General features: G+C 43.4%; 1 protein-coding gene across 2 annotated transcripts; it reads left to right on the forward strand.

Annotated features, from left to right (window-relative positions):
- The first annotated feature begins 18316 nt into the window (after nt 1-18316).
- CDC40 (cell division cycle 40) lies at nt 18317-60169 on the forward strand. 2 transcript variants are annotated; one of them, XM_044291715.1, is made up of 16 exons: nt 18340-18478; nt 33051-33137; nt 40372-40432; nt 40774-40903; nt 42811-42894; nt 43167-43306; nt 43398-43494; nt 45227-45366; nt 50727-50801; nt 51067-51112; nt 52356-52457; nt 54263-54378; nt 55388-55521; nt 57043-57119; nt 57688-57832; nt 59635-60169. In XM_044291715.1, exons 2-16 carry the CDS (start codon nt 33055-33057, stop codon nt 59810-59812), a joined length of 1608 nt encoding a protein of 535 aa, XP_044147650.1. In that variant the 5' UTR covers nt 18340-18478; nt 33051-33054; the 3' UTR covers nt 59813-60169. The 2 variants fall into 2 exon arrangements, with proteins under 2 accessions (XP_044147649.1, XP_044147650.1); XM_044291714.1 differs by lacking the exon at nt 40372-40432 and having other exon boundaries at nt 18317-18478.
- The last annotated feature ends 779 nt before the right edge of the window (nt 60170-60948 follow it).

A 60948-nucleotide genomic window follows, 5' to 3' on the forward strand; every position in this document is an offset into this window, starting at 1 on the left:
ATATATATATATATATATATACACACTCACCTAAAGAGTTATTAGGAACACCATACTAATACGGTGTTGGACCCCCTTTTGCCTTCAGAACTGCCTTAATTCTACGTGGCATTGATTCAACAAGGTGCTGATAGCATTCTTTAGAAATGTTGGCCCATATTGATAGGATAGCATCTTGCAGTTGATGGAGATTTGAGGGATGCACATCCAGGGCACGAAGCTCCCGTTCCACCACATCCCAAAGATGCTCTATTGGATTGAGATCTGGTGACTGTGGAGGCCATTTTAGTACAGTGAACTCATTGTCATGTTCAAGAAACCAATTTGAAATGATTCGAGCTTTGTGACATGGTGCATTATCCTGCTGGAAGTAGCCATCAGAGGATGGGTACATGGTGGTCATGAAGGGATGGACATGGTCAGAAACAATGCTCAGGTAGCCCGTGGCATTTAAACGATGGCCAATTGGCACTAAGGGGCCTAAAGTGTGCCCAGAAAACATTCCCCACACCATTACACCACCAGCCTGCACAGTGGTAACAAGGCATGATGGATACATGTTCTCCTTCTGTTTACGCCAAATTCGGACTCTACCATTTGAATGTCTCAACAGAAATCGAGACTCATCAGACCAGGCAACATTTTTGCAGTCTCCAACAGTCCAATTTTGGTGAGCTCGTGCAAATTGTAGCCTCTTTTTCCTATTTGTAGTGGAGATGAGTGGTACCCGGTGGGGTCTTCTGCTGTTGTAGCCCATCCGCCTCAAGGTTGTGCGTGTTGTGGCTTCACAAATGCTTTGCTGCATACATCGGTTGTAACGAGTGGGTATTTCAGTCAACGTTGCTCTTCTATCAGCTTGAATCAGTCGGCCCATTCTCCTCTGACCTCTAGCATCAACAAGGCATTTTCGCCCACAGGACTGCCGCATACTGGATGTTTTTCCCTTTTCACACCATTCTTTGTAAACCCTAGAAATGGTTGTGCGTGAAAATCCCAGTAACTGAGCAGATTGTGAAATACTCAGACCGGCCTGTCTGGCACCAACAACCATGCCACGCTCAAAATTTCTTAAATAACCTTTCTTTCCCATTCTGACATTCAGTTTGGAGTTCAGGAGATTGTCTTGACCAGGACCACAACCCTACATGCATTGAAGCAACTGCCATGTGATTAGTTGACTAGATAATCGCATTAATGAGAAATAGAACAGGTGTTCCTAATAATTCTTTAGGTGAGTGTATATATATATATATATATCACCTTGATCATTTGGGGAATAAAACACCTTTTAACCGATTAAACACAGTGATCAATGACAATTTTGGTGATAACTAACAGAGGGGTTTCCTTTTGTTATTTTAAGGCTGGACAGAGCCTGAATAGAGGGGCGGCTGTGCATGTAGTTTTTCTAGATTTTGAAAAGGCTTTTGATACTGTCCCTCATAGACGTTTAATAGGTAAAGTAATGTCTATAGGCTTAGAAAGTACAGTTTGTAAATGGATTGAAAACTGTCTGAAGGACCGTGTCCAGAGAGTTGTGGTCAATGATTCCTATTCAGAATGGTCCCTGGTTATACCCCAAGGTTCAGTGCTGGATCCTCTATTATTTAATTTATTTATTAATGATATCAAGGATAGAATTAATAGCACCATTTCTATTTGTGTAGAACTGTACAGTCTATTTCTAAGCTGTGTAGAACTGTACAGTCTATTAAGATGTCCATAAAATGCAAGCGGACTTGAACACTCTGAGCAATAGGGCATCAACTTGGTAAATGAGGCTCAATGTGGTTAAATGTGGGTAGTAATAATCTCTGTGCATCATATGTCCTCGGTGATGTAGTACTGGGAGAGTCACTTCTAGAGAAGGACTTGGGTGTCCTTGTATATCATAGATTAAACAGCATACAATGTCAATAATCTGCTTCTAAGGTCACCAGGATATTGTCATGCATTAAATGAAGGGATGTGATATTGCCACTTTACACAGCATTAGTGCGGCCTCATCTGGAATATGCAGTTCAGTTCTGGGCACCAGTCCATAGAAAAGACGCTCTGCAGATGGAAAAAGTACAGAGGAGAGCGACTAAACTGATAAGGGGCATAGAGGGTCTTAGTTATGAGGAAAGATTAAAAAAATATATATTTTTATTTAGTCTTGAGAAGAGATGTCTAAGAGGGGACATTATTAACCTATTCAAATATATAAATGGGCCATACAAAAATACAGTGAAAAACTGTTCCTTGTAAAATGCCCTCAAAAGACAAGGGGGCACTGCCTCTGACTGGAGAAGAAAAAGTTCAGTCTCCAGAAGCGTCAAAGCTTCTTTACTGTAAGAACTGTGAATCTGTGGAATAGACTTCCTCAGGACGTGGTCACAGCAGGAACAGTGGACAGTTTTAAAAAAGGTTTACATAAATATTTAAAAGTAAATGACATTGATGTTTAAAAAAATGTGTAGAAATCTGAGTCTCACTTCCTTCTGGGATTCGTATCCCTACCTATCCCTTGGTGGAAATTGATGGACTTATGTCTTTTCCAACCGTATTAACTATATAAACAAGGCTGGGTGTCCACATGGTGGCCAATGGTTGCACAAATTTGAAATAAGTACGTCTGTTAACCTGCAAAATTCATAAATTCATGCAGGCATTGGTCTTCACAGGTGGGCGAAGTTGCAGCTGTAGCATTGAACCCCCCCCCCCCCCAAAAAGTAGACCCAGCCTAAAAGTAACCCTGGTATTGAAATTGATGGTGGTGACCGCTTCTAAGCATACTGAAGTGGGTGCAGCTGCAGTTTCTCTCTCCGTTTGTGAGTTAGAGAAGAGAAATTTGAAATGGCACGGACCTGCCGGCATGGAGAGAGAAAATTGGCATATTCATAATGCAGGCAGAGCGATGAAAATAACCCAGAAACATAGGTATTGCTATGCAATTTCTAGTTGCATAGCAGTTTGTAAAAATCTACAGCCGGTGACGGTGATTTTTTTTTATAATTATTCTGTAACTATAGGTAATCTATGTAAAGTTGTTTTCTGAAATTTAAAAGCTATGTACATTTTGGGCTAAAAATAATTTTTTTTCAATTGGTATTTATTTATTAAACGCCCGGCCATTAGGCAATTCTGAAATTTTTGCGGAACGGGTGCGGACTCATTCATTCTCTATGGGGACGGAATGGATGCGGACAGCACACAGTGTGCTGTCTGCATCCGCAATTGCAAAGCGCGGCCCTGATCTTCGGGTCCGCAGCTCCGCAAAAGATAGAACATGTCCTATTCTTGTCCGCAGCTGCGGACAATAATAGGCATTTCTATAGGGGTGCCGGGCGGGTGTGTTGTGGATCCGCAATTTGCGGGTCCGCAACACACCACGGACGTGTGAATGGAGCCTAATAGCGATCAGTTGCCGGCAAACCACTAGACAGCATGGGGACGAGCGACAGCATAACGATCACTCTTCCCCATGCTGCAGAGGAGATTGCTGCATGTAATAGAGAACGCTTCCCTCCCAACAATCACTTGCTCAATGGGCCTGTGTAATACAGACTTAACCCCTTCAGGACCCTGCCATTTTACACCTTAAGTACCAGGCGATTGTTTGCAAATCTGACATGTGTAACTTTATGTGGTGATAACTTTAAAACGCTTTTACTTATCCAAGCCATTCTGAGACTGTTTTCTCTTCAAAAATTGTACTTCATGACCGTGGTAAATTTGAGTCAAACTATTTCATTTTTATTTATAAAAAAATTCCAAATTTACCCAAAATTTGGAAAAATTTGCAATTTTCATAATGAGGCTTACATAATAGAAACCACCCATAAATGGCCCCATTTAGAAACTACACCCATCAGGGTATTCAAAACTGATTTTACAAACTTTGTTAACCCTTTAGGTGTTCCACAACAATTAAAGGAAAATGTAGATGACATTTCAGAATTTCACTTTTTTGGCAGACTTTCCATTATAATCCATTTTTTCCAGTAACAAAGCAAGGGTTAACATCCAAACAAAACTCAATATTTATTACCCTGATTCTGTAGTTTACAGAAACACCCCATATGTGGTTGTAAACTGCTGTGCGGGCGCACGGCAGGGCGCAGAAGGAAAGTAGCGCCATATGGTTTTTGGAACGTACATTTCACTGGGATAATTTTAAGTTTCAATGTCACATTTGAAGACCCCCTGATGCACCCATAGAAAAAAAGTTACTCTATTTTGGAAACTATGGGATAAGGTGACAGTTTTGTTGGTACTATTTTAGGGTACATATGATTTTTGGTTGCTCTATATTACACTTTTTGTGAGGCAAGGTAACCAAAAAATAGCTGTTTTGGTGTTTTGGCACCGTTTTTAATTTTTGTTATTTAGAATGCTCATCTGACAGGTTTGATCATGTGGTATTTTTATAGAGCAGGTTGTTACGGATGCGACAATATCACATATGACTATGACTTGTTTGTTTCAGTTTTACATAATAAAGCATTTTTGAAAAAAAAAGATTTTTTTTGTGTCTCCATATTCTGAAAGCCATATTTAAAAAAAAAAAAAATTGGGGCAACTGTCTTATATAAGGGCTCATTTTTTTCGGTATGAGATGACAGTTTGATTGGTACTATTTTAGGGTGCATATTACTTTTTGATCGCTTGGTATTACACTTTTTGTGATGTAAGGTGACAAAAAATGGCTTTTTGGACACTGTTTTTTTTATGGTGTTCATCTGAGGGGTTAGGTCATGTAGTATTTTTATAGAGCATTTCCTTACGGACGTGGCAATATTTAATATGTATACTTTTTTTTATTTCTTTAAGTTTTACACAATAATATCATTTTTGAAACAAAAAAATAATAATCATGTTTTAGTGTCTCCATAGTCTGAGAGCCATAGTTCTTTTTATTTTTTTGGGTGATTGTCATAGGTAGGGTATCATTTTTGCAGGATGAAATTACGGTTTGATTGGCACTATTTAGGGGTGCATACATGGGCGTCCGCAAGGGAGGGCAAGTGCACCCCCTGGGGCCAGCAGCACTGGCGGATTCAGGGGGGATAACGGGGCAATTCCCCCCCCCAGGCTGCTCAGAAGTGGGGGGGGGGGGGCGGCGGCAGGGCACAGGGAGATGAACGCTTCCATTGTGGAAGCGGTCATCTCCATAGTCATCTGTATCGCCGTCCTCAGGACAGCGATACAGATGACTGTGCTGAGGCAGGGGAGGGAGAGGGGTGTCCCTTTCCCTTCCTCTGATAGGCTGCAGGCACTAGGCAGGCAGCCTATCGGCAGCATATCAGAGGCCAGCGCAGGCGGCGCGATAACGTAATTGCGCCGCCTGAGCCCTACAGCGCGGGACACAGGCCGGAAGAGGCCTGCATCGCATCGCTGCCAAGGAGGTAAGTATAAGTGTTTATTTTTTTTGTGTACAATACTGGTGGGTACTGGCACATAATGGGGGTCTCTGGCTACTGGCACAGAATTGGGGTCTCTGGCTACTGGCACAGAATTGGGGTCTCTGGCTACTGGCACATAATGGGTGTCTCTGGTTACTGGCACATAATGGAGGTCTCTGGCTACTGGCACATAATGGGGGCCTCTGTCTACTGGCACATAATGGGGGTCTCTGGCTACTGGCACATAATGGGGGTCTCTGGCTACTGACATAATGGGGGGCTCTGGCTACTGGCACATAATGAGGGGCTCTGGCTACTGGCACATAATGGGGGCTGTCATTACTTGCACATAATGGGGGGGCTGTAATTACTGGCACATAATGGGGGCTGTCATTACTGGCACATAATGGGGGCTGTCATTACTGGCACATAATGGGGGCTGTCATTACTGGCACAAGGGGGGGCTGTCATTACTGGCACATGATGGGGGGTCTGTTATTACTGGCACATGATGGGGGGCTGTTATTACTGGCACATGATGGGGGGCTGTTATTACTGGCACATTATTGGGGGCACTATAGGGGCATCTACTCGGGCCACAAAGAAGGGGTGTTTTATATGGGGGGCTCTGTACGGTAGAATTTTATACTGGGACACATTATGGTGGGTACTATGAGGAAGGGGGGAGAGGAGTACTATGGGGTCATCTACGGGGGCACTAAGAAGGGGTATTTTATACTTGCAAATTATGGGGGACATTGAGGGCATCTACTGGTGCATTTTATACTGGTACATTATGGGGGGCACTAGGAGGAAGGGGGAGAGGAGCACTATATAGGGGTATTTTATATTGGCACATTATTGGGACATTAGCTCAACTGGGGGCATTACAAGGGGGTATTTTTTGCACTGTCACATTATAAGGATAATTCTTTCTACTGGGGGGCATTATGGTTGACTTTATTACTCCCACATGGTATGACACCCTAGTAGCAGCACCATCCTCTCCCTGCTCCGCTATCCCTCTGCCCCTTCTCTAAATCCTTATTATGAAATCTTTCTCATTCGGATAAAACACAACATCAGCTCCGCCGAGCCCCCCAGCCAAGTGTTAAAGTGGTGTCCGAGATCCCTAAGGGCCAAGCCAAGTAATTGTAAGTTTTCATGTGAAATATGTTTATGTTATACACATAGAGCCTACACTGTGCCACACAATATACAGTATACCGCTACACTGTGTAGCCTGTTCTGTAAGCACCATTGTTTTTTGGCGGCGGACAGAAAATAATCTGGAAGTGCCCCTCCCGAGACCAGGCTCTGGATCCGCCACTGCATAGCTCATGCGTTATTATACTTTGTGACAATGAATATGCCCCTCCCCTTCATTACATTCTCAGAAACAAGCAGAGCATGGATGTCAATAAAATTATGCCCCCCCCCCCCCCCCCGGAAAAATTTCTGCGGACGCCCATGGGTGCATATGACTTTTTGATCGCTTGCTATTACACTTTTTGTGATGTAAGGTGACAAAAAATAGCTTTTTTTTACACTATTTTTATTTTATGTTTTCTTTTACGGTGTTCACCTGAGGAGTATAGTCATGTGGTATTTTTATAGAGCAGGTTGTTACGGATGCAGCGATACCTAATATGTCAACTTTTTAATTTTTTTACAGTTAACACAATAAAAGCATTTTTGAAACAAAAAAAATCATGTTTTAGTGTCTCCATAGTCTGAGAGCCATAGTTTATTTTTTATTTTTTCTGCGATTGTCTTAGGTAGGGGCTCAATTTTTGTGGGATGAGATGCTGGTTAAGTTGGTACTATTTTGGGGGCCATACGCCTTTTTGATTGCTTGGTGTTGCACTTTTAGTGATATAAGGTGACAAAAATAGTTTTTTTTAGCACAGTTTTTATTTTATTTTTTGGACGGTGTTCACTTGAGGGGTTAGGTCATGTGATATTTTTATAGAACTGGTCAATACGGACGTGGCAATACCTAATATGTCTACTGTTCTTATTAGGCTACTTTCACACTTGCGTTCAGAGCGGATCCGTCTGGTGTCTCCACAGACGGATCCGCTCCTATAATGCAGACGATGGGATCCGTTCAGAAAAGATTATAAGTGTGAAAGTTGCTCAGACGGATACATCCAGGCTTTGCATTGAAAGTCAATGGGGGACGGATCCGTTTGAAAATTGAGCCATATTGTGTCAACTTCAAACGGATCTGTCCCTATTGACTTACATTGTAAGTCTGGACGGATCCGTTTGCCTCCCCACGGCCAGGCGGACACTTTTTTTTTTTTTTACTTGAAACATTTTTTTTGTAAAACTTTATTCTTTTAACTTCTTTTTTTCACTTTATTTTTTGTCCCACTCTGGGACTTCAACTTTTGGGGGTCTGATCCCCTTTACAATGCATTACAATACTTCAGTATTGTAATTTATTGGCTGTAAGTGTATTACACTAAGTAAGGTCTATTGCACACGAACGTGTGCGCTCCGTGGCCATATTGCGGACCGTGCTTCCGTGGGGTTTCATCCCATACTTCCGTTCCGCAAAAAGATAGAACATGTCCTATCTTTTTGTGGAACGGCCGGATCGCGGACCCATTAAAGTGAATGGGTCCGCAATCCACTCTGGCTGCTCCACGGATGGTGTTTGTGCATTGCGGCACGCATTTTGCGGGCCGCGGCATGACCACGGGGCGCACACATTCATGTGCAGGAGGCCTAATACACGTACAGCCTGTTTCCTGTGAGATCCAGGGGGCTGGATCTTACAGGCTGTCACAGAAGGCCTAAGAAAGGCATCAGGCTGCCTTCCCTGCCATCGGGTCCCCCTATGGCCACCCCGCACCTGGCAGGATCTGGCACGTGCCACGGTCAGCGCTGACCGCGGCAGTACAAGGGTTAATGCGCCGGCAACAGTGTTTTCACTGATGCCGGCGCCCAGAGAACAGGGGTCCGGCTATCAGTGACTGCTGGACCCCAGCCGCTGATCTGCAGCTCTGCACCCGCCCTATCAGTCCGCCATAAACTTACGGTGCTGGTCCTTAAGTCACGTCCATGTACGGTGCGTGTCCTTAACGCTTTCACGCCCAGCACCGTACATGTACGGTGCTGGGGGTGGGTGTTTAAAGATGGCGCCCGTTGCAGGCGCCATATCCGTGGGTGGCCGCCTGCTTCTTTTAGCAGACACCCGCAGTTCATGTCCTGACTACGGCATCTGAGGAGGAGCTAGAGCGTGTATGCAGCAGCCCCTGTCTTTATGAATGATAGGAGGCTGCTGCTTAGTAATAGTAATTGCTGCATGCTTAGTAATATGAATGCTTAGTAAGCTGCTGCTTAGTAATAGGGCTCCATAGGAAACTAGTAAAATCATCATAGATTCCAATGCAAATGCATTGGAATATATGACAACAATCAGATGATTGATTGTTATAGTTCCCTATGGGAACTGTAAAAAAGTGTAAAAAAAAACAGAGTCACATGATCATCTCCTGGCTCACACAGGCAGATCTCCCTGTCAGTGATGGCCAGTTCGCATTGTTCACCCACGAACATATGCGGGCTGCCATCTTTTTTTCACAAGTTCGGCGATGCATAGGTAAGGCCTTACCTGTGCCTGTACCGCGAGCCGGTCTGAATACAAATGCGGTCACCGGGAGCAGGCAGTTCCGAGAACAGCCCGATGAAGGCCCCCGGTGGCTGTTCTCGGAACTGCCTGCTCCCGCTGACCACACTTGTTTTCAGACCGGCTCGTGCACAGGCACAGGTAAGGGCTTACCTGTGCCTCGCCGGACTTGTGAAAAAAGATGGCAGCGCGCATATGTTTGCGGGCGAACAATGCGAACTGGCCATCACTGCTCCCTGTTACATTGCATATATTGTTGGATCTTAACAAGGTTCCAAGTAGAGCATCAACATGCAACAAGAAGAAATGAGAGTCAGACAAAAAAAAAAAATTGAGCATTCAATTATTCAATTAATTGAAAATAACGATTAACATTGAAATAACAGTTTTTCAGCTGATCCAAATTTTAGGACCACATGCCTTTTAAAAGGCCAAATCTGTGCAAAGATGTGGATTCATTGTCATTTTCTGTCAGGTAGTCACACGTTGTGATGGCAAAGGCAAAAAAACCTCTCCCTTTTTTAATGTGGTTGGGTTGTTGAACTGCATAAGCAGGGTCTCTCACAGCGCGCCATCGCTGCTGAGGTGGGACGCAGTAAGACAGTCATTTGGAATTTCTTAAATGATCCTGAGTGTTATGGAGCAAAAAAAGTCAAGTGGAAGACCCAAAAAAAATTCATCAGCACTGAGCCGGAGGATCCAATTGGCTATCTGTCAAGACACTGGACGCTCCTCGACCCAAATTAAGGCCCTTACTGGTGCTGACTGCAGCCCCATAACCATCAGACGGCATCTGACACTGAAGGGCTTCAAAAACAAAAAAGACCTCGTCTCCTTGAACGCCACAGAACAGCTTGTTTGGACTTTGCAAGAGAGCACCAAACATGGGACATTCAAAGGTGGAAGAAAGTTTTATTCTCTGATGAGAAAAAGTGTAACCTTGATGGTCCTGATGGTTTCCAACGTTACTGGCATGACAAGCAGATCCCACCTGAGATGTTTTCTACGCGCCACAGTGAAGGGGGCGCCATAATGGTCTGAGGTGCTTTTTCCTTCAGTGGAACAATGGAGCTCCAGGAAGTGCAGGGGCGTCAAACGGCCGCTGGCTATGTCCAGATGTTGCAGAGAGCATTCCTCATGACTGAGGGTCCTCGTCTGTGTGGTAGCGACTGGGTTTTTCAACAGGACAACGCTACAGTACACAATGCCCGCAGGACAAGGGACTTCATCCAGGAGAATAACATCACTCTTTTGGCCCATCCTGCATGTTCCCCTGATCTAAATCCAATTGAGAATGGATGGCAAGGGAAGTTTACAAAAATGGACAACGGTTTCAGACAGTAGATGGTCTTCGTGCGGCCGTCTTCACCACTTGTAAAAATGTTCCCACTCACCTCATGAAAACTCTTGCATCAAGCATGCCAAAACGAATTTTGTAAGTGATAAACAATAACGGCGGAGCTACTCATGACTGAGTTCATGTTTGGAAGTTGGATTTCTATTTTGGGGGGGTTTAGTTTTTTTTGGGAGGTGTGGTCCTAAACTTTTGATCAGCTGAAAAACAGCCTGTTTCAGTTTATTCGTTGTTTTTATTAAATTGAATGCTCAAAAAATGATTTGTCTCACTCCCATTTCTTGGCATTTTTCAAGTGGTCTTAAACTTTTCATCAGGACTGTATATATATATATATATATTCACACACACACAGCAGTATACAGGACAGGAGTATATAGTGTGTGTGAATATGAACATATATTTGGAGATATATTTACTTTTGGGTCTCTGGGGGGCATGGAGTAAGGACGTGAGGAAGAAGGCTCTCCGGGAATCCTGTCAGCATCCTGACTCCATCCACCTCTATATGCACAGCGGGCTTCCCTAAATATCAGCTTGAGGCTCCTTCACCTGTCATCCTCATGGTTCATATGAGCATAGTTCTTACTTAATACTTAACTAAAATAAAGACCAAACTCAAATATGGTGTAAAATGGCAGCGGTCCTTTATTAAGGGTTAAAATTTATAATAAACCAAATATTATAAATAATTAATTCATCAATTAATCAAACACCATTAAAACGTCAGTAAAGACCACAAATGTCCCCCCAGCAAAGCTGGGTGACTAACCCCCCTCTAACTCAGGACCGCGACTTGCAAGGGGCGGGCGGGACGACGTCTTCTCCTCTTCACAGGTTCGGCGACTGACAGCTCTGAACCTGCTTGACAGCTCCTATAAATATTCCAAATTCCCGCCACAGAGAACAGCTGGCCAATCATGGGAGGGGCAGAAAACAGGTACCCCAGATACAGGTAAGCAACCATGGTCCAATCAGAATCTTCCAATAGATTTACCTCAGGTTAGCTGAAAAATAAATGGCAGAAAGAAAGCACAAAGCAGGGAAAAAAGGAAAGAACCACTATAATGAAATAACACGTAAAATGCAGTTAACCCCATCCTGCTCAATGACACCTTAGTAGGACTCCAGCATTCACCTCTTTGCCCACTGTCAGTCTGGCTCAGTGATTTGTATGTGTGAGTACCGGGACTCCCGCACTTCAGTACACACGTGGAGATAACACAGACGCGGCTATTACCACAGCGCCGGGAGGCGCTGACACATGTAAAAGAGTTACAGCCTGAACAGACCCCCTTAGGGCATGAGGTTCCCTCAGAAATAGCTCTATTCGTGCTATATTCATTGCGGGCATACACTGAGGTTGGGGTGGCGCTGTTTGGGGATGTGAAAGCGCAAGCATACTGGAGTAAGAAGCTGGCGGCCATCTTCTTTATTTTTGGGTGGCTTTTGGGTCCGACCATCCAAGCAGTATCTGACAGGACCACTGTTGTTTTCACATGACTGCCGTCACTGGTAGGGATCGCGCATACGCGATCCTTCACAGGAGCCTGGCCGGCAGCAAGGTACAGAGAGAGGGTGGTGGGCACACAGGCTCTGACGTCTCGTGTACAGAGCAGGGCCACTCCCTCAGACAGGGATGTCTGTACACGAAACGTCACCACAGGAGCCTGGCGGATGACGCAGCAGCGCTGAAGAAACCTCATGATATCGCTGAAAACACTACATTACAAAAGTATTATATTTTTTTTTATTCATTCATTTTTTAAATATATACGGATAACAAACCGTGCATCAGCAAAGTAAATAAAATACATCAAGTACTTCAAAGACAAAGCACTACAACGAGATCTCTTCATTTTACAGTCATCTTAACAAAGCCTGCTGGCAACTGTAGTATGGTGTGCAGAACCCCGTTGAAGCAGGATCTCATTTGTCTAAGCAAGGGCCTTGTCGGGAGATATTGGTGAAAACGTACTCCTGGTCTCAAAAACAAAAGTACCAGGAAGAATGAAATAGCATATTTGTAAATATATTGGAAGGTGCATCCAACAGACATATAGTGACAGAAGGAGAACAAAACTGACGGACAATGAACACAAGGGGGAGGGGGGTAACACAACAGAGTACAAGGTTGATAGGTTCAGCATCTTAGGACAGAAGGTTCCGAAATTCCTGGGATTCCTGAAAAGAAAACCAGGGGGCCCAAGAATCAAGGTAAGCTTTATGCTTGGCTCGTAACTGCAGAGTAAGTTCCTCCATTCTCTGGATCTCCTCCACCTTTTGAATCCAGCAGCTAATTGTCGGAGGCAAAGAGAGCTTCCACCTCGCAGGGATGCATGACCTAGCCGCTATCACCAAGGAATACAGACAGGATTTACGAAGCACACTCATTGAGAGATCCAATAGGAATAATAAAAAGAAACCAGGTGTATTTGGTATCGTAAACCGGAAAATTGAGGACAATGTTTTATGGACCAACTGCCAAAAAGGACACATTTTTGGGCATTCCCCAAAAATGTGTAGCATTGAACCCATGGCTGAGTCACAGCGCCAGCAAACAGGGGACGCAGATGGGAACATTTTCTGCAATCTAGTTGGAACATAATACCATCTGGACATTATCTTAAAACCCGCCTCCTGGAACCTACTCGCCATTGATGACCTGTAGAGCAGGCAGAAAAGTTTTGACCAGTGATCAGGGGGGATGTCTACTCCCAGGTCTTGAGACCACTTCGCCACATATGGGGGCAGATAGTCCTGTCGAGGGGCCACCAAGGACTGGTAACATTCAGATAGGGAATGTCTGGAGGCGCCCGACCCAACACAAGCTTTCTCAAAAGAGGTAAGAGACCTGTCAAACCCTGTGGAGGCCGGAATAGAGGATAGAAAATGTGTCGGTTGTCTGGATCTCCAGAATCCCAAAGGGCAGGGATCTGTTACTATCAAAATCTCATCATAAGTAAACCATCTGCCTAAGGTTCTGAAAAAGGGAGCACGGGACCTACCATTTACCCGCCATTGCAAAAACGGTCCTCCCCGGCAACTCGGATTTCCTAAAATGGGGAATAATGGTGAGGGCAACGGGGAGATCAAAGGACTGTCTTTAACTTTAAGAAATTGTGTAATGGTGGGACCAATTGTGGGATGATTAGAAAGAACTGAAGGGAGTTTCATATCCACCCAGGGCAGGGAGGCCAGCGGACAGCTCGAACAGAGTTGTTCAATCGAGACCCATTGTTTGAGCTGTGTGTGCCTACATCAGTCCACTATCCTTTGAAGCAAGGAGGCTGAGTAATATTTATGTAGGTCAGGTACACCAAGCCCTCCTTTGTCCCTCGGGATGTGTAAAAGAGATCTGGCAAGTCTCGGGCTACCCCTTGCCCAGATAAATCTGAATAAGTCCCCATGGATCCTGTTGAAGAAACTAGAGGGGAGTTTGATGGGGAGGGTCTGAAAGAGGTATAACACCCGTGGGAGGATGTTAAATATAGTAACATAGTACATACATAAGGCCGAAAAAAGACATTTGTCCATCCAGTTCGACCTGTCATCCTGCAAGTTGATCCAGAGGAAGGCAAGAAAAAACCCTGTGAGGTAGAAGCCAATTTTCCTCACTTTAGGGGAATAAAAATTCCTTCCCGACTCCAATCAGGCAATCAGAATAAATCCCTGGATCAACGATATCTCTCTAGTAGCTATAGCCTGTAATATTATTACGCTCCAGAAATACGTCCAGGCCCCTCTTGAATTCCTTTATTGTACTCACCATCACCACCTCCTCAGGCAGAGAGTTCCATAGTCTCACTGCTCTTACCGTAAAGAATCCTCTTCTATGTTTGTGTACAAACCTTCTTTCCTCCAGACGCATAGGATGTCCCCTCGTCACAGTCACCGTCCTGGGAATAAATAGATGACGGGATAGATCTCTGTACTGACCCCTGATATATTTATACATATTAATTAGATCTCCTCTCAGTCGTCTTTTTTCTAAAGTGAATAACCCTAATTTTGGTAATCTTTCAGGGTACTGTAGTTGCCCCATTCCAGTTATTACTTTAGTTGCCCTCCTCTGGACCCTCTCCAGCTCTGCTATGTCTGCTTTGTTCACTGGAGCCCAGAACTGTACACAGTACTCCATGTGTGGTCTGACTAATGATTTGTAAAGTGGTAGGACTATGTTCTCATCACGGGCATCTATGCCCCTTTTGATGCAACCCATTATCTTATTTGCCTTGGCAGCAGCTGCCTGACACTGTTTTTTGCAGCTTAGTTTGCTGTTTATTAAATTTCCTAGATCTTTTTCCATGTCAGTGTTACCGAGTGTTTTACCATTTAATAAGTACGGGTGACTTGCATTATTCCTTCCAATGTGCATAACTTTACATTTGTCTGTGTTAAACCTCATCTGCCACTTATCTGCCCAAGCCTCCAATCTATCCAGATCACTCTGTAGTAGTATACTGTCCTCTTCAGTGTTAATTACTTTACACAGTTTAGTGTCATCTGCAAAAATTTATATTTTACTATGCAAGCCTTCTACAAGATCATTAATAAATATATTGAAGAGAATAGGGCCCAATACTGACCCCTGAGGTACCCCACTAGTGACAGTGACCCAATCTGAGTGTGTACCGCTAATAACCACCCTCTGTTTTCTATTACTGAGCCAGTTACTTACCCCCTTACAGACGTTTTCTCCCAGTCCGAGCATTCTCATTTTATATACTAACCTTTTATGTGGTACAGTGTCAAATGCTTTGGAGAAGTCAAGATACACGACATCCATTGATTCGCCGCTGTCAAGTCTAGAACTTACCTCCTCATAGAAACTGATTAAATTTGTTTGACATGATCGATCCCTCACGAAGCCATGCTGATATGGCGTTATTTGCTTATTTCCGTTAAGATGCTCTAACATAGCATCTCTCAGAAAACCTTCAAACAGTTTACCCACAACAGATGTTAAACTTACCGGCCTATAGTTTCCAGGCTCTGTTTTTGGACCCTTTTTGAATATTGGCACCACATTTGCCATGCACCAATCCTGTGGGACATTCCCTGTCAATATAGAATCTGCAAATATCAGAAATAAGGGTCTGGCTATGACATTACTTAATTCCCTTAGGATACGAGGGTGTATGCCATCTGGTCCTGGCGATTTGTCTATTTTAATCTTTTTAAGTCGCTGATGTACTTCTTCCTGGGTCAGACAGGACACTTTTAATGGGGAATTTATTTCAACATTCGGCATGTCATCTGACAGTTTATTTTCCTCAGTGAATACATTGGAGAAAAAAATATTTAACAGCTTTGCTTTCTCCTCGTCGCTCTCTGTGACTCCCCCCTCATTACTCTTTAACGGGCCGACACCTTCAGATTTATACTTTTTAACATTTATATAATTGAAGAACATTTTAGGGTTAGTTTTACTCTCTTTGGCAATTAATCTCTCAGTCTCTAGTTTGGCCGCTTTTATTTGTTTTTTACATGTTCTATTTTTTTCCTTATAGTTTTTCAATGCTTCCGTGCTACCGTCCTACCTGTTTTAGTGTTTTATATGCTTTCTTTTTGTCATTTATTGCTTTCTTTACAGTTCTGTTTATCCACATTGGTTTCTTTTTGTTCCTTAACCTTTTATTCCCATACGGTATGTACCTCTCACAATGAGATTTTAGGATGCTTTTAAAGATATCCCATTTTGTGGCTGTATTTTTATTTGTGAGGACTTTATCCCAGTTAGTTAGGCCTATGGCCTCTCTTAGTTGGCTAAATTTAGCTTTTTTGAAGTTTGGTATTTTTATTCCTCCTGTACAAACGCTCTCTTGAATGATAATTGGAAGGTTATTACTTTGTGGTCACTATTTCCCAGGTGTCCCCCAACCTGCACGTCTGTTGTTCTGTCAGGCCTTGGTTAATACTAAGTCCAGTATGGCTGTCCCTCTAGTCGGGTCCTGAACCAGTTGGGAGAGGTAATTGTCTTTGGTTATTGCCAAGAACCTGTTTCCTTTATGAGATACACAAGTTTCAGTTTCCCAGTCTATATCTGGGTAGTTGAAGTCCCCCATAATAACCACCTCATTATGATTTGCCGCCTTGTCGATCTCATTTAGTAATAGATTTTCTGTGGACTCTGGTATATTAGGTGGTTTATAGTAAACTCCTATTAGTAATTTATTATTGTTTTTAGCTCCATGTATCTCTACCCACAGTGACTCCACATGTTCATGTCCCTCACTTATATCTTCCCGGACTGTGGGCTTTAGACAGGACTTTACATAAAGGCAGACCCCTCCCCCTCTCCAGTTTTGACAATCCTTTCTAAACAGACTGTAACCCTGTACATTAACTGCCCAGTCATAGCTATCATCCAGCCATGTCTCAGTTATTCCCACTATGTTCATTTTAAAAATAGCACACCTTCCAAACCATGTGTGTAGCCCTTTCGACCACCTCTTAAGATCTTCCCTGATCCGGTCCCGGAGAGGGATAAAATTCCTGTGGTACACCTCCTTCAGATCCGAGGGGATAAACATTACAATAGTATTATGTGGATATGTTATAAGGCACATTGTAAGAAATATATATAACTCGGATAACCCCTTTAAGGGATTGCCTTATCTCAACGGGGGCATATCCCAGTGATATACACCCATTGTCTGAGATGAGACAAACTCTTTTTACTCCCTGTACCCTGCTGATTATCTGCTTAGGGTACTTTCACACTAGCGGCAGGACGGATCCGACTGGCTGTTTACCCTGTCCGATCCGTTCTGCCGCTATTTCGCCGTGCCGCCACTCCATCCCACACTGACTATAATGGGGATGGGGGCGGAGCTCTGGCACAGCATGGCAAAAGGCCACCGGATTAAAACTATGACATGTCTGACTTTTTAGTCCGACGGTCTCTCGCCGTGCTATGCCGGAGCTACGCCCCCGTCCCCATTATAGGCAATGGGGGCTGAGCGGCGGCACGGCAAAATAGCGGCAGGACGGCTCCGACAGGGTGAACAGCCTGTCGGATCCGTCCTGCCGCTAGTGTGAAATTACCCTTAGGTACCTGGTTACTTGTACTTTCATTTTTTTTCTCATTCAAAAGTTTTATTTATTTTAAGATAATAAATAGATACAAAATGGAAAAAGAGTAAACAACTGTAATAAAAGGATCCAACAGAATTGATTGGAATGAATCAATATAGCATTCATGAATGGAGAGAATGGTACTCCCAATTAGGGCTGAAACGATTACTTGATTGAATCGAGTAATTCGACACAAAAAAATCCTCGATGCAAATTTTTTTGCATTGAGGATTTGTTTGTGTCATGTGACTCATCGCTCTGTGATCACCCGCTGGCCCGCACCGCGCTGCACTTTCCTCCTGACACATCATCAGGACATAGTGCACGTAAGCAGCTGGTGGCACTGGGGGGGCAAGATAGTGGCAAATGAGGGGGCACCTAATGGCACTAGGGGGGGGGGGGGAGCCTGATGGAATGGGGGAATCGTTGGATTAATCGATAGAATACTCGATTACAAAAATAGTCAATAGCTGCAGCCCTACTCCCAATGTACACCCCATTTTACTTGACATAATAGAGATATGTGTGCACATTATTACAGCACATGGTGACATTATTATAATAGCAGTATTATTTTGGCCATAAGAATACGGAAATCGATTGGCAGTAGGCCAGTTGTTGGAACAGGAGGAAGTAAACGAAAAGTCGCCGACATGTGTCCTCTATAGCCTCCCTAGCAGCATTTCTAATGACTTACTACAACAGGCTATGGCAGCATAGCCGTGTATGAGCAGAGCTCGAATTCCATTTTTTTTTTAACAACCAACTTTATTAACACAAGAGCAGCCGACAATCAGCTTCCGGGTGGAGGTCCTCCCGTCACGCCTTGCGCCGGCAGACACTGGATGACGACTTTCCGTCGGTAACATGGCGGCTGGAGCATCCCTGGTGTCTTATAGCAGTGGGTCTGAGGGTGAAAGTGAAGAGGCCGAACAAGCTATCACCCATTTACAGCCTTTACCCCCCAGTTCTGGAAAGCTCTGTGCGGTGAACTCGGCGCCTGAGGTGGCAGTGAAGGTGAGATATCTGAGACGTACCACAGGATTAACCCTTTCACGTCCCAGCTGCTCTATAAATGGTATATGCGGTCATTGCATACTGCTAGGAGATATCTAACAACCAACTGAGGAGCCACGGAGATGGTAGGTCAGGGCTAGTAGTGTGGGACTACATGTCCCAGCACACCCACTGCAGTGGACAGAACAGAGGAAGATGACTAGATAATTGGCCCCATGCTCTGGGCTTTTCCCTGCTTGCTTCGTGGACATTTTGTGCAGTGGTGCATACATGCTTTATGGGTGCAAGTGACTTTTCAACCTGCTTATCTGCAGGGGTGCAAAGAGTTGGACCCCCACTGGTCTAATACAGTGACCAGTCCTGAGTATAGGCTATCCATATAACAAAGCCCCAATACCCCTTTAACAGAGTTGTCCCATTCGTTCCGTCATAGGGTCTCAATACCGGGGAAAAAACGCTTCCGTTTTGTCCCCCATTTAGTGACATAACAGAACGGAATTCTCCAAAATGCATTCCGTCCTGTTCCCATACCGGAGAGCAAACAGCAGCATGCTGCGGTTTGCTTTCTGTCCTCGGATGCAGAGCAAAACAAACCACAATGCAAGTCAATGGAGGACGGATCCGTTTTCTCTGACACAATAGAAAACTGATCCGTCCCCTATTGACTTTCAATGGAGTTCATGACGGATCCGTCTTGGCAATGTTACACATAATACAACCGGATCCATTCAGAACGGATGCAGATGGTTGTATTATCAGTAATGGAAGCGTTTTTGCCGAACCCCGCAGGATCCAGTAAAAACGCTAGTGTGAAAGTAGCCTGAGATAGACAGGTGCAGTGCACATCTGTGACCTCCATTCACATGAGGGGTACAGGACTCGCAGTTTACATCTGTCAGATTCGGATAGTATAGTAGAGGGCTCGTACACCTCTGTGGAACCTGCAATTGTAGCTCTGTACTAAATGGAGCAGTAATATGATTGTTAGCATGGGCCCAGAGGGCGATCATTAGGTGTAAAGTTCCCTAAAAAAAACTACAGGGCTGTAACTGCCTTTGTAGCACATTAACCCTTTCGCTGCCAAAGACCTGTTTCATACATCCTAGCACTTTAGTAGCTAAGGACTAGGAGATGTGCTAGACATGAGGTTATACATCGCTCAGATTCTTTACTGGTGCATGGGTAGGGTCCTACTCCGAACCTCGTATGTCAATAACACTTGGCACTCAGATGAAATATGGTTATTTATTACAGCAGTCCACAGAACAAGTGGACCTTCTTCAGGTGCAGATTGCAGCAGCAGTAAAGACCTAAAGTGGGAGAGTGCAGCCAGGTAGCGTGGTGTACTGCAGGAGAAAGTCGCTGCATCTCCTTTTTTATGTATATTACCATTATAGGGGGTTTCTGAGTTATGTAAAAAAATATATATATATTTAATCACTGTAAATCTGATGGTCAGCAATATATAGCTAAGGGCTCTTTCACACCTGCGTTATTGTCTTCTGGCATAGAGTTCCGTCGTCGGGGCTCTATGCCGGAAGAATCCTGATCAGTTTTATCCTAATGCATTCTGAATGGAGTGAAATCCGTTCAGGATGCATCAGGATGTCTTCAGGAACGGAACGTTTTTTGGCCAGAGAAAATACCGCAGCATGCTGCGCTTTTTGCTCCGGCCAAAAAAACTGAAGACTTGCCGCAAGGCCGGATCCGGAATTAATGCCCATTTAAAGGCATTGATCCGGATCCGGCCTTAAGCTAAACGTCTGACGTCACTCTGGAGCGCCCCGGGAGCCGCACGGATGGTAAGTATACCGCTCCCCGCTCCTACTATGGCAACCAGGACTTTAATAGCGTCCTGGGTGCTTCAAATGCTTTCAGTACACTTGCGTTTTTCCGGATCCGGCGTGTAATTCCGGCAAGTGGAGTACACGCCGGATCCGGACAACGCAAGTGTGAAAGAGGCCTAAGCAAGTTTCAGGCAAAACATTTGTTTGCTCATTTCCCTGGTTCTCTTCTGGCCCTTTGTTTACCTGCAATAACAACTATCTCTGAGGTTTTCCTGGTGAATATTTGTGGGTGTCAAAAAAGACTGTCCCTCTGCAAAGGGAATGAATAAAAGCTGCCCTGAGTGACATGTCTGACTGCTGGGATACTCAGCAGCATGTTGTATTTGTAGGACTACAAGTCCCGGCTGTACAAGGACACTGCTAATACACACAGGATCTTCCCTCTCCTACCTGTCTGTCAGCTCTGTGTTTGTAGGGTAAGAAGGGAAAATCCTGTGCCCAGTATTTGTCTCTTAACTGCATGAAGAAGAGGAAGCCCTGCAGCTGCTCAGCAGAGTCTCCAGCCCTGAGTCTGTGGTGCTGGATGGTAGAATGGGTTAAACTTTGCAAAGAATGAAGTGATTCCAATAGAAAACCATTGACTTGCATTGTGTGTAATGCTGGATCCGTTTTGCTCTGCCTCCCATGCCGGACAGTGAAACGCTACTTGCAGCAGTTTTGTGTCCGTTATGGGAATACAGAATGCATTCCGGTGTGATCCTTTATTGAGATCCTCTGCTGGATCTCAATACTGGAAAAGTAAAACGCAGATGTGAAACAGGTCTAACACAAGTCAGACAGTCCCCCGCTGTGCTCCACTGTCCCTAACTTATGTGAACTAACAATATAAATTGATACAATTACAAATATCAACTATATTTCAATCAGAATGTTTGTATGAACTTGTTCAACCATTAGAGCACTTCACACGCTCAGTCCCGTTCACTTCAGTGGGCCGTATGACAGCTGATTGGCGGGGGGCCGATGGATAGATCATCAGTAAGGCCTCATGCACACGACAGTGTTTTTTCACGGTCAGTGATTTGGCTACAGTGATTATTGCACTAAGGTCTTGTAGAAAAAAAATGTACACGGATGACATACCAGTTGTGCATCATTTTTTTTTTTTTTTTTTTTTTTTTTTTACGGACCTATTGTCTTGAATGGGTCCTCCGTTTTCCACTGAAAAGAATAGGACAGTTTATATTTTTTTGACGGACTGGGATCACGGATGCAGAGAAAAAAGGCTAAGGAAAAGGCACAGAACTCCATTAATAGTATCTCTACACATATTTTAACTTATTTATTACTCTTTTTAACATATAATATGAATTTAACTTCTATTAAAGGGCATCTGTCAGCAGATTTGTACCTATGACACTGACTGTCCTGTTACACGTGCACTTGGCAGCTGAAGACATCTGTGGGACTCCGATCGGAACTGCCGCTCCGTGGTCATATCGCAGTCCGGCGATATAGGCGATGTGCACAAAATGCAAGCCACAATGCACGAACGCCGTACTTGGGGCAGCAGCAGCGGATGACGGACCCATTCACTTTAATGGGTTTGCAATCCGGCAGTTCCGCAAAAAGATAGGACATGTTCTCTCTTTTTGCGGAACGGAAGTACGGAACGAGACCCCATGGAAGCACTCCGTAGTGCTTCCATAGGGTTCCGTACCGCACCATTCCGCATCTCCAGATTTGCAGACCCTTTAAAGTGAATAGGCCCGCATCTGTGATGCGGAATGCACACGAAACGGTGCCCGTGTATAGCGGATCCACAAATGCGGTCCACAATACGGCAACGGGACACCTATGGTAGTGTGCAGGAGGCCTTAGAATAATGCTGTGAAAATTTTAATTTCAAATGTGTAGTTGTAACTCACAATTTTTTTTCATTTTTGCAAATGATGTTGGTGAAAAAGCATCCCATAAATTGTTACCCAATTTTTGCAGGGTACTATAGTATCCTATGTGTGGTTAGAAACGGTAGGGCTCAGAAGGGAAGGAGCACGATTTGACTTTTGGAGGGCACATTTTTCTAGCATGAGTTTGGGTGCCATGTCAAATTGGAAGAGTCCCCGAGGTAACTCATATGATAGAACCCCCCCAATAAATGACCTCATTTTGTTAATTTTACCCCTCAAGTTATTTATCTAGGGTTATAATGATGATTCTCTGACCCCACAGTTTTTTCAGAGGCCATATTAACATTAGACTGTTAAATAATAAAAATAGTACAGTTCTTTAGCCCCTAAGCAAATTGCATTGCAAAGTCAAAACCTAGTGTAAAAATCTCTTTATTATAAGCAATAATTAGAAAAAGCTGAAAAAATTGGTTGGACAAAGAAGGTGCACATAGCCTTTTGAGAACGACTTCAGGTCAAGTCCTGAGGAGCTTGTGTATGACAGATTCTAAGAGCAGCATCATGCATCAGACATAAACCTGGGTTCAGTATTTTCCAGATTCCACCTCTGTAGGGATTGTACCACACTGTGAACGTATACCCTATCCACAGGATTGGAGCAGTGGGGTTTGACCACTCTGTCCCCCGCCAATCACGACAATGGTCCCTGTATGAGTGGCCGGTCAGTGGTAAGTGTAATTTGTATTCAGATCCAAAGAAAACTACAATTCGTCTTACACAAATCAAGTCCTCACACTGTTCCATAGATATAAAAATAAAAAGTTATGGGTTTTGGAATGCAACGATGCAAACACACTTTATATATATATTTTTTAAAGGTTTTATTGTGCAAAAGTTGTAAAACATAAAAAAAAATGTATTTCTGGTATCTCTGTAATCGTACTGACCCAGAGAAAGTTATCATGTTATTTATTCTGAATAATTACCACCACAAAATGTGTAACCTAAAACCTCAGTGGCAATATTGCAGTTTTCCCCTTCCGCCACAAAAGAGCTAATAAGTTCTGTGTACCCCAAGCCGTCATACGGATAAAAATGTCATAGCTCTCGGAATGCAACGATCAAAAACACAATTGCTTGGTTATTAAGACCCAAACAGGCTGGTCACCAGGGGGTTAAAGTTGGCGATCGTTTTGATAGTTTGGATAAATACAGTTTTGGAAGTATTTCCCCAACTTGTTACAGAAAATGTTCTTTTTGACGGAAGAGTGGAATTTTAATTTGTCACCTTGGAAACCTGCTGCTGAGTTAAAAGCCGCTCTCCCACGCACAGCAGTTAACAGCTTTTCAGTTTGAGGCTGATAATTCAGTGCCTTGCGGTACATCTATTGTAAACCTGACATGTGATGGGGGGGGAATCTATTAGCATTGTCCACCTCTCCGACAGGACTGGTCAATGTACATGCCTCCTTTGTGTGGATGACCCTAACCGGATTAATCTTATTTCCAGGCTGTTACATTGTGACATTGCTACTGCCGTTTCCTACTAATATGTTCCATTGCCGAGGGGAAGCATCATTACTTACTCTGATATGATGGAGGACACTGTCTGCATCTTCACATGTAGACGTCCTGGTTATTACAAGCTGTTGGGTGGAAATTTCTTCGGGCTTTTCAATATTCAGTGTCGGAAATTTATTAGTAGTGCAAAAGACAAAGAAGCGCGGTTGCTGGAATCTTGGCACATATAATTTTTTTTTTTTTTTGGGTCTAAGGCTAGTTTCCAGGAAACGCTTCACGTGACAGCATTATTTCTAGACCTGGATGCTGTTCTTCTGACTCGGACTCGGGACATTATAATTTATAATGCTGAGCGTTTCTGCCCAATCTCCGCTGTAATGAATTGTACTGACAGCTTTATATGAGTACAATTCAGTACAGTGGGGTCAGGCAGGAACTCCCAGGATTATAAATCATTATAATGTCCCAAGTCCGTGTCAGAAGAGCAGCTTTCAGGTCGCTAAATAATGCTCTCACAGGAGGAGCTTATTTACCAGAATGAACACGCCCGTCTGAAACTAGCCCTAGATATTTGACATATCCTTAGGTCATCAGTATAAGCTGATCAGTGGGGGTCGGATCCCACCCGCTCTGTTTTGGGTAGTTGTCGTTACTGAAAGAGATACAGTAGGCAGAGCTGGAAGCAGAAGGCTTTATCCATCTTGTAGTTTCCAGAGCTGGCATACTGCATTCAAGTGAATAGGAGCTGAGCTGCAGTACCCCGGCGCAACCACTACACAGTGGACTGATCAATGAGCATGTTGGACCTTCGCTGACCTGATACTAATGACCTCATGTGAAGATAGGTCTACAGTATGTAAGTCCCATAAAACCCCTTTTAAGTGTGATATTTTTTATGTAGAGACCTGAAACTAATGCTAGGAACAGTAAAATGAAATTAATGGCACACAGATCCATTACATGATAGTGCAATATTGTGTTCCAGCAAATTTCACCACATTTGAGACTAAGGCCATTAATGCCGCCCCAACACAGATGTGAACAGACCCAAAGTTGTTGTCCTTGTCGTTAGTTGGTATGAGTGCTTAAATGCCTGACTGACTTACATGGAGCAGTAAAGAAAATCTCCTGTGTCCATATATACATTAAAGGGGTTCTGCACTTTGTTTAAACTGATAATCTATCCTCTGGATAGATCATCAGCTTCTGATCGGCGTGGGTCCGACATCCGGGACCCCCACCGATCAGCTGTTTGAGAAGGCAGCGGCGCTCCAGCAGCGCCACTGCCTTCTCATTGTTTACGACTGGCCTGACTAGTATCAACTGGCCTGGGCGGGGCTAAGCTCCATTCAAGGGAACGGAGCTTAGCCCTGTCCAGGCCAGTGATATTACTAGTGACGTCACTGGGCCTGCGGTAAACGGTAAGAAGGCCGCAACGCTGCTGGAGCGCCGCTGCCTTCTCAAACAGCTGATCAGCGGGGGTCCTGGGTGTCGGACCCCCGCCGATCAAAAGCTGATGATCTATCCAAAGGATAGATCATCAGTTTAAACAAAGTGCAGAACCCCTCTAATGGTCTTCCTGGGCACTCAGTTGTATCATTTATCTCGAGGTTTGCTCTACTCCACCACACCAGATTCTTCTTCTGCACCATTTCCCCCATTTATGATAACCACCATGTATTGCAGATGGCAGGGTTGGAACTTGGCAAAAACCCATGGTGCCTGCAACTCTGTATCAAGGCAAAATGTGGCCAGAAATGCTCAAAATATTGTACAACTTAAGATCCATTTATGCAAATCCAGAAGACTTGCGGTCAGTGAGGCAGATATAAGGATGACATTAAACATGAAGTACACATGTTCACTGAACACATTGACCCAGTGTACCATAATATGATTTAAATGGAAAGATGTGAGGAACATCATACTGGCTTTCTTGCTTGGTAAGTCACAGAGGGAGGCAAAGCTAGAAAGTGGAGTGTACAGGAAACCTACTCATACGGACCAGTTCCAAAAGTTTGACTCCCACCATCCTCTGGATCACAAACTGGGAGTCATCAAAAACCTAGCTCAAAGAGGCCATAAGAACTTGTTGATATCCAGAATGGACCTTTGTTAAAGAGGTTCTCCAGGAATTGAGAAAATAAAAATACGTAAAATTTACTTTATTATAAATATATTTCCAAACACCTTTCATTAGTTAGAATGGCTCGTTTTCTCTGGGGAGCAATCATTAGGAGACCTAAAATGACCGCTGTCCTATTAGTACACACAAAACCTGACCTAATCACAGAGCAGGACAAGTTACTTCACCACATTGAGGTAAAGAGCTGCCTCATCCTCCTCTCTGCTCGTCAGGGATTATGGTCCTGAATACAGTTTAATACGATCTTCAGCTGAATCTCTGTAGGAATGGAGTTCATGAGGAGACATGAAGTACAGAGAGGTGGTGGGGATGTGGCTGTGTCCTGCTATGTAATTAGGACAGGTTTTGTGTGTAGTAATAGGATGGCAGCCATTTTATTTCTCTTAATGATTGCTCGCAGACAAAATGAGCCTTTATCAGGCTACTTTCACACTAGCGTTAAAGTTTTCCGGTATTGAGTTCCGTCATAGAGGCTCAATACCGCATCAGTTTTGTCCTAATGCATTCTGAATGGAAAGCAATCTGTTCAGTATGCATCAGGATGTCTTCTGTTCCGTCCCTTTTATGGTATTTGGCTGTAGAAAATACCGCAGCATGCTGCGTTTTTTTTTCCTCCGGCCGGAATTCCAGAACACTTGCCAGATCCGGTACCAAGAGTTCAAGAAATTGCCGCATTGATGGATCTGGTCTTGCGGTCTGCGCAGACCTTTTAAAATTGTGAAAAAATAAATACTGGATCAGTTTTTCCGGATGACACTGGAGAGACGGATCCGGAATTTCAATGCATTTGTCAGACCGATCTGGAAACAAATGATACCAGTTTGCATATGGATTTCAAGTTCCGGCAGTGGAACTGCCTGCCAGATTCTTCTAACGCAAGTGTGAAAGTACCCTAACTAATGAAAAATATTTGGGAATATAGTTATAATAAAGTAATATTTAGGTACTTTTATTAATTCCGGGAGAACCCCTTTAAAACTGAGAATAGAAGGAAAAAAAAGTAAAGATTTCCAGTTAAAGTGCAAAGCAGGGAAGGCTGTTCCTCTGTATATAGCTTGAGTATAGGTCATCAATCTTAAAAGCCTGGAAACCCCCTTTTAAATGGTGCCATTAAAAAGTACAACTTAGGCTACTTTCACACTGGCGTTTCTGGGTCCGCTTGTAAGATCCGTTTCGCTCTCACAAGCGGCCCAAAACAGATCAGTTTAGCCCAGTGCATTCTGAATGAATAAGGATCAGTTTAGAATGCATCAATTTGGCTGTGTTTGGTCTCCGTTGCGTTTTTTTAGACGGTCACTAAAATGCAGCTTGCAGCGTTTTGGTGACCAGCTGACTATGCAGAGCCAAACGGATCTGTCCTGACTTACAATGTAAGTCAATGGGGATGGATCCGTTTTCACTGACACAATATGGTGCACTTGAAAGCGGATCCGTCCCCCATTGACTTTCAATGTAAGTCAAGACGGATCCGTTTTGACTTAGATACAAGTGTTTGCATTATTGGTGCAGATCCGTCTGTGCAAATACAAGACGGATCCGCACCAAACCCTCATATGTCTATGTGAATGAAAAAATAAAAAAGTTATGCCTTTAGGCAGGGAGCAAAAAACAGAAGTCCAGTTGGTTTTTGATAAATCTTGTTACCTCTACCACTAAATGTGGGCACACCCTAAGCTGTGTTTATCCATGCCAGAAAGGACGTTTTGTGGCCAAAGAATCCCACTGCTCAGTACTATATAGTGCCCACTGAGTGTAAAAGGGAAAGTTCATAGATGCTGTGACATATGGACATCCTGTTATGTGCCTTGTCCTCTGATGTGAGTTATGCGAGCCTTTGTACGGTTATCATTGGCCCCATGCTTTATAAGCAGCAGGTAATAGCTTATATTTGGGGATTCCTCCCTCTGCTGATAATGTATATTTGGGAAGTGGTTTTCAGCTGGCTAATACAATAAATACATGTTCTCGTCTAATGTAATTAAATGCTGTGAATTAGGGGTGGGCGATATAGGCGATATGCGATATGAATTTGGGCCACGATATGGATTTTCGCCATATTGCCTATATCGCCGGACCGCGATATGATCGCGCGCACCATGTTCTGAGCCGGCCGGCACAGCGGAGGGAGGAGGAAGGAGGAGGGAGTCCCTCCCTCCCCACTGTGCGCGGCTGCCGCTGAACACCAATGAGGACCGAGGAGGAGGAGGGGAGGGACTGTGGCCACTGCACTACCAATGAATGTGCCGGCCATATCCCTCAGGGTCCCCCTCCTCCCCCCCATCATTGGTGGCAGTTTGCAGTTCCGATCGGAGCCCCAGCAGTGTAATGCTGGGGCTCCGATCGGTTACCATGGCAGCCAGGAGTCATGCTGCTGAAGTCCTGGCTGCCGTGGTATGTTAGTGAGCAGAGAGCAGCGCATTATACTCACGTGCGCTGTGGCCGGCGGTCGCTCCTTCTTCTGTCTGTGCGGCGGATAGCTAATGCTTACAGCATTAGCAATGCGCCGCACAGACCTATGAGAAGGAGCGACCGGCGGCCACAGCGCACGTGAGTATAATGCGCTGCTCTCTGCTCACTAACATACCATGGCAGCCAGGACTTCAGCAGCGTGACTCCTGGCTGCCATGGTAACCGATCGGAGCCCCAGCATTACACTGCTGGGGCTCCGATCGGAACTGCAAACTGCCACCAATGGGGGGGGGGGACCCTGTGGCCACTGCCACCAATGATTAATACTGGCGAGGGAGGGAGGGGGGGGGTTGCGTTACCAGAGGGGGCAGATCAGAGGTTGGGGAAGGGAGGCAGATCAGAGGCTGGGGAAGGGGGGCAGATCAGAGGCTGGGGAAGGGGGGCAGATCAGAGGCTGGGGAAGGGGGGCAGATCAGAGGCTGGGGAGAAGATCAGAGGCTGGGGAAGGGGGGCAGATCAGAGGCTGGGGAGAAGATCAGAGGCTGGGGAAGGGGGGCAGATCAGAGGCTGGGGAGAAGATCAGAGGCTGGGGAAGGGGGGCAGATCAGAGGCTGGGGAGAAGATCAGAGGCTGGGGAAGGGGGGCAGATCAGAGGCTGGGGAAGGGGGGCAGATCAGAGGCTGGGGAAGGGGGGCAGATCAGAGGCTGGGGAAGGGGGGCAGATCAGAGGCTGGGGAAGGGGGGCAGATCAGAGGCTGGGGAAGGGGGGCAGATCAGAGGCTGGGGAAGGGGGGCAGATCAGAGGCTGGGGAAGGGGGGCAGATCAGAGGCTGGGGAAGGGGGGCAGATCAGAGGCTGGGGAAGGGGGGCAGATCAGAGGCTGGGGAAGGGGGGCAGATCAGAGGCTGGGGAAGGGGGGCAGATCAGAGGCTGGGGAAGGGGGGCAGATCAGAGGCTGGGGAAGGGGGGCAGATCAGAGGCTGGGGAAGGGGGGCAGATCAGAGGCTGGGGAAGGGGGGCAGATCAGAGGCTGGGGAAGGGGGGCAGATCAGAGGCTGGGGAAGGGGGGCAGATCAGAGGCTGGGGAAGGGGGGCAGATCAGAGGCTGGGGAAGGGGGGCAGATCAGAGGCTGGGGAAGGGGGGCAGATCAGAGGCTGGGGAAGGGGGGCAGATCAGAGGGCTGGGGGGGGGCAGATCAGAGGGCTGGGGGGGGGGCAGATCAGAGGGCTGGGGGGGGGGCAGATCAGAGGGCTGGGGGGGGGCAGATCAGAGGGCTGGGGGGGGGGCAGATCAGAGGGCTGGGGGGGGGGCAGATCAGAGGGCTGGGGGGGCAGATCAGAGGGCTGGGGGGGCAGATCAGAGGGCTGGGGGGGCAGATCAGAGGGCTGGGGGGGGCAGATCAGAGGCTTGGGGGGGGCAGATCAGAGGCTTGGGGGGGGCAGATCAGAGGGCTGGGGGGGGCAGATCAGAGGCTTGGGGGGGGCAGATCAGAGGCTTGGGGGGGGCAGATCAGAGGCTTGGGGGGGGCAGATCAGAGGGCTGGGGGGGGCAGATCAGAGGCTTGGGGGGGGGGGCAGATCAGAGGCTTGGGGGGGGCAGATCAGAGGGCTGGGGGGGGCAGATCAGAGGCTTGGGGGGGGGGGCAGATCAGAGGCTTGGGGGGGGGGGCAGATCAGAGGCTGGGGGGGGGGCAGATCAGAGGCTGGGGGGGGGGCAGATCAGAGGCTGGGGGGGGCAGATCAGAGGCTGGGGGGGGGGGGGGCAGATCAGAGGCTGCCGCCATGGTCAGCTCCCTGCTGTTGTGTGCACTATGCACAGGGCAGCAGGGAGAGTGTAAAGTCCTATTCACCCTAATAGAGCTCTATAAGGGTGAATATGACAAGGGTTCTAGCCCTTAAGGAGGCCAATAGTTAATAAATAAAAAGTAAAAAATAAATAAAATGTAAACACCCCCCCCCCCCCCCAATATAGAAAACAATATATCGCAATATATATCGCATATCGCACATGCTTAAAATTATATCGCAATATAGATTTTAGGCCATATCGCCCACCCCTACTGTGAATATTCACTTTTTTCATCTTGGAATCATTGTTCTAACAGTACACTGCACTGAAGTGCTTGTTTTCTTCAGTGGTAATTATGCGCTCTCAATTAGTCATTATCATCCAAAATGAAGACTTCTCAATTTTAGCTCTTTTTCATGTGCGCTTTGGCTAACATGTCCGGGTTCACATGCTTCAAATCTGAGTAGGCCCAACTTGATGCTCTCGAAGCATTCTATATTAAGTTTTTACCTGCATTGTTTTTCTATAGGTTCTAAATGATTCCATTATAATATTTGACTGAGAAAATGGCATGTCATTCATTCTCATGCAGGCAGCATAAAAACTGAATTCACACATGTATTTTTACGGAAGTTTTTAACACGCTCTCTCAAAATGGAGCAGAACAGTATTCCACTACTTCCACGTGTTCCTGGCTTTTGCTCAATGATCAGCATTGTTCCAGAAAATTTCAGACGGTAGATTTTTTTTTTTAAGTGGTAAAGATGGTGCTTAGACCACCATCCATTTTCAAACTGAAGGGGCAGGCTCACACACATGTTATGCCCTCTCAGCTTTTTTTTTTTTAGCTTCACTTTTGCTCTTAGACAGCCGAAGGAGTTAGCTTTTTATGAACTCCCTTTTAGGCTGGTGCTTCATGGTTATCTTGGCAGCGCCACTCGTTGTGTTGCGTCCTCTCCTCTTTGACGGGGCCAGTCAGTGAAAACATCATCACACCTAAACCTGTCAATCACAGTGGCGAGGGCGCAGTAGTTGCAAAGAGAGCAGAGCCTGAGGGTGTAATGGTGACGCCCCCGTTGCTCCTAGGTGCTCATTTGCATATATTAAGACTTCATTTTTCTAAGCAATGTGGGCACATATGAACATCGGTCGCCTTCAGCTGCCAAGTGCACATGTAACAGCACAGCCAGTTTCATCAGTACATATCTTGGACAGATGCCCTTTAAGGCCCCTTTCACACGAGCGAGTATTCCGCGCGGGTGCGATGCGTGAGTTGAACGCATTGCACCCGCACTGAATCCTGACCCATTCATTTCTATGGGGCTGTTCACATGAGCGGTGATTTTCACGCATCACTTATGCGTTGCGTGAAAATCGCAGCATGCTCCTCTTTGTGCGTTGCGGTGCGATAATCCACGCAACGCAGGCCCCATAGAAATGAATGGGGTTGCGTGAAAATCGCAAGCATCCGCAAGCAAGTGCGGATGCGGTGCGATTTTCACGCATGGGTTCTAGGTGACAGTCTATTCACTGTATTATTTTCCCTTATAACATGGTTATAAGGGAAAATAATAGCATTCTGACTACAGAATGCATAGTATAATAGTCCTGGAAGGGTTAAAAAAATAAAAAAGTTAACTCACCTTATCCTCTTGTTCGCGTAGTTCGTTACCGGTCTGTAGTTTGCTAGCTGTGGGCTTGGGCTAAAGGACCTTTGATGACGTCAGATCACATGCTCCAATCACCATGGTGATGGACCATGTGATTGGAGCATGTGATCTGACGTCATCAAAGGTCCTTTAGCCCAAGCCCACAGCTAGCAAACTACAGACCGGGAACGAACTACGCAAACAAGAGGATAAGGTGAGTTAACTTTTTTATTTTTTTTAACCCTTCCAGCACTATTATTCTATGCATTCTGTAGTCAGAATGCTATTATTTTCCCTTATAACCATGTTATAAGGGAAAATAATACAATCTTCAGAACATCAATCCCAAGCCCGAACTTCTGTGAAGAAGTTCGGGTTTGGGTACCAAACATGCACGATTTTTCTCACGCGAGTGCAACGCCTGACAATGTTTTGCACTCGCGCGGAAAAATTGCACATTTTCCCGCAACGCACCCGGCTCTTATCCGGGCAAAAAACATGACGCCCGTGTGAAAGAGGCCTAAATCTTGTACTTATCCTGAGCTCCAGCCTGTGATATAGGCTAATCACTAAAACTGCGCAAAAAATTGCGACTTTTTTTTGCTCTGCACTATGCTCACCAGTTTTCTGAAAGTGGGCGTGTTTTCTTATGTAAATTAATCTCTACACAGATTTACTATTGAGACTATTTAAAAAGTCGCAAAAAAGTCACAAAAAAATGCGCAATTTCACTCCAGTGAGGACCATGCTTATCTTATGAGACTTTTTAATAGAACATGCGACTTTTTCGTAAAGATGTGTGACTTTTGTAAAGCTGCTTACTGCCGGATAAACTGCTACCGTCAAACCACATTTATTACAGTCTTAAAGGGCCGATTATAAATCTGACTTGGCTAAAACTGACTTTAGCCATATGTGAAAGTGGAGTGAGCTGTCAGTCATGATAAATCTGGCCCATAATCTGCAGGTTGATGTTGTCAAAATCAGCAGCTACAATGCAGAAGGAGCAAATCGCAGCGTATCTGTACCCTTGTAAACATAGCCTTGTATACATGGCATAAATCCACAGTTAGAATCTGAATGTGTTACGGATGTAGCATGCTTTGTATTTGTAACTCAAAAGTCTGCATGGAATCCTCTGTGGATTGTTTAGGCTGTGAGTGAATGGGATACTTACATTGTGTTATACTTTTTGTGGAATTTCGGTGTGGAAATATGTAATATCTATGAAAAGTCTAAAACTGCTTGACCAGGTTTTTACCTGATAGACACTTTATTCTGTCCTGCTCATTGCTGTATGATTTCTTTGAGCTTTTATATGTTCAGTGTACAATAACTAACACAATTCTACAATTCTCCAGGAAAATGTTGATGTTGGCATTCATCTCGACCCCTCTGTTAAAGAAGTACAGTTCAACCCTACTTATGAAACGTTGTTCGCACCTGAGGTAAGTTTGCGCATTGGGTGTTAGGTTCACAGGTTTCCAGTTTTTACCAAGTTCATATTTTTTTTTGAAGATTGGCTATTTCGTTTGCCAATTCCTTGAATACCTTTTTTTTTTTTTTTTTTTGATCAACGATGTGTTTTAAAATTTCAACGGAAAGAGCATTTTTAGAAGACTTTTCCGCACACAGTGTTCAGTGTACTCCACAAAATAGATTTCATGCATATAGAACAGTTGGGAGTCTGGATAAAGGTCCTAAATAATATTGTCATTATATTTTCCACTCCCTCTCTACAAATTATCATAATCATTTGACTGGCGTGAATACATTGATACGTCGATAAAAATGAATGAATATTGGGAATAGGGATGAGCGAATCGACTTCGGATGAAATAGAGGTCCAGCAATACAAATATCAAGAAATACAAAAACGGGGTATTAGTGTATGAAACAAACAGTCCAGCAGGGGTACCCTATTCATTAGTTAGATATCTAAATTTTAAATCATTTAATAGAAATATGAGAATGTACATATACACAGAGTTATGTTGCAGTTAAATCCAAGGAGAGGCCAGAGTAGAGTCAGATATAAAGGATAAATAATGGATAGAAGCGGGGGGCCGGGGAGAGAGTCCCTCGCACTGATTCCCTAAACTGATCCTCTGCCCAGGGACGTCTCCTGGTGGTGGAGGCGCCCTGTCCACGTACCTACTCTCAAATTCCTAAATGTCCCTGCTGGGGTGGCAGGTGGAAGAGGAAGGGTAATACGTGGTATCCTGACGGATAACTAGCACAAAACAATGAAAGAATTAGTTAAAGAGGTGTCCACTGTATACCGCCCTCGTGGCGTAACCAAGAGGTACAGGGCACACCAAGAGGATAAAATTAATAATACAAACAAACACACGCACACTTAAACACAGATATACTGAAATGGATAGCCTACAGCGGGGCTGTAGGCTATCCATTTCAGTATATCTGTGTTTAAGTGTGCGTGTGTTTGTTTGTATTATTAATTTTATCCTCTTGGTGTGCCCTGTACCTCTTGGTTACGCCACGAGGGCGGTATACAGTGGACACCTCTTTAACTAATTCTTTCATTGTTTTGTGCTAGTTATCCGTCAGGATACCACGTATTACCCTTCCTCTTCCACCTGCCACCCCAGCAGGGACATTTAGGAATTTGAGAGTAGGTACGTGGACAGGGCGCCTCCACCACCAGGAGACGTCCCTGGGCAGAGGATCAGTTTAGGGAATCAGTGCGAGGGACTCTCTCCCCGGCCCCCTGCTTCTATCCATTATTTATCCTTTATATCTGACTCTACTCTGGCCTCTCCTTGGATTTAACTGCAACATAACTCTGTGTATATGTACATTCTCATATTTCTATTAAATGATTTAAAATTTAGATATCTAACTAATGAATAGGGTACCCCTGCTGGACTGTTTGACTTCGGATGAAACCTCCAAAGTCGATTTGCATAAAACTTTGTTTTAATAATGTACGGAACAGGAGCTCCGTACAATATTAGAATGTATTGGCTCTGATGAGCCGAAGTTAATGATTCACAAAGTCTCGCTCATCCCTAATTGGGTTGATCTTTTTCTACCTAAATACTTGTCATTTGCTTATGTGAACATGTCAAAGATTGAAGAGTTACTTTAACCTCTGGATGCCTGAATCCCTGGTGAAGCCCCACCCCTTCTACACAGATGAACCCTTTAAAAACAAATGTCATTTTCTATTTCATCCACCATGACGGCTACACATGAGATTGACCCCTTGACCTCTGTATGGGTGGGAACACACAAGGTTTAAAAGCCCCCACCCACTCTCACCCATCAGTGTTTCCTGTCCCTTCGGAGCGCCTCACAGAGAGACCTCTGTGACCTCAAGAGTTTTTTATTTTCTTCAGGTACCTTTATCCTTTAAGGAATGGGGGTTGTCTTTCTTCCATTCCTTCCCCTCTGCCCTCCTGCAGCGGCTGCTAAAGCTGGGCAGAGAAAAATACAGGAGTTGATTCTCGTCCCTGTGAGTGGGGGCCTGTTCTCACTCCTTGCTGCATGGTCTTCCTTCCATTTAGTGAGAAAGCAGACCAGAGGAAAAGAGCTGGACGCTGCACGCCGATCGAAGGCGTGAGCCGCAGTCGGCGCTCTGTTCCCGGAGGGGGTGGAGCCAGGGAGCACGGACACACGCTTGTGACGTCAGACGCCGCTATTGGTGTAGAAAAGCAGGCGATTCGGTCGACTTCTCTCTCCACTGATTCCTGCTACTGGAGAAGCTACAGCATGTCTGTTCTTGGAAGCCACATGTAAGCTCTTCTTTTTATGTGGAGTGAAAGAGTCTAAAGTTAAATCCAAATGCGCAAGATGCGCGACTTGTGCGAAGAAACTCCCTGAAAATTATAAAAAGAAACTTTGCAAATCTTGCATTAGTGAACTTTTAAAGGAAGAGCAACCATCTATCATTTTGAATCTATGATTCAAAATGAAATTAAAACTCCCTGGCCTCCCTTACGCCAGTTCCTCCTGTTCCATCCTTCTCTGACATAGAGGACATGGACGAGGAGGCTTCCACCTCTAGACATAATATTGAAGATGATGTATTGTCAGAGGGGGAAATTGTTGATGATGAAAGGAAATTCTCCATTTCCTCAGAAGAAAAGTAGTAACTACTAAGGGGCTGTAAGGGCTACCCTGGGTATTGAAGATATCCAGAAACCCTGGTCAGTACAGAGCAAGATGTTTGGGGGACTACGTGTGAAAAAATCTAAGCTATTTCCCATAAACGAAAACATTAAGGATATGATTCTTGACAAATGGACAGATCCAAAAAGAAGGTTTGGCGTCTCCAAGGAGTTTAAAAATATGCTGTTATTTGACCCAGCTGAAATTGACATCTTTAACGAGACCCCAAAGATTGACATTCAGGTAGCAAAAATTGTTAAAAAAAGTCCCTTCCCTGCCATTACGGGATCCCATGGAGCAGAAGGCAGATGCCATTTTGAGGAAATGCTTGGGGTGAAGACCAACATAGCGGGAAATTCTGTGGCTAGGGCCATGTATTTTTGTCTCAACTAATTAGAAAACCATATAAAAAAACAAAACTCGAGAGGAAATCTTAAACTCTATCCCACTTCTTAGGTCTGCCACAGCTTTTCTGGCGGATGCTTTTGCAGAATTGGTCAGATTTGCGGCTAAAGATGCGGCTCTGTCAAATTTGGCCAGAAGAGCGCTATGGATGAAATCCTGGGGAGGTGACAGGACCTCCAAAGCAAAATTGTGCTTAAATGCCCTTTCAGGAGAAATACGTATTTGGCCCTGTACTAGATGCAATCATAGAGAAAGCGGCCGGCAAGAAAAAAGGGTTCCCAGAGGAGAATAAAAAGAAACCGTTTTGTCCCTTTAGTTCACAGCCCAAATCCTGCAGGGTAAAGGAAAAAAAACAGGACGTTGGAGCTATCAGAAAGGGGACAGAGGGGTAGGTTTTCTCCTTAATCCCCAGAACAAACAAAATTAAAAACAAAGATGCCAGGGTAGGAGGAAGGTTATGGAAATTTCTGACCCAGTGGGAAGCAGTAACCCAAAATCCCTGGGCTTTAGACATCGTGAAATATAGTTGCAAGATTTTCCTCAACCCCTCCAAAAATTTCAAATCCCGTCCCACAGTCGGAGCGTTTTATAAAAAATTTTGGCAAGGGGTTGCAAGGGGTTCTGGATTTTAAAAAATCGGGAGTAGTGATAGAAGTACCCGAATCAGAAATGGGAAAAGGCTTCTATGTAAAATTATTCCTAGTCCAAAAACCCAACGGCTCTTTCCGTACTATTCTAAACTTGAAGGGTCTAAACAAATCAATAACTTACAGGAAATTCAAAATGGAATCAATTTCGTAAATCATCCCCCTAATCAAAAAGGGAGCCTATATGACATCTGTCGAACTAAAAGATGCCTACTACCACGTTCCTATCCATGCAAAGTGGCAAAAATATCTCATTCTCAATTCATCGCTCTACCATTCGGTATATTGTCAGCCCCAAGGGTCTTCACAAAACTGGTCATAGAGATGATATCTCCCCTCAGACCAGAAGGGCTAAAAAAAAATTCCTTACTAAGACTATTTCCTTATAGTAGGGAACTCAGAATTGGAAACGACCAGACAGACCGAATACGTGCTACAAAAAGTCTCAGGATAGGGCTGGTTGATAAATGTAAAAAAAAATCTTGCCTAATCCGGTCATCAAAAAGGAAGTTCTTAGGGGTAATGCTAGAGTCAGTATCCCAGCAATCATCCCTCCTACAGGAAAAGATGGAGTCCTTCAGGGAGAAAATAAAGAACTTCCAGTCTCAGAAACAGTGCTCTCTCAGAGGAGCTATGAGCATCCTGGGACTGATGACATCATGCATTACAGCAGTAGCATGGTGTCAGGCTCACACCAAAATGGCACAATCCTGGATTCCAAGCATTTGGGACAAAAAGCAATCCTCCCTAGACAAAAAAATAAGCATCCCTTAACACTCAAAGTTAGATTTAAACTAGTGGAATGAAAGGGCGAATCTATCAAAAGGAGTAGCCTGGCTAACAGTGCCAGAAATACAGATTATGACCGATGCAAACGGTTCCAGATGGGGAGTAAAAGTGGCCTCAAGAAGCTGGCAGGGAAAGTGTTCAGATAAAGTAAGAAACAGATCGTCAAACTACAGAGAGCTACGAGCGGTCTGGGAAACCCTAAAAGTATCTCAAGACATGTTACGCAAAAAACATCTAAAAATATTTTTGGACAATACCATGATTGTCGCCTATTTAAAACATCAAGGAGGCACAAGATGTCCGAGACTGCTAGCGGAAAAAATATTTTTTGGGGCAGAGAAGAATGTCCTTTCCATTACAGCAATCCATCTCAAGGGATCAGAAAACAGAGGCAGATTAGCTGAGCAGAAGAACATTAGACTCGCGGGGGAGGGGGGGAATGGTCATTAAACCTAGGAATCTTTCAGAAGATTTCCGAAAAATAGGGTTTGCCGCAAATAGACCTGTTCGCCTCAAAGACCAATGCAGAAGTAAGAAACTTGTTCTTTAAATTCCAGAGAGAAGCGTGAGCAGTAGACTCCTTTTCATTAAAATGGACATGGGACCTAGCATAAGCTTTTCCTCCATGGACTCTAATCCCTCGAGTCCTGCAGAAAATAACTGACCCAGTAATGGCAATGTTAATCCTGGATCCTGAGAGCAAGGTCTTGAGAATCAAGGGGCTCTCGGACAAAGTTTATTAATACTTTGAAGGCTAATAGGAAAAAGGTTACCTCAGCTATCTACCGTTAAAATCTGGAAAAGGTACTGTAGTTGGTCGGGGGAAGTTTTCCTGGATATGTCATCCCCATGTATCCAAAAAATCTTAGATTTTCTTCAGAGGGGGTTAGGTCTCTTTCACACTTGCGCTTTTCTTTTCCAGCATAGAGTCCCGTCGTTGGGGCTCTATGCCGGAAAAATCCTGATCAGGATTATCCCCATGCATTCTGAATGGAGAGAAATCTGTTCAGGATGTCTTCAGTTCAGGACCGAAACGTTTTTTGGCCGGAGAAAATACCGCAGCATTGAAATACCCATTGAAATGTATTATTCCGGATCCGTCCTAACCTCTTCAGGAAGTAGGAAGGGCTTGGCTGACGCGAAAAGAGACTGATCCGGAAATCCTGAAGCCAACATCAAGGTTTTTTTTTTTTTTTTTTTTTTTTTTTTCCGGATCCGTCGTACGGATCTAGCCCCATACCGGATCCGTCGTACGGATCAGGCCCCATACCGGATCCGTACAACTGATCCGGGAAAAAAAACGTTTATGTTGGCTTCAGGATTTCCGGATCAGTATCTTACCAAAAAAGCCGGAAAGACGCATCCGGAAAGAAAAAAAATATGCGTTCTCACTGCGTGTAATTCCGGCAAATGGAGTACACGACGGATCCAGACAACGCAAGTGTGAAAGAGCCCTTAGATCTTGGTCTTAGACCAAGTACAGTAAAGGTCCAGATCTCCGCCCTGGGAGCCTTCTATGGTATAAATCTAGCCGATCATAGATGGATAAAAAGATTCATAAGAGCTGCATCCAGGCTGAGTCTGAGACCATCCTTAACTCCAAAAGTTTCTAAATGGGATTTAAACTTGGTCTTAAGAAGATTAATTAAATCTCCATTTACCCCTATATCCGACATTTCAGTTAAACACCTCATTTAAAACAGCGTTCCTAATAGCAATAACATCCTCTAGACGAGTGTTTTCCAACCAGTGTGCCTCCAGCTGTTGCAAAACTACAACTCCCAGCATGCCCGCACAGCCAAAGGCTGTCAAGGCATGCTGGGAGTTGTAGTTTTGCAACAGCTGGAGGCACACTGGTTGGGAAACACTGCTAGACGACTGGGGGGAAATTCAGGCCCTCTCCTGCAGAGAACCCTTTCTTTCAATATTTCCTGACAGGATAGTGCTAAGATTAGATCTGGGTTTCCTTCCAAAGGTAGTCTCTAATTGCCATAGGGACTAGGAAATCGTCCTACCTTAATTTTGTACAGACCCACAAAATCTGACTGAAGTACTGTTCCATCTCCTAGATGTAAGGGAGACAATTATCCAGTACCTGGCAGACACTAGGGAATTTAGAAAGGATGACAATTTTCTGATTCAGTTTGCAGGTCCCAATAAGGGGAAGGTTTCCAAAGCTTCCATAGGTCGTTGGATAAAAACGACTATATCCTGCTGTTACTCTCTAATGGGTCTTACAAGTCCTTCTAACATTAGAGCCCATTCCACCAGGGCAATGGCTTCTTTGGCGGAAAAAGCGGGTTTATCTTGACAAGATTTGTAGGGCTGCCACTTGGTCAAGTATAAATGCGTTCATAAAGCATTATCATATAAATGTCTCTGCTTCTACAGATCTGACTTCTGGCCCGAAAGTCCTACAAGCAGTAGCCCCCCCCCCCCCCCCCCCCCCCTACCGTTTAATCTGTTAGTTCTCATGTGTAGCCGTCATGGTGGATGAAATGGAAAACTGTAATTAGACTTACTGGTAATTCTGTTTCCTTGAATCCACCATGACAGCTTGTATATTCCCTCCTTTAATTGTTCATCTATGGAGTATGAAGAAATGCTCGAATATATATTATTTATTTATTATCCATTTCATGCACCCACTTGGGTAATTTGAGAGTGGGTGGGGGCTTTTAAACTCTGTGTGTTCCTGCCCCTACAGAGGTCAAGGGGTCAATCTCATGTGTAGCCATCATGGTGGATTCAAGGAAACAGAATTACCGGTAAGTGTAATTGCGTTTTTTTTGGTACAGTATTAAGATGACTGGATTATGGACCTAACAGATTGTCAGCTGGAAAGGAACTGGGCTGATGAAAAGTCTTAAATCCTGTACGTGTTTGTGCCGTATTATTTGCCTCATTATATTAAAGTCCCAGAGTTCAGGTTTGTGTGTCTCAAATATAGGTGGACAGTCGGCATGTAGACCTAAAAATACTGTTCCTTTTCAAACTGTGTGCTGAGCTACAGGGCAATAACCGAAAGTTTTACTATCAACATGTTTGTGGTGTAAAAGGTTTTATTGGAATTTGTGTGCAGAGAATGAATTTTGTTATATAATTTCAGCTTGGACCCAACAATCCATTTAAAAGCCAGCAGATGGCTGCTCCAAGGAACATGCTTTCAGGATTTGCAGAACCGACACACATAAATGACTTCATGTTTGAACAGCAGAGAAGAACATTTGCAACATATGGTAAGAGATGAGAGAATTTTAGAATCCCTTTGTGGATTTTGGTGAGAAACAAACTTTCTAAAATGCTTACCTTCAACATGTAATGTATCTGTTCAGTATGCATGCTTCCGCATGGGCACTGTTCACATTAACATTGTAGCTTTTGTTTGTCAGATCAGTCACACACTGTCTGACAGACTCAGTTGACTTAAATGAGGTCCATCAGGTTCCACTTTGTGTCATCATATTAACGTAAAAAATTATGTTTCTGTCCAATCTGATGGAATCAGTGATGCATATGTAAACAGCCTTAAATAGTTAATGCCACAAAATCAACTTATTCCCTATCCGTTCATCTTTCATTGGGCCCCCATTGATTACTAGAAAGGAAGGGAGTCCTGTGCACTGTATGGTTGGTACGCCCAGTCAAGCATATACACTCCCCCCTCCATTCTTTCTCTATTGGACTGCTGGAGATTAGAGTGCTCAACTCTGTCTTGATGTGAGTTGAACCCCTGTTCTCATGGTCATATGTGTCCCAGCAGTCAGACCCCCATGGATCCAGATGCTTATCCCCTACCTTATGGATAGAAGATAAGTTGATATCCTGGCACAATGGTTATCCAAAGTCTAAAAGATTCTCCCCTAATGGCCGGGTCCCTCGTATACATTATACTTACCTGCTCCCAGGTACCCGCGTTGCTCCGGATCCCTGCACTGCCCTCCGTTGTGCTGATCAAAATATCCGGGAAAGGATGGGGGCTAGGGGTTGCAGCCAATAGCGGGCTGCGACGAGGACGAGCCTCCCTGGCTGCTATAGAGGCTTGTCCCAGTTATGGCCTGCTATTGGCTTTTCCCCTCTGTTGCCATATGTTTTGATCTGCGCAATAAGGAGATGCAACGGTGGTCACGCAGGGATCCGGAGCGACACAGGTGCTGGGGAGCAGGTGAGTATAATGTATATGAGGGGCCCGGGCATTGACTGGGTTATGGACCTAACAGAACTTCAGCTGGCAAGGAGCTGGGCTGCTTTATTTCATCATCAGTTGTACAGGGCTTAAAATGAAACCCTCTACGTGTTTGTGCCGTATAATTTTGCTCATTATAGTAAAGTCCCTGATTTGAGGTTTGTGTGACTCAGTTGTAAGTGGACAGTGGGCATGTAGACCTAAAAATAGAGCACACTACACATGCGCTGTGTTCTTCATTCATCACTATGGGAGTTCTGAAAATAGCCGAGTGCGTGCACTCAACTGTGCTCACAAGTCCCATCGCCATGAATGGAGTGTGCGCCTCATAATTCACCACTATGAAACTGCTGGAAGTAGCCAAGCTGGTGCTCAGCTACTTTTGAAACTCCCATAGCACTGAACAGAGGGTGGCTGTGCATGCGTGGCCTGTTCTGTGTTCGCTTTGGGGCCCCCGCTCTGGTGATAGGTGGAGGGCCCATCTCCGGGAACCACTTTGATGGCATATCTTAGAGATACAGCTTTTTTTTTTTTTCTCCCCCCCCATCTTCTCCTTTCAAGAACGTTCTCAGTCAATATAGCTGTATGAGGGCTTTTTTTTTTTTTTCCTGGGACAAGTTTGGACAAATTGTATTTTTAATGGTACTGTTTAATGTGCAATATAATGTACTGACAAACCTCTCAATTATATATGGGGTAGTGTGAAAATTCTGTGCAGCGAGGAGGACGTGGGGACCGCATTCTAGAGATTGGGTGGGGTCACAGTGATCTTACATTTATCCCTGATCCTGTGGATAGGTGATAAATGTTATTCGTGGGAAAACTTTCAGTGAAAAAGTGTTCATCACTATAAATTGGCAGGTTACACCAGTGTTATCAGTGACAGTAATACACATTAATACAGTTCTGATATTTACATAATTATCTTGAAAATTTACATGTCACCCTTTTCTGTTCCAGGCTATGCCCTAGATCCATCAGTAGATATTCAGCAAACATCCACTAAATATATTGGCTCAGTTGATGATGCTGAAAAGAATCAAGGTAAGAATGTAGCTGGTAGCATCGTGTTTGACCAACTCCACATTATCAACACATTTATTGACCTCTTCGGTTTTTATTAAGTTTACCTCCATCGTAAAATAAAAAAAAATCCCAACACCCTTTCTTACATGTGAAATGTTGTCTCCTTGTTTGCTTAGCAGGTTTCTCAAAATCATTGTCAGAAAGCACCAGTATTTCATCTATACTCATCGGCGTTGTTCCAGGCCTATTTTCTTGTCCTACTCCCAGCATTGTTTATGTTGCTCCTTTAGGTTTAACTGTGTTTGAAACTGGTCAGAAAAAAAGTGAAAAGCGGAGAAAAGTGAAAGGAAATGATGCATCTGATATAGATGGTTTCCTGGGTCCATGGGCAAAATATATTGATGAGAAAGATGTCGCCAAACCATCTGAGGTGACTATTAACACTACATGCAATATGAAGGTATGTCTTAAAAGCAAGTATTAAAATCTATTTCTCACATATACGGTCTTATTTATTTCAGGAACAGCAGAAGGAGCTTGATGAAATAACAGCAAAGAGGCAGAAGAGAGGCAAGCAGGAGGATGATAAGCCCGCAGACGAGAAGACCATTTTGCATGGTATTCTTTTTAGAAACATTACATTCATAATTGTCTGTTTTTGTCTGAGGCATATTTAAATAGGACTTGTCAGCTCCCCTGGAGCACCTTTTTATTAGAACTCTGCGTCAAAGCTATTCCTCAATTACTCCTCCTATCAATTACTTAAAGAGGACCTTTCCTGGGTCCAGACATTATGAAATAACTAGCAGGATTTGTAGGGCACTGTGTAGGGATATAATATTGCTTACTATTTTTTTTTTCTGCCCGCCACTCCGTTCACCTGCTGTGGCCCCCCCTGCAGTTTTTCCAGCTGGTATGCTAATGAATAGCATCGGTACAGGGAGGAGGAGACTGCCCTGTTTCTCAATGAGCATCTCCTTCTCCCTGCTGTAGCTCTGTCCAATCGCAGCGCAGAGCGTCACAGCCAGGGAGAAGGTGAATTGTTTTTTTTCTCTTTCCCTGGCTGTGACTCTCTGCTGTGATTGCACCGTTGTACAGCCAGAGAGAAGGAGACCCTCATTGAGAAACAGGGCAGTCTCCTCCTCCCTGTACCGATGCTATTCATTAGCATACCAGCCGGGAAAACTGCAGGGGGCACAGCGGGTGAACGGCGCCCAGATAAACTTGTAAGCAATATTAGATCCCTACACAGTGCCCTACATATCCTGCTAGTTATTTCATAATCCCTGGACCGATGAAAGGTCCTCTTTAATAAATCGACAACTGCGTAGTACCATTTGCGGGTGTGTCCCTACAGTGTGTTGTAGTGCTGCCAGTGGCAGAATGTGTATGGAAATGCATCTTTGACAAGGCAACTGGTAACACCCAGTCTTTAGTCTCTTCATAAAATTTGAGGACTAACTGGGTGGCACAACCAAGAGTTACTGTATCTATTGTCAGGAGTGTTGAATGGTTGGTCCTCTGTAAACATTACAAGCAAAAACAATCTAGTATAGTAAAATAAAGTTGGGGAAAACTGTCTTAATTAAAGGGAACCCGTCACTGGGATTTTGTGTATAGAGCTGAGGCCATGGGTTGCTAGATGGCCACTAGCACATCCGCAATACCCAGTACCAATAGCTCTGTGTGCTTTTATTGTGCACAAAAACCGATTTGATACATATGCAAATTAACCTTAGATGAGTCCTGTATGTGAGATGAGTCAGGGACAGGACTCATCTCAGGTTAATTTGCATATGTATCAAATCGGTTTTTGTGCACAATAAAAGCACACAGAGCTATTGGTACTGGGTATTGCGGATGTGCTAGTGGCCATCTAGCAACCCATGTCCTCAGCTCTATACACAAAATCCCGGTGACAGGTTCCCTTTAACTAAAACACAGTGAGGCATTTTACTTGAGTAAGGATATACTTTAGAGTTTGCTATGCCCAGCATTTCAGAGAGCTTGTAACATTATCAGAACTAATCGGCTTCTTACATGTTTTATGTAGTCTTTTAATGTTTACTTCAGACAAAGAAAATAACTAACTTTAGTTTTAAGTCTTTAAAATGCAATTATGATGAGACGGACAGCGCCACTCAAATGTAGAAGACGTGTCCTGACATTATTCATAGCATTCCTAGTAAGGCATCAAGAAAAGCTTGTTTCACTGCATACCCTCACTGCACCATGATGGTCTTTGCAGTTAAGTACCGTAAATGAAAACCTGAGGCTTGTAGAATGCCAGAAATACTCTTCCTATGTTCAAGCCATTCTATAAAGTAATGTATTTATTTTTCCTTTCTAGTTAAGGAAATGTATGACTACCAAGGCAGATCATATTTGCACATTCCTCAAGATGTTGATGTTAACCTGCGGTCTACTGAACTGCCTGAGAAATGTTATCTTCCCAAGAAACAAATTCATGTTTGGTCCGGACATACAAAGGTAATATTATTGCAGATATGTTAAAGTGCATCTGTATCCTTTTAACAGTGGACTTCTGTATAAGAGAGGCAGGTGATCATGAGAATGCAAGTCTGCCGTCAAACTGACATGAAATCTTATGGCATCAGCACACATCTACGACTAATGAAAAAAACAGTGTGTAACAGCAAAATGTAAATGAGACGTAAGAAATGAATCATCTCAATGGGGCTGGTGCTTAGGCCTCCGCCTTAAACATTTAACCCCTTAGGGACCCATGACGTACCGGTACGGCATGGATCCCGAGTCCTTAAGGACCCATGATGTACCGGTACGTCATGAGTTTAAATTGAGATTGTGGCCCCCCCAGAGGTTAATCCGCACAGGATGCCGGCTGAAATCATTCAGCCGGCATCCTGTCACAACGCCTGAGGGGGTCATATGACCCTCCCCCCGTATCGGCGATCGCAGCAAACCGCAGGTCAATTCAGACCTGCGGTTTGTTGCGATTTCTGCTTTAGTGTGGCACAACTACTTTAGTGTGGCAACTACTTTAGTGTGGCACAAATATATAGTTATCACCCCCCCCCCTGCCCCCCTGCACCCCTGCACCCCTGCATGATTTTAGCCTGGTAGGAGGTGCAGGGGGGGCTGTTGCGGGCGGTGCGGCAGGCGGGATCGCGATCGCCCTCCCGCCGAATAATCGTTGGCTTCTAGTGGGTATACCAGGGTGTCAGCACATTGCTGACACCCTGGTATAAACGGCTGACATCTGTGAATGGAAGTCAGCCATTTAACCCTTTCCATACAGTATGGAAAAAGTTAACAGTAAGATGCGGCTCCCTCCCTCTCCCATCGGGGGGGCTGCTGTGCCTTTGCAGCCCCCCGATGGGAGAGGGAGAGAGCACCCAGACAGCCCCCTGAAGCCCCAGTCCTTACCCTTCCCCATCTGCGAAGTTGTGGCAGACGGGGAAGGTTCCCATGGCAACGGGGCGCCTGCTCAGGCGTCCTGCTGTCCATGGTGCTGAACAGATCTATGCTAAAAGCATAGATCTGTTCAGTGTAAGTAAAATACAGTACAGAACCCTATATAGGGTTCTGTACTGTATTATAGAGACATCAGACCCACTGGATCTTCAAGAATCAAGTGGGTCTGGGTAAAAAAAAATGTAAGAAAAAGTGAAAAAAAGTGAAAATAAAAAAACACTTATCACTAATTAAAAATGAAAAAAATAAAATTCCCTACACATGTTTGGTATCGCCGCGTCCGCAACGACCTGATCTATAAAACAGTCATGTTACTTTCCCCTCACGGTGAACGCCAAAAAAATAAAAACTATGAGAAAATTGAAATTTTGCCCACCTTACTTCCCAAAAAAGGTAATAAAAGTGATCAAAAAAGTCGCATGTACGCCAAAATAGTGCCAATCAAACCGTCATCTCATTCCGCAAAAAATGAGACCCTACCCAAGATAATCGCCCAAAAACTGAAAAAAACTATGGCTCTTAGACTATGGAAACACTAAAACATGATTTTTTATTTTTTTTTGTTTCAAAAATGAAATCATTGTGTAAAACTTACATAAAAAAATATACATATTAGGTATCGCCGTGTCCGTATCGACCGGCTCTATAAAAATATCACATGAGTTAACCCCTCAGGTGACCACCGTAAAAAAATAAAAACGGTTAAAAAAAAGCAATTTTCTGTCATCTTACGTCACAAAAAGTGCAATAGCAAGCGATCAAAAAGTCATATGCACCCCAAAATTGTGCCAATAAAACAGCCATCTCATTCCGCAAAAAATGAGACCCTCCAAGATAATCGCCCGAAAACTGAAAAAACTATGGCTCTTAGACTATGGAAGACACTAAAACGGTTTTTGTTTTAAAAATGAAATCATTGTGTAAAACTTACATAAATAAAAAAAGTATACATATTAGGTATCGCCGCGTCCGTGACAACCTGCTCTATAAAATTACCACATGATCTAACCTTTCAGATGAATGTTGTAAATAACAAAAAAAAAAAACGGTGCCAAAAAAGCTATTTCTTGTTACCTTGCCGCACAAAAAGTGTAATATAGAGCAACCAAAAATCATATGTACCCTAAACTAGTACCAACAAAACTGCCACCTTATCCCGTAGTTTCTAAAATGGGGTCACTTTTTTGGAGTTTCTACTCTAGGGGTGCATCAGGGGGGCTTCAAATGGGACATTGTGTCAAAACAACCAGTCCAGCAAAATCTGGCTTCCAAAAACCATACGGCGCACCTTTCACTCTACGCCCCGCTGTGTGGCCGTACAGTAGTTTACGGCCACATATGGGGTGTTTCTGTAAACGGCAGAGTCAGGGCAATAAAGATACAGTCTTGTTTGGCTGTTAACTCTTGCTTTGTTAGTGGAAAAAATGGGTTAAAATGGAAAATTAGGCAAAAAAAGGAAATTCTCAAATTTCATCCCCATTTGCCAATAACTCTTGTGCAACACCTAAAGGGTAAACAAAGTTTGTAAAATCAGTTTTGAATACCTTGAGGGGTGTAGTTTATAGAATTAAGGGTCATTTTTGGGTGGTTTCTATTATGTAAGCCTCGCAAAGTGACTTCAGAGCTGTAGTGGTCCCTAAAAATTGGGTTTTTGTAAATTTCTGAAAAATTTAAATATTTGCTTCTAAAGTTCTAAACCTTGTAACACCCCCAAAAAATAAAATATCATTCCCAAAATAATTCAAACCTGAAGTAGACATATAGGGAATTGAAAAGTCATCACAATTTTTGGGGGTATTACTATGTATTACAGAAGTAGAGAAACTTAGAAATTTGCAAATTTTTCAAAATTTTTGGTAAATTTGGTATTTTTTTTTATGCAAAAAAAAAAATTTGGGGGGACTTCATTTTACCAGTGTCATGAAGTACAATATGTGACGAAAAAACAATCTCAGAATGGCCTGGATAAGTCAAAGCGTTTTAAAGTGACACTGGTCAGATTTGCAAAAAATGGCCGAGTCCTTAAGGGGTTAAAGGGTTTGTCCGAGTTGTGTGAAAACTCCTGCAAACTGCCTAAAATAACAAATGAATGGATACTCGCCTGTTTTCTCCTCTGCTACCTCCTGCACTGCACTCCAGTCCTCTTTTCACTTCGTTTTTCTGGCTGCAGCGGTGGTTTTCTGTGCACACAGGTCACTGCTGCAGCCAATCGTTAGCCTCAGCAGAGCGGTACTATGCATGGCTGAGGACATTGATTGGCAGCAGCTGTGACCTGTGCACGAAATGTCACCACTGCAGCCGAGAGGATGATGTCAGCAGTGGGAGGACTGCAATGCTCAAAGGAATGGAAGCAAACAGCTGAGTATCCATTAATTTTGATATTTTAGGACATTTACTTGGGTTGCCTGAGTTTTTATATAACTTGGGCAACCCCTTTTTATTGGTTAGTTTTCTCTGTACTTATATGTGTGAAGCAAAACACTTGTCCCAGACGTTTTATATGTATTAAATAAAAAAATAATATAAAAAAACTAAGCTTACCATTAACACTTTAGATGCTATTGATTTTTGCGCTCCTTTCAATCTAAAAAAAAAACATGTTTCGAGTCTTTTCCCTTTTGGCATGCTAGTCAAATTAAGCAAGCCATAAAATGTATTTTCATGTTATCCATTTTCTAGGACTTCTCTTTCAGTGTCTGAAAGGTTTGCTATAAAGGCTAACCAGTAGGGAGTCACTGCCCTAAAATAGAATAAATCCTGTTGAACTGCTGAGCTATTACAATTAACGCAGCAGTCCGCTGAGACATTGATGTGTTCCATTTAAAAAGTTTAGCCTGTAATGTCTTGGATTCCTGTATGCTTGTTATCCCTTTTTCTGACAGCCAGTGAACATGACCAGCCCAAGTAAATAAAAACATGACATGTGTCATAGAGAAGGAAAATAGTAGTAAATGGGAAAATGGTGAATAAAAAATAATTATTTTCTACCTCTCTGTAAATCCACTGCATTTTATGAGCCTTTCTCTTGTTCAAAAGGGAAAATTAATACATAAGACACTTAGGGGCACATTTATTAAGACCGACGTTTTAGACTTAAGTCTTAATAAAGCCCTAAACTGGCGGTGGATCCGCCAAAGTTATGTAGATGCGCAGGCCTCTCCATCACATCGGCGCATCCAGATCCAGTTCTAAATGTAAGATGGCTTCTGAGAGCTGTCTTACATTTAGACCTTTTTCTACGCCATCCCCTTCCCCGCCTGTGCAAAGCCCACAATTTTAGACCTGGAGTGAGCGGGGCGAAGTTGCAGATAGTGGTGCTACCTGCACTTTATGTTGACTAAATTGCAAAGGGTTCAATCCTATGCAAAATCTGCTATTTAATTTTTACTGTTTATCCCCCACTCCTTATCTTTGCCACGCCTCCAAAATAAACCCTAATTGTAGTATTCCTAGCCTGAATGCAAAGCAAATTACATCCCTGAATCATTCCGTATTGCAAATTTTCCTCTTGCTCAGACCAAAGAGTAAAGTCCACACAGTGCCCAGCACACCGTATAGAAATGGCTAGAATATTGAACCATTTCGAAAAAGTTATGTAGTCACGTAGCAGTGCAAGATAGATAGATAGATACAATAATCTAGGGGCAGACTGAGAACCTGGCTCTTTCACACGAGTGATACAGATTGTCAGGATCTGTCCAGGGAAAAATAAATCTTGGTTTTGCACTCAGAAGAATAACAATCTACAGTCAGGTCCATAAATATTGGGACATCGACACAATTCTAACATTTTTGGCTCTATACACCACCACAATGGATTTGAAATGAAACAGACAAGATGTGCTTTAACTACAGACTGTCAGCTTTAATTTGAGGGTATTTACATCCAAACCAGGGGAACGGTGTAGGAATTACAACAGTTTGCATATGTGCCTCCCACTTGTTAAGAGCCAAAAATGTTAGAATTGTGTTGATGTCCCAATATTTTTGGACCTGACTACAACTCCAAGTGAAAAACACATTGCACCCGGATTCCTTCCGTTTTTCAAGCAAGCCCCATTTACTTCTATGGAGACAGGGCTGCGTGAAAAACGCACAGTATAAGACATGCTGCAGTTTTTCCTGAACACAAAGGTGATGTGTGAAGAAGACATTAAAATGAATGGATCAAGATTCACTTGGGGTTAGGAAACAAAGAGTGGCAGTAAAGAGGTCTTTGGAGAGCATGTGCCACCCTGGGTCTATAGACTATACCACTGTGTTTAGCACTACATTGTATCATTAAAGTTTGGACCGATCTGTGACATGTTACAGTAGGTGTGACATATTTTACATGTTTGTTTTTCCTTGAGTATGCAGCTCGAATAAAAATCGGTCTTTTGTCTTTTTTTCAGGGTGTCAGTGCTGTTCGATTATTCCCTCTCTCTGGCCATTTGCTATTGTCTTCTTCCATGGATTGCAAGATTAAGGTTAGTAATGTTTCTCAGCTTCAAATAGGTTCCTTACATATGAGTCGTTAACATGTTAAGTGTCAACATAGGTGAGAGATCACCGGTTTACTGCAGATATGTCAACTTGTAGCCTGATGCTATATGTCTCCATTGTGCCTGTATTAATTAGCCTGGCATTGCATTTTAAGCATATCATTTTTTGAGGTGATATGTTGCAAGACATTACTAGTTTGAGGTATTATTGTCATTTTAAACTTGTTTTGTGAATCTGTTCTTGTTACAGATTTGGGAAGTGTACAATGAACGAAGATGTTTACGGACATTTATAGGTATGGTATGAATCTAGTTAATAAACAGCTTTACTCCAATAAAATCTGCCTTTAAAAAAGCAGGATAAGTGTCTATTCTAAGTTTTATCAAAACAGGTGCAAAGGAATAGTGGCTCAGTTGCCCATAGCAATTAATCAGATTGGTCCTTTCATTTTCCAGAGGAGTGAAAAATGAAAGGTGGAATCTGATCGGTTGTTATGGATAATCAGGTGAGTTTTTCTTTTCAACCTACAATCACCTCACTGTCCAACCCAGACAGCAACACATACCACCTGTATAGTATCTGATCTACAAACAAAAAAAGCAAGTGGAGATAATATAACAAAATATCACTTTATTCTCAAATATAATAAATAGGGGAAAAGACAGGATGGTAAGCAGTATACAGAGAAACATAGGGCAGTATACACAATTGCGAGACCATGTGTATCCACACAAAAATAAGCATGGATCACCTACAGGTCAATATAATTATGGTGCATGGACAACCAATACTGCGTAGCAGATAGTGAATTTAACCCAAGTAGGTGTATATGCTACAAAGCGGAAATCAATAAATCACTGATTGTCCATAGACCTCACATCAGAAAATATATATACATAGACGTCCAAGACTAAGACATATATAGTAGAATGTCACGAATAAAATCGGTCACTGGATATCAAGATATAATAATGCCCCACAGATGGTATCCTGGGCCTAATATGGATGTGATGTAGGACCATGTATAGATATGCCGTAGTACTATACGTGGAACGTACCTGACGACATGATGAACGCAATAGGTAAGCCCAAAGCACAAGACCTCGACGCGCGTTTCACCTCAGCGGCTTCGTCAGGAGTTTTTCTTTTCACCTGTTTTGATAAATCTCCCCCAAAGTATCTAGCCTTACTTGGGGCTTATGTGTATCCAATATTAAAATGGCCATCCAGGCCCCCTAAGGCTAGGGCTACATGGCGACTTGTAGTAGTGCTACATGGCGACTTGTAGTAGTGCTATAGAAGATCGCAATGCCGTGTGTCTACATTGTTCTTAATGATACTGAAGTGGTTATGTTATGACCCAGAAGTTGCCACGACAGTGACATGACAGTTGGCAGAAATCCAAACCTGTCGGATTTGTGCATGACCACATTCACTATCATTAGGTGTGACTGGCATGTCGCATGGCTACCGTGTAGCTTTAGAACATATGTGGCAATCGCCTGAAAATTATCTTTTTTGTTCTTTTTGTTGTTAAGGCCACAGTAAAGCTGTTCGTGACATTTGTTTCAACAATGCTGGAACCCAGTTCCTAAGTGCAGCATATGACCGCTATCTCAAGCTGTGGGACTCTGAAACAGGTAATGGCTTAAAAGGGTTTCCCGTTGTGTTAAATTAGTCTAATTTGATACATAGTGTTGAATTAGGCATCTCCCCAATGTCCAAGTATTTTTGAAAATGAAGTGTTCATTCCTCTCCATTGAGTTGGCACACAGGTCATCTTTCCACAAGGGGATTGTGGAATTGTGGAAGACCAGTTGTATGTTGCAAGGCAATTTGGAGTGAAAAAATCGCTTTGGGTTATAACATCTATGATATAGGAAAAATCTATGTTTGCCAGATGGGTGCCTGTAACATACTGGGTCTGTTGACCCCTTTGTTACTCTCCTAGACGTCAATTAGCAATGTTTTGCTGCTAGTTTATACAGTAGAAGACACTGGTGCAAGGACAAGAAAAACCAGACTGAGCCTCCAAACTATCAATGTGTCTATCAATGTAACTATCATCACTAGCTAACAAGATAAGTTAACTTCTATGTCTAGTAGCAAAAAATGCATTACGGTAGGCTGTTCTTTCACTTTGTACTTTTTGTAGCAAGAAAGTCCTTAACATGCCATGTAAGCTGGAGGGTCATTCAAGTGTTATATAATAGAAAATGATTCTAATTGCTGATGGATGGATTTGCCACTTTCACCCGAGCGAATTAGCAATCTGTATATGGCCCGGATTCTATTACTGGAATCCGTTGCTGCTGATAATGAATAGAGCTATTTACATGGGCGTATAACTTCTGTCAGTATCTGAAATCCGCAGCCTTTCCGAGTTTTGTGCATATTTGCTTCCAAATTCATCCATTATAGTCTATATAAGTACCATAAAAAAGGAAGGAATACGTATGAATATCCAGATGAAATACTAATTCTATATTGATGACAATCTGAATGTTAAATTATCTGGTATTCATACATATTCCAGAGGCTGAATACGTAAGGAAATCAATACACTTCTGTGAAAGAGATCTTTGCACAAGAGCAGAAGATGTCAGACGTTTGACAAGCAGTGAGAATGTAGTTCAAAGATTCCTGTGTTGCACTGCTACATTGCAGTGAACAATGTTGATTGTGGTTGCATTGTGACCAGAGAATTGCCATGACATGAGATTTGACAGAAAACCAAACCTGCTCAATTTTGGCGTTAGCACATCACTAGCTGTAATTTTAGCAGTGCTACACAACGTTGCTATGTGTGTAGTACTAGACAGTTGGCGGTTGTCACTATACTGACAAAATTGTATTTGCAATCTGTGTGCAGACTATTTTGTCATGAAACATTCTTTACCTTTTACTTGTAAGGCTACTTTCACACCTGCATTCAGTGTGGATCCGTCTTGTATCGGCACAGACGGATCCGCACCGATAATGCAAACGCTTGTATCCGTTCAGAACGGATCCGTTTGCATTATTCTTTCAAAAAAAAAGTCTGTCAAAACGGATGAGTCCTGACTTGCATTGAAAGTCAATGGGGGACGGATCCGTTTTAAATTGCACCATATTGTGTTGGTGAAAACTGATCCGCCCCTATTGACTTACATTGTAAGTCAGGATGGATCCGTTTGGCTCTGTATCGTCAGGCGGACACCAAAATGCTGCAAGCAGTGTTTTGATGTCCACCTCCAGAGCGGAATAGAGGCGCAACAGAGCCAAACTGATGCATTCTGAGCAGATCCTTATCCATTCAGAATGCATTGGGGCTGAACTGATCTGTTTTGGGCCTCTTGTGAGAACTCTGAAACGGATCTCACAAGCGAACCCAGAAACGCCAGTGTGAAAGTAGCCTTAGTGCTAAAGAATACCGCCTTAATTTACGAGATTCCTTTTTTATTAGGTCAGTGCATATCCAGGTTTACAAATAGAAAGGTGCCATATTGTGTTAAGTTCAATCCTGATGAAGATAAACAGAATCTGTTTGTGGCAGGGATGTCTGATAAAAAGATTGTACAGGTGAGTCAGTGTAATTTTACATAGCTCTTAATGTTGTAAGTGGGTCTTTTGTTCTCTTCTGACATTTCTTTGTTTTTCAACTCGCCATTGTTGCACCGTCAGCTTGTAGGACGAATGATCTTTCTGTAATGAACGCTTCCAGAGAGATGATTTGTCCTTCACTAGGTTTAATTGAATTTATATGGTCAGTTTGAACAAATTTAGAGGTCAATACAGACTAAAATTTCTAGTTTACTATAGGTCATCAGTGTCTGGTTGGTGGAGGTACGACACTCAAGATCTCTACCGATCAGCTGTTTGAGAAGACTGCTGCGCTCCCGTGAGCACCGCAGCCTTCTCGCAGCTTACCAAGAACAGCGCCGTACATAGTATAAAGTCTGTGCTTGGTATCACAACTCGGCCCCATTCACTTCTATGGGCCTAAGCTATGCGTAGGCCATGTGACCGATGAAACTAGTCTAGGGAAAGCTCAAAGAAAAGAGATGCTGCCTTCTCAAACAGCTGATCAGCAGAGGTACCGGGTGGAGGAGCCGATGACCTATCCTGAGGATTGCTCATCAGTATTAAAATTTCAGAAAACACCTTCACTATTAGAGAACACGTGATTATCATCTGATCACACTGGGTTGGGACTTAAACTCGAGGATCCAAAGTTCTGACAGCTAGTGTAAGAAGTGGCTTTTTGCTCTAACAGAGGGCATATTGAAAACCAGGACACATTGTGACAATAACAGGTGGGGCCTCCCAGTAGCACTACCCCTTATGATCACTAAGTTTCCACTAACTTAATGCATTGCATTGATGTGCTAGTGTAGAGTTCTGGAACAATGTCCTACCTGTATGGAGCTGTGTAAACATTAAGGACAACATGTGTATATAGCGTGACTGTGTCTGTATAAGAATTCACTTTTGGTTGTAACTGCTGGACTGTTCTTTTATTCCGACTGTGAGTATATAAATTTTTCAACTTGGACAGTTCTGTAATTTTTGTCATCATTCCAACTTTCAGTGGGATATTCGAAGTGGGGATATTGTCCAGGAGTATGACAGGCATCTGGGAGCTGTCAACACAATTACTTTTGTCGATGAGAACAGGCGTTTTGTAAGCACCTCAGATGATAAGAGCTTGAGAGTCTGGGAGTGGTAAGTCCCAATTTTAATCACTCTTCTGCCGTTATGGCTGTGTAAACATATAAACTAGTTTGGAGCATTAGCAGGCATGAAGATTACTTGAGGACAAGCAAACATTATATTCATCGCCCTCTTTCCCATCTAAACATATGCTTTATTCTTCCAGATGGTATTGTTTCTGGATTTCACAAACTTTTGTTAATTTTTATTTTTGCCTCCCAGTGCTGCATATATTTGCATCTGTAATTAATGTTGAACAGCTTGACAACTGCAATGTATTTACTACAGCAATTAGTTTGGGAGTTTGAGAGCGGCCAATAATTTGTGCATAGCTAGAAGTTTGGAAACTTGAGAAACTAAAAAAGCTTCATTTTATGGTCATTTTTGCTGTGTAACAATATCTTTTAAATCTGTAACTGTTGTAAAAGGTGTTGTAACAAGAGTCACTGTACAGGTTTCATAGTTGTCTAGGAGACTGGTCATTCACATAGACAGAGACAAACAGTTTTGTCTATTGGCAAACCATACATTTTTAAAATGGATTTTGAAAAAGTTCACTTGGCAGTAGGTCAGGATACATTAAAATTGGTTTTCTCAGAATCAACATGTATCACTTATCCCCAGGATAGAAGATACATTATAAATTGCTGTCTAACTGCTGGGACCCCTACCAGTCATGAGAACAGGAGCCCTGTGTCCCCCTTTTGAAAGGAGCAGCAGTCAAGCATGTGCATTGCTCCTCCATACAAAGCCTATGGGACTGACTGAGAGAGCCACCTTGGTCAGTCCCATAGGCTATCTCAGTCAGTCCTATAGACTTTGAATGGAGCAGCAGTCATGCATGCACACTACCACTCTATTCACACGGGGACGCGGCTCTTGTTCCCATTATTAAAGGCATCACACTAATAACCTACCCTGTGCATAAAAGTTGATTCTGGGAAAAACCCTTTATAGGGAACCTGTCATCAACTTTATGCTGACCTCACTGACGGCAGCATAAATTAGTGACAGAAATGCTGATTTCAGCGGTGTGTCACTCATTAGCTAAAAGTAAGTGGTTGCCAAGAACCAGCATCATAATCATTGCAGCCCAGGCCTTGAAAAGAGTCAAATCTACTTGAGAAGAGTCCTGGTTATTCCTAATCTCCTGCACTCTCACCCACCAGCTGATGATTGGCAGTTCTCTCCTAGAGAGGAAGGGAGAAAACTAGGTAGAAGACTGACAGTCATCAGCAGGTGGGCAGGAGAGCAGGAAGTCATGAATAACCAGGACTCTTCTCAGGTGGCCGTGACTCTTTTCCACGCCCAGTCTGCAATGCTTATGTTGCTGGTTCTTGGCAACCACTTACTTTTAGCTCATGAGTGACACACCGCTAAAATCAGCATTTCTGTCACTAGTTTATGCTGCCATCAGTGAGGTCAGCAGAAAGTGGATGACATGTTCCCTTTAATGTACATTTTAAATAAGAACAATGACATTAGTTGCTTTTATTTTATAACAAAGTGTTATGGTTTTTTTCCCACCTCCAGGGACATTCCTGTAGATTTTAAGTACATAGCAGAACCAAGTATGCACTCTATGCCTGCTGTTACCTTGTCACCTAATGGTAAGTAAAATGGTTAATGAAGCAAAAGGGTATGCCTCTTACATTATTACAGGAGTGTACTGAACAGTATCATATGCGTTTTACTGGAATCATACTGGCAGATCAATGTCTGACATGGAACAGTATTAGTGCTATATCAAAAAGTGGGACTGTCAGAAAATGTGGTGAAATCTTTCATCCGCCTTCTATATGGTACTTTATAAAATGATCATTCTGTGACCAGTCTTTGAATAGTGAAAATATAAGAGTTGTAAAGGGTGGAGTCTGCCAAGTTATTTTGTGAAGCCCTAAAAGATATTCTTCTAAAGAGCAGTAGAAATAATTTACACTATTTAGTACAAGCAGTACTCTTTTTTTATTCAATTTCTACCTAGTTCCTTGTAGTTTAGCACTCTCAAGTAGCGTAATATTGCGAAGACCTTCCCGCCAACTGCTTTTACAGAACCCTAGCTTATTCCTTTAGAATACTACTTATAACCTTAACTTGCATATGTTGAGCTATCAAAGATATTGCCATGACGTGGTATGCTTTTGTATCCGAATTAATTTTCAACATGTTGATTTGCAGGTAAATGGTTGGCTTGTCAGTCTATGGATAACCAGATCCTTATTTTCGGAGCACAAAACAGGTTCCGCTTAAATAAAAAGAAAATTTTCAAAGGTCATATGGTGGCAGGTTATGCTTGTCAAGTTGACTTTTCACCAGATATGAGGTAAGAATAAAGGAGGTTCAGAGTGGGCAAGGGAAGAATCTTGGATATAGATTGTAATTTGGGATTTATTATGCATCATTGTAAATGATTCAACATTTACAATGGCCTCTGGATACAATAGGGGACACTTACGAAGGCTTATTTCATATTTGCGCCATAATTTGTGACTACTTAAGCTTCCTGACACTTTTCTGAAGTGTCAAGAATAGGTGCAGGGCTTTACCAACTTTAACTAACTTGCACCAGAATCTGGCATAACTGATAGCTAAGCCCATGCCAACCCTTAGCTGGCATAGATTTCACTTTCTAGCGCATGGAGTGCCAGAGAAGCGACTAATTTAGGCTACTTTCACACTGGTGTTTTATCTTTATCTCTATCTATCTATAGCTGTGGCTCGGCTATTTGTGTCAAGCCCATAGAAGTGAATGGGAACGGTGGCTGGTCATGCGCAGTGCTCTCCCATTCACTTTATAGGGAGAACACTTGGTGGTGGCCAGAATGGAGTCCTCCAGCCACCACTTTGCAGGACTCCGTTCCCGATATAGGTGTGGGTCCCAGCGCTGGGAGCTGCATCTATGAGACAATGGGGGCATATCCTAGCGATATGACAAGGCAAAAAATAGTGGATGTGGACTAATGGACTAAAAAGCTGCAGTGCCCTTAATGGAGTAGGTTCAAGACTCCTTGATGCAAAATAGAACAAGATACGGATACCGCGCTAAATCTAGAGCGATGTATGGAAGTGATTGTTACTAAGAACCAAAAAGACCAAGAGCCAAATCAATAATCTGCTACAAAATGGCTATCTCAAGTCCATATTAGGCATGTAGAAAGACAGATGTCACAAGTCTATGTTCCCCACGTGAATTTTCAGCAACAACTTTGCTTTGCATGTCCAAAGACAGCTGTCTCACGTCTATATTCACCATGCGATGGACCTGTTATCCGCCTCCAACATGTAGTCAGATCTCGCTTTAAGGCACCAACCGCTCGTTCCAAACCAGTCAGGATTACCTTCCAGAGCCGTCAGAAGTTTCAATCTTTTTGGTGTCTTCCCCACATCCTCGTCCTGGATGAGGATGCGGGGAAGACGCCAAAAAGATTGAATATGGTGACTATAGACGTGAGACAGCTGTCTTTGTACATGCAAAGCAAAGTTGTTGCTGAAAATTCACGTGGTGAACATAGACTTGTGACATCTGTCTTTCCACATGCCTAATATGGACTTGTGATAGCCATTTTGTAGAAGATTATTAATTCGGCTCTTTGTCTTTTTGGTTCTTAGTAACACTCACTTCCACATATCCTAGCGATATGCCCCCATTGTCTGTGAGTCAACTCCTTTAAAAAGTCACAGAAAAAGGAACCCTTTGGCCTTAATTCCTGAGAAGATTATGTCTTTTGCATTTTACACCACTCACTGATGGCAGATATCACCTATGTATAGATAAGACAGGATCCACCATACACAATAGGTGATCGTCAGAGCTTATCTATTCTTTCCTTGTACAACGACCTCTGTGCAGGACACGGAGTATGCCTAGAAAATACTCCTATTGAAGTCAATGAGGTCTTCTCCTGACCATTGTCTATGGCCCATGGGGCTGCTGTAAAGAACAGCTCAGGCAAGATGGTTGCCCCAATAATCATGGTCAAAACTGAGAATCAGAAAATAAAAACAGATTAGAAAAAAAGGATGTGTCACCATATGGTTTAAACAGGCAGAAGCATTTTTGCTGACACATTCCTTTTAAGACTTGATAAAATTACCAGTGACAACAATGTGTTTTTCTTTGTCCAGCTATGTGGTGTCTGGCGATGCTGATGGAAAGCTTAACATCTGGGACTGGAAGACTACCAAACTATACAGCAGATTGAAGGCCCACGATAAAGTATGTATAGGTGCAGTATGGCATCCGCATGAAACCTCCAAAGTTATCACCTGTGGATGGGACGGCCTCATCAAACTATGGGACTGAATCTCAAGTGCCTGTGCTGGATGAATATACAAAGGTTATCTTTGAAGTACTTTGAACTTTGCATGGCTGTTCTGGAGAACTTTGCTCTTGTCATGAAGATATTTGCTAATACTTTATTGTGAATGTAAAGTCTTTACACAGCAGTTATACACTTTCCAATGAGTGGTTCAGTGGCCGCATGCAAGTTGTGTACACTTGTACTGTGTCCAGGTGACAAAGTACCTTCACCAGCAGGTCTTGTGTTTTTTACATCTCTATCCCTGTATGTGTGTATATGTAAGCTCAGACAGATTACTAAATTGTGTATAGAAGCTTTATTTTTAAGTGAAAAATAAAATTGTACATTGGTCTTTTTTATATTGTGGGTTTATTGCAGTAAATTTATTTAATTTATACAATTACTATTTTTTTGCAGAATAAAACACTGACAAGGGTAATGGAAATATATCTGTAGGTGTTCTCTCAATTTGATTAATATTGTAGTAACCTTACGTGAATATAACAGTATTTCATATTTAAAGGGGTTGTCCACATTTATGAACTTTTTTTTTTTTCTTAAAAGTGACTTGCATATATACGGTTGTAATGGAATCTGCCACATTGTCCTGATATTAGAGAAGTTTTGGCCACTTCAATAGAGTATCCTCATTGATGGTTCTCTCATACGGAACATGGCCGTTGATGGAAGGGCATGTGACCAGACCCGCAATGAACATGCGCTATTCGGATTGTGTAGGTTTCCTAGTCACTGACGGCAAACTAATTTTGAATGGTGATGAACTGAAACAAAAGTATATTAAAAAGCTTCAACGTCTGATTATTATGGTTGACTCCAATCTATGCTATCCGCGGCAGATCACAGTGGCTCAGCTCCTGAGTCCTTGCTACATTAAGTCAGTGTTTCCCAACCAGTGTGCCTCCAGCTGTTGCAAAACTACAACTGACAGTCTTTGGTTGTGCGGGCATGCTGGGAGTTGTAGTTTTGCAACAGCTGGAGGCACACTGGTTGGGAAACACTGCATTAAGTAACTGTACTACTGTGTCATACATAATTTTTTAATGAACACTGATAGAACTTTGTATTGAAAAAACTGTGGCAAAACCAATGCCATTTTGTTGCAATAATCTGTAAACCT

This window comes from Bufo gargarizans, chromosome 4 (genome assembly GCF_014858855.1).
Source record: "Bufo gargarizans isolate SCDJY-AF-19 chromosome 4, ASM1485885v1, whole genome shotgun sequence".
NCBI classification, from domain to species: Eukaryota; Metazoa; Chordata; class Amphibia; order Anura; family Bufonidae; genus Bufo; species Bufo gargarizans.

Excerpts from the sequence above, each read along its gene's own strand:
- CDC40 (XM_044291714.1), top strand. The coding sequence starts at position 18,329 with ATGGCGGCTGGAGCATCCCTGGTGTCTTATAGCAGTGGGTCTGAGGGT. Across the intron at positions 42,895-43,166 it reads TGATGCTGAAAAGAATCAAG|GTTTAACTGTGTTTGAAACT; the intron begins GTAAGAATGTAG and ends TTGCTCCTTTAG. Across the intron at positions 43,495-45,226 it reads CGAGAAGACCATTTTGCATG|TTAAGGAAATGTATGACTAC; the intron begins GTATTCTTTTTA and ends TTTCCTTTCTAG.